At 37.5% G+C, this 72089-nt stretch overlaps 1 protein-coding gene across 1 annotated transcript; it reads right to left on the reverse strand.

Moving 5' to 3' along the window:
* Window positions 1–6300: 6300 nt before the first annotated feature.
* Window positions 6301–51546, reverse strand: LURAP1L (leucine rich adaptor protein 1 like). The gene is made up of 2 exons (XM_006208291.4): window positions 49897–51546; window positions 6301–7818 (listed from the first exon to the last, which is right to left on the reverse strand). Exons 1-2 carry the CDS (start codon window positions 50206–50208, stop codon window positions 7444–7446), a joined length of 687 nt encoding a protein of 228 aa, XP_006208353.1. The 5' UTR covers window positions 50209–51546; the 3' UTR covers window positions 6301–7443.
* Between the last annotated feature and the right edge of the window lie 20543 nt (window positions 51547–72089).

Raw genomic sequence — 72089 nt, forward strand, 5'->3', positions numbered from 1 at the left:
CTCTATCTTGCTGTGCAAGGTATTAAAACCTGTGCAAATTCAGTTCTGTCTAATTCCTTCTCTCTCTTTTCATCATACCACTATCATGTTTCCATCCTTGCTGTGAGAATTCCTTCTTGTGCTTTGCAAAACTGGATTTAAGTCTTCTGGACTTAAATAGATAGCATGATGCTGGACCATGGCAAAAGCATGTTAGCTATAAATATAACCATATTCAGACAAATCTTATTTTGGTACATTTCAGGCTGAGAAAAGACACTTTGAGTTAAACATAATTTTGTGCTATAATCTGCATGCTGTAAGAAGTTTTAAAGTCTGTAGTACTTAACTTAGAATCTTAGATCTAACAATTAGTATTTGAATGAACTTAAGTAAATGGTTCCGAGGTTTACCTGGGATGGACATAGCATGGGTTTGTTACTGTACCCAAGGTCATTAAACAACTCACAGCAGAAGAATAATCTCAATTCCATGAGATGCAGTTTCTTTTATTCAATATCTGGTAGTCATCATGGAAATAAATATTTTCATTCCCTTTTGTTTTTATTCTGCTTCTGTTCAATAAATCCATCTCCTTGGAATAGTTAACAAATAAGTGCTGTGTTAGCAAGAAATCTGTTGACAAACTCTAAACCACTAATTTATTAGCATTATCATAAATAGTTCTCTTGGAAAATGACCCAGGATTAAACACAATTTAATGGTGGAAAGATTTATACAGAGATAATTTAATTATACAATGTCTCTCTTACTAATAAAATAATGAAGACAGTAAATCTCCTTTGGATATACTTTTGCTATTTCCCAAGGATATATTTTGCAGATTTTGCATTAGTTCAACAATACCACTTTCCACATTAGACCCTGTTTCTTACTCGGCAACTGTCATACTGTATTGTAATTGTCTGCATTCCTATTTAGATTATAAGCTCTTACATAAGCAAGACAAGTAACTAAAAATTCTTTAGAAACCTTTTTTTATTTTTTTGGCTGTGGTTCAGGTGATATTTAAAATATGGAGAAATGGAGTCAGTGTTATTGGCTACAAATGCATTTACTGAAACTAGTAAGCATTATTAAAATACCCATTTTGACAATACAGAAGATGTGTTTGAAGCTCAATAGCTCCTCAAACAAATGGCCATCAAACAATAAACACTTCAAGGTGAAGAATAACTGTGTATGAGTCATACAAATCATTGAGGAAATAAGCGCATAACAATTATCCTGTTGAAATTAAAAACCCAATTTTAAAAGATGTCTTATCTACTTAACCAGTATACTTAGCGGGGAGATTACAGAGCGCACAGCTGATTGGTTCACGTAATACGGTTCAGGTAAGGCTCCTAAGGGTTCTACATGCTTCTTAGGAAGACCTGGCTTTCAGGGCTTCTCCCCAGAGTGGATGGAATAACCTGAGCTGTTAGGAACCCAGGTAAAGTCGTGGCATTCATCATGTTTATTCACGAAGTCAGAAGGAATTGGAGTTTGGTCTTTAAGACAATTCCCGTGAATTGTCTTAAAACATGATTTGTGAAAATTGTGAGCAGTTTGCCAAATCCTGTTGTATCCTCTCTTATAATTTAGCCCAGAACTGTTTCTTGTTGAGGTATCTACTTTCTTCTTTGGTAATTAAAAAAAGAAAAAACCCACAAAACTAGAGCAGATAAAGATTTAGGTAGAGGTACTGTATTAGTAAGATAACATTAAGTAACATATTCATAAGTTTTGGAGATTAGGAGGTAGACATCTTTGGGGTGTCATTAGACTATAACTAAGTTTGCTCTCTGGCCTCCCCCCCAAAATGTATGTCCGTCTCATATGTGCATTACATTCAGTCCATCTCAGCATTCCCAAATGTCTCAACATAGCATCTCATCACCTCAAAAGTCTCACATTTCTTCAATTACATCATCTAAATCAGGTATGGGTGTGGCTCTGGATATAATCTATTCCAAGGCACGGTTCCTCTCCTTGTGCAAACCTGTGAAACTCAAGAAACAAATTATCTGCTACCAAAATATAATGGTGGGACAGGTATAAGATAACAGTTACAGACATTACAATTCAAAAAGGGAGAAAAGGAAAACAAAGGGGAAAAAAAAGAGGGGAGTCACCAGTCTCAAGCAATCTGAAAATGCAGCGGAGACACCAGCATTAGGTTTCAAGGCCTGAGAATAATCCTCTGTGGTCTTCAGCTCTGTCCCCTGGGCTTATGACTCCTCCCTGTGAAGCCAAGGTTCCACCCTTGGAGCCGTCCTCCCTCCCACTCTCATCAAGGGTAGCATGTATTACAGCTGGGCAGTTTTATCACCAGTCTCCTCCCTGTGGAATGTTGTGGTTCCTACAGTTCTCTTTCATTTTGACCTCTCTGTCCTTTCAGTCCAAGCTGGCAATGATTTTGCTGGTATGAAACTATCAAGAACCTTATGAGTCTCCTGTGTATGTCACAGGAATTTCCTCCATTAGATAAGAAGCCCCTCCACAGGCCTTTCTCGGAGAATTCCATCTCTGTTTTTGGCTTCTGCTGACATGGTTGAAGGGATTCATGAGTCACATGCCTAATCTCTTTGGAGGGGCCTCTCTGTGACTCAGTTCTCTGATCTTTTGATCCTTCTGCAGTATTAGAAAAAGGTTGTCCAGACACAATGTTGTCTCTCCTTCCAGAACACTCTCTCTCAACAGTGCATCTCCTAATTGTAGTGTCTTTTGCAATCTAGATCGCTAAGAATTTCCTATTTCATCAAATCCTGGTTCCTTTTTGATTAAATTCTTCCCTCTTGCTTCCCTCTTTTCACTTGCATTTTGCTGTAGGGAGCAAGAAGAAACCAAGTCACATCTTCAGTGTCTTCAACACTTTTCTTGGGACTCTCTTCCCTGAAAAATATCCAAGTTCATCACTTTCAAGCTCTACTTCACATTTAACTGTAGGATACACTTCTGTTAATCTTCCTGCCACTATGTAATGTGAGTTTTCTTTCTGCCAATTTCTAGCAAGATTTCTCATTTCCTTCTGAGCCCTTACCAGCAATGCTTTTACTGTCCTTTCTACCAAGAGTCAGTTTATGGCGATTTAAGTTTTCTCCAAGACAATACAGGTCTCTACTGTTCTTCCCCTTCCTTCTGAGTCTTTACAAGCAGAGTCATTAAAATCTACATTTCTACTAACAGTCTATTCAGAACAATCTGGGCTTTCTCTCTCATACTCAGAATTCATCTGGTATCTGTCCTTTATTCAATTCCAAAGCTACTAGCACATTTTTAGGTATTTTGTTACAGCAGCATCCTACTGTCAGGTACCACAGTTTGTATTAGTTTCCTGTTGCTGCTTTAACAAATTACTGTGAACTTAGTGGCTTAAAATAATTTATTGTCTTACAATTCTGGAGGTCAGAAGTCCAAAATTGGTCTTACTTGGCTAAATCCAAGGTGTTAAGAAGGTTCTAGGAAATATGTATTCCTTTGCCTTTTTCAGCCTCTGGAAGCCTCTTACATTTCTTTTCTCATTGCTCTCTCTCCTCTTTCACAGCCGGCAGTATAACGTATCACACCTCTCTCTGACAGTACTGCCTCTCCCTTATAAGGACTCTTATAAAGCCACTGGGCCCACCTGGATAATACGGGGACATCTTCCCATCTCAACATCCCTACCTTCGTCACATCAGCAAAGTCACTTTTGCCATGTAAGGTGTTCGCAGGCTCCAGGGATTAGGGTATGATTTCTTTGGGGAGGGGAGAGAGAAGACGGATGAGGGCATTATTTTTCCTACCAGAAAAACGTACTACACAAATAAGTTTCTTGAGAAGAGAGTTTGTACCTTCCTCCCTTTTTTTTTTTTTTTTTTTTTTTTAGTTTTAATCACCAGATCCCAGCACAGTCATTGCCTGCTACCTAGAAGGAACGCAGCAAACTAATAATTTGCTTTAGTCCAAAAAAAATGTATCTGGTAGCTACTATAAGACAGACACTCTTCTAGGTGTCAGGAAATAATGGTGGTGAAGAAAACACGGTCCTTGTTCTCATAGACCTTATATTCCAGTGTGGGGAAGCAGAGAGTACATGCAAAAAATATGTATCAGGTGATGAGATGAGGAAAAATAAACCAGGGTAAAGACAGAACATTCTAGGTGTGCTGTGTAAGGAGTCCTCTTGCCATTTGGCTGGAGACCAGAAATAACTGGGAGATCAAGACTTAGGAATATTTGGGAGATGAATAATTCATAAAAAGGAAATGATGAGTGCCAAGATTATGAGGTGGGAACATGCATAGATTTTGAGGCTTTTTAAGAGAATAGTAAGGATGCCAATGAGGCTCACAATGAGAGAGAGGGGAGAATGGTGTTAGATGAGGTCAGACAGGTAGAAGGTAAGACTACATATAATTTTGTAGTCTAGGGTAAAGAATTGGATTATACCCGGAGATGGAAGTGCATTACAGGGTTAACAGAGGCTGGCAAAAATCTGACTTGTATTTTAAGATTATCCTGGTTGTTATTTTGAATATTCACTGTGGGATGGTAAGGGCAGAGCAAAGAGACAAGACAGGGCTTTTGCAATAGTCCCAGGGAGATGTAACACTGATTTGGATTAGTGTGGTAGAAATGGTAGTGTGAAAACTTGTAGCTCATTCTGGATCTGTTTCTAAGGTGGAGCTCATATGATCTGCATGATGGATTGAATGTGGTATGAGAGAGCTATTAAGACTTACTTTAAGGACTTGGGCTGAACAGTTGATAATTGGAGGCATCATTTACTGAGCTGGGGAGAATTATAGAACAAGAGCAAAATTTCAATTTTGGTTGTGTTTAGATTGAGGTGCTTATCAGACATCAAGTAGAAATGTAGGGTCAGATAGGAGAGGATTTCAGGGCAGAGACCAGGGCTAGAGATACACTTGGAGGAATCTCAGCATGTAGATGACATGTGAAGCCATGAAACTAGGTGAAATCCCCAGGGGAACCATTCTGGAAAAGAAGTGGTGTCAGAATTGAACCAAGAAACACTCCTGTGTGTAGAGGTCAGGGTATGAAGAGGAACCAGCACAGAGTATGGCTAACAAGCAGGCAGTGGGGAAGGAGGGGGTCCAAGGGTAAGTGATGTTTTAGAAGCCAGAGGAAGACAGTCTTTCAAGAAAAGAGTGCTCAAATATGTTACCTGCTGCTGAGACATCAGTAAGATGAGGACCTCAGAAGAACCATTTATTTTGTCATCATGAAGGTGATTGTGTTTTGATGGAGTTGGGGATAAAAATGCCTGATTGACGTTATTCTTGGAGCTCCAAGTACCTTTATAATTCATGATAGAGCAAAGAATCATTATTGCATTTCTGAAGGTTGACAAATACCTTGAACTTGATGCTATGCAGTTTTGGACTGACAGAGTATAAATACTGGAGTTTCTTTGAAGTTGAGACTTCTAAGTTGATTATCTAGAGTCCTTTTACTTGTAAACCGCCAAAAACATGCTAGGTTTAAATTGTTTAAATTCCTCACCTCCAATTATCTTGTTATTTTCTTCCCAGTATAAGACAGACAAGTTCCTAAAGTGGAAAGGCTACAGCAACTGAGGAAAATTCCATTTCCCTGGGAAGACACAGCTTAATGCAAGTGGAGTAGTCTAAGGCAGTTTAACTTTTTACCCCGTTTCCTCCTGGTGCTGACAGAGGTCAAATGTCAGATGCTCCAGGTCATAGACTGGTTATAGGAATTCTTTAGTTGAAAATGCATTCATTCTCTTGAGACCAATGAATATGTCAGAATTAGTGTTGTTTAACTGCATATTTCCCTCCTCTTGGTAAAATCAATTATCCGAACATTGTTGGCTTATAAATATGACTTCATATATCTAAATCATAGACTTTACATTTGGTATCTTTTCCAGGGAAAAAAAAGGAATAACCATAAAATATTGAAACTCATAGAGTCAAATTCTCTTCCAGTGTCCTGCCAATGTTCATTATCAGTCCGTTTAAATAACATGAATAAATGAAAATTATTCTACGCACTTCACTCACATTATACGCATGCTTTTTCATTTCCTTTCTATAGAGGGGAATTTTATAGCAAGCATGGGATGGACAGATAGCAAGGGAAGCTGACTGGGAAAAAGTACTGTGTGAAAAACCACCCACAGCATGAGATTGTTGTTGATGAGGACTATAGCAGCAATTTATGAAAAAGGACTCATGTCAAATAAAGATCCTGTACATTTTAATTGGAAATTGTATAATATATGTCCTGGAAACAGTACATTTGAAAAGTGTGTAATAAGTATAATGACGAAGGAAATTTGGGGGAAAAGTATTGCTTGAGTGTGGACATTTTTCAGTAATAAATACACTTTTTGATTCATATTGTCAAGTGTTTAGTGCAGAAACATATATCATTACAAAGATCTAAATCTCAATTAGATCTACTTACTAGGAATCACCAAGGTAAAAGAAATGTAGAGGATTAATAATATCACATCAAAAATAAATAAGTACATTTATGAGTGCTATCTTCAGATGTCATTTTAGAAAACTAAGAGATTATTTATCCAGAATTACTTATCCCAGGATGAAAGGATCTATTACACTTCATAAGTTAATAGTGATTTTGCTTCTCTCTCTCTGTATTCATCTATCCAACCATCATATGCATTTATGTTTTTATATATCCTATCAGAATTGCAAAATGCATACAAGTAAACATTAACAGAATCTCAGAATACAATTACATGTAGGACACTTTAACCTTTAATCCCCTTCATACTTAATCTCAACTGTTCTTTGAAATTTGGAAGAATCATATATATATATATAATTACACAACTAAGTCTGCAGTTGGAAGTCAGAATCATGGATGACAAAATGCTGATCCACAGAATGAACATAAAGTTGAACTAAACAGATTGCATAGATTTGGGGCTTTCAAATGATTGTCATGAGAAGTTACTGATTTTACAGTAGGAAGTTGTGGCCTAGAAATAAGGCCTTTGTCCCAGGCATTTTGTTCAGCGCAACATGCAAATGGTAACAAACCTCAGTAGCTTCTGGAGAGTGAATTTTGAATCATTTAAGAATACAAGCAACAAAATTAACTATTATCAGACTTTGGTTTATTGTAAAATTTAGCAAAGTTTTTCTCATAATCCCTGAACCCCTGCTCTGAAAACAAAAGGAAATACACAATTATTGCTTATTCTTTCCCCCCTGCTTTATGTGTGCCATTCTGAAAGGAGGGAGAAAAATCACTGTAATAAATAAAAACAGAGGTGGAAGAGGCAAAGATAAATCAGTCGAGAGGAGAAATATCAGGAGCAACAGAAATATCATCAAGCAGTTCAAAATAAGCTTTTTTTTTTAAAAGGTTGTCATAAAAAAAATCACACCAAAAATATAGCAGCGGAAGAGGATAAATACAAGCTGATTGCACACCAACCCCATGCAAAGCACCGGGTCATTAGCCAAAGCAGTAGTACTCAGCATCCAATTTGGGACGCTTGTGCCGTGCCTGTGAGTCCTCGATGGCTGAGTTGTCACTGAACTGGTCCAAGTCCGATGGGGTCTGGTGGCCTGGGACATCGTCTGCCAGGGTGTCCAGGTAGCTGCCCACGGAGATGCCGTCCAGCCCATCACTGCCGTCGTGCAGGCTGTTGCAGCTGCCGCGTAAGGAGGCGCTCTGGCTCTCCAGCAGACTGCACAGGCTGCCGCTGAGGCTGCTGCCTCGGCTGGTGATGGTGGCTTTCTCCTCGATCATCCACTTGATGGACTCAATGTTCTCATTGATGAGGAGAAGCTGGCGCATGAGCCTGACGTCTGTGGCTCTGAGGTTAACCTGTGCGGGGGTGGGGGGGGGGGGTGGGGGAGGAGCAAAGACGTTCCCGTTATTGTCCGTTCTTGAAAAAGCCCAGTTTTACCTGAGTTCTGCCTTCTGCAGTCCTTACCTTTAAATTCACAGAATAAAATACAAATTCACTGGAGCTCAGCATCTTTTGGAAAACTGCTACTGACAAATGGTAGGAGTCGTAATCAAAAAACTCACTTCCTGCCAGACCCAGCAGGCTCCAAAAGGGGCAGGGAGATGCCAACTACATCCCTGACCCTAACCAGGCAGCCTGAAAATTGCCTATTGAATGTCAGACCCTGTCAAAGAACTTAGTCTCTCTCTGGCCAGATCAATAGTTTATCGATGCTAACTGGGAATATGTATGTAGACACTGAGAGGTGGGGGAAGAGGATGGTGTAGAAATTAAGGAACCATCATAATCGTCATTGTGGCAGCTCCTATTTTTTGAGTGATGATGTGCCCGGCACTATTTTAAAAGCTCAAATAGTCATTGTAATAAATAGTAACCCTGTACCATGGGTATGATTGTTTTTATCCCCATTTTACAGATGAAGAAACTAAAATCTACAAAAAAAGTGTTAAGAGTACAGAAAAGATCTGCACTTTTTAATGACAATAGATAGTGCTGGGTGATGGTTTTATTTTTAAGAAGAACCGGACTGTTTCCCTGAATCCATAAAGGTACTGATACCAGGCTGATCGACGTTACACAGCAAAGTGTACAGATATTTGCTGAAGGTCTGATTATTTGCTTCATATGTGTCAAGAGCAACGCCAATTGAAATCTGGATATGAGACTCTGAGAAGGTTCTAGAACTCCCCTAAGTGCCTACTAGGTTTGTGTCTTTCTGATCGTTTTAAGTTACTTCAGAGGAATCTGTTTTCACAGCCACAAAGCAGAATTTCTTTGTAGGCCCTATAGTTGGAATGGGAACGTTTGCTAACATCAAGGGTGTGATGATTCTGGGGAAGGTGGGGATGGGGTGGCTGTGAGAACTCTCACGATAGCCCTTGTTCTTGTTGGAACTGAAGGAACATGGCTCCTGTCAAGATTCCAGTGCTTGGACTGGGAGGCAGGGATAGATTTGGCCACCAGAGGTCCTAGTCACACTCATTACAATTTAAAAGGGGTTCCGGTTTTTTCAGTTGAAGGCTTTAACCCAAGAGGCTGGGCCTTGCTAATTCTGTCTTTAAGACTCAGGACTGATTCAGCTTTGTGAGTTTCTAGAATGATCAAAGACACTCAGTCATGAGTGACTCAAGCCATAAGGGAGAAAAAAGCCTACTGTCTTCAAATGTATGCATTCATATTGTAAAGATATTTCCTAGGTAGCAGTTAATCCGTAATTGAAGGTGAACTTTGGAGTGAGTGAATATGATGAGTAAATATTACGAGAGCTGGAATTTCTTCAATGACTTCAAAGATGTAAGATTACAGGTTAAAAAGTGTGTGTGTGTGATTACATGCACACATATGTATGTATAAATATAAAAAGCATGACGTACAGTTTAAAAACCCTTAATTTTGCTAGGACATTAAATAAAGTGACTTGGGTAACTACCGTTATCTTCTCTGAGAAATGCACCGAAAATTCATAGAGGGGTAAACAATGAAAAAAACCACTTCTCTCTGAGGTGTTTGTTCATGAGCGGAACTTAGTAAGAACTTGAGATGTTTTTCTATTTGTGGTCTCATCTCAATGACCTTGCAATGACGTTGTGTGGGGAAGGAGGGATTTTGGCAGTCTTTATGTTCACACTTACCCACATACCCCATGAGCCATTAAGATACTAAGTTACAAGTAATACAACAAATATTTACAAATCACCAGTAATTTGCTTACGTCCACTGAGGAGCCTAGAAAATCAATAGGGACCAAAGTCTTACGAAATTCTTCAGTTTGGCATCTGTAGCTGATGAAACTTGTGGTGCCCATTGTAGGCATGGTGCGTACCAGTGTGACCGTTTCCTGACAGCTTCCCAAATGAACCACAGCTGCATTTGTCCACATCCCCACCTGGTCCCTGAAAACGTTCCTGCTCATGCCCAGCTCTGGATGTGTTCCTCCTCTCACTTGAAATGCTTGACTCTTTTCCTCTGCAAACCCTCCCCATTCTTGAAGTCCTGCTTCTATCAAGTACGGCTTGCTGGCTCTAGCCTCTTCTGCTGGCCCCCTTAACTTCTTAGATTGCTACCTATTATTGTGTAGTGTCACTTAGCTGGTTCTTCAACTAAACTTTAAATTCCTTAAAGAAAGAAGCCACATCTTAGATTTTTCCCAGTTCTTAAGGTCTTGTCTTAAGCATTGACTGTTTTTTTTTTTAACAAATAGTCAAAATTTTAGCATCTGTGAAAATTCAGCTCTTAAAACAATAATCGTACCGATTCCCAGCACCTGTGTCACATGGGGTTAAAACATACTTTTTATTTTTTCCAGCATTTTTTTTTTTGTCTCAGCTGCCCAGTGGCTGCATCACATAAAAATTGTTGGGTTTTATTGAGCAATATGAATGAGAGGGAAGTAGATCCTGAAGTAACAAAAGCTTCCTTTGAGCATGAAATGATTTATTTAAATAAAAAAATTCTTTTCTTCTGAAAGCAAACACTCGCAGGCCATTGAACCACTGTTGGGGGAAAAAATGACGAAAGCTAGTCAGTTAGAATGTGTTGATCTGGCCGATAATGATTACAGACTTAGCTGTGTCTAACCCTGCGTCCTCCGTGTGGGAGAGTCAACAGCTTCCCACGGTGGGAGCCTGGGGCCGTGCGGTTCACACTGCTGCCTGCCCATCACCTGAGCTCCAGGCCGCTCACGCTGCTTCCTCCTGGAACTAAGGTGTGGTTGTGCTACTGCTGATGAACCTCCCAAGGGTGAACAGTCCACCATGGGACTTAACCACAGGGTTGCTTCTGTCTCCAGGAGCTACCCTGCCTCTCCTCAATGCCACTCCTGTCGGTCCTTATGAAGTCTGGCCATCCACTGAGAAGAGAGTAGACCTGCCCCTCGGGCAAGAAACCGTGTGGTTTTCTCACTTGGGATCTTAAAAGGTCCCATGACTGTTCTCTGAGGGTACTGGGATTTGGGAGGCTCACCTTACGGTCTGAGTTTAAGTGCCCCCTCTGTGGAGAGCCCTTTCCTGATCAATCATAGTATCCAATCCCCATGCATAGTTTTACACGGTATTTCCATGTTTTTATATCCACTTCACAATCTGTGTGACTAGTGGAAGTCATCCTGCTTGTTATTTGTTTCCTTTTCATTTTCTGTCTTCCCCATGAGCTTGTAAGCATCACAGAGTGCAGGGGACTTGGTTTGTGCTGTTCACCACTCTGTGCCCAAGCCCCATGAGAGTGCTTGACATATAGTAAGTATACAGTGAATATTTGTCCAAAGGCTGAACGACTGCTTCATGTTGAACCATCTGTCAGGGAACACCCCTCCCTTGGGTTTTGCTTTGGGGCAGTGATGTGTGACTTGAGAGGAAAGAACAAGGTAGCTTCAGGAAAGAGCATTTCAGTATTGAAGCATTCGCAGCATGAAATCCCATGCGCACTCATTCAGAGAATTCCAGCACTCAGTAACTGGGGCAGGGTTACTCCTGGCTTCAGTGTACCGGTTACAAGAGAGTATCTCTGAAAGGAAGTGGACTTCCAGGGGTGAATCACACTCCAAACATGATTCTGTTTGTTCTGAGGTGACAACTGGTATTAGCACGGCACCGTTGTTCTGTAAACACTTGGTGAAACGAGTTTAACAGAGGGAACAAGTAGGACATTACAAAAAAGAAAAAACTTTTTTTAAGGTTTGCATTGATTGATCCAAAGAGTTGTGATTGCCCATGCCTCTTTTCCTCTTTACTCTCCCCTACTCTGGCCCTTATAGTTACTGCAACTCTTCTTCATATGGAATAAGTCTCTCATGCTTCAGGATGGTAGGGTCCCAGGTTTCTCAACCCTAGACTGAATGAAGACTGACATTTCATGTCATTTTTAAACAGACCATAAACTGGGTCTCTGGCAGACCTTGAAATGGAGGGGTCTTGAAAGAGCAAACATTTTTAATAATAAACTTTTCCAAATATATGTTTTTACCCAGACAGTGATTTTAACACTGCAAGAGTACAGAGGTTATGAATTGGCTCAGTGGAATCCAAGGAAGAGAGGATGTGGTTACATTTTTCAATTAATTAGGGAGTTGTCAAACAGGTTGACATCCTTGGTAGTGGTGTGAAAAACACAGTACAGGGTTCTGACCTGCCACTGCCGCCATCTATGTGACCTTTGGGCAAGGTAGCTTGGCATACACAACTTCTGTTACATGAAGACAAATCATGGCATTTTATCTGATCTCCTGTCAACCACAGGACCCAGTGGAGGTAGTAAAGCAGTCTGTGAACAAAGACTAATTTCTGCCCAATAATGAAGATTTCATTTGAATTAAATAAAAGGAACCCACCTATCACTTCTTTCTGCTTTTTGTATTGAGGTTTCATTTAAAATGTTATTTGGGAAGAAGATTCTGTGTATCAGATCATCTCAGGATTTCCCTTCCTTTTAATATAGTCCTCGATTGTTTGCCATTTCTGTGGCCATTTAATTACTAAATTGTTTCCATTATGAGAATTCTGAGAGCTGCAGAGAACAATCAATTTGCTGCTCTACTGCTGGCAAATTATTTAGCTCATAAAAACTCATGGCTAAAGCCAGAAGTTTGAGCTCTATGTGAATTTTAATCACCTTGTCAGAAATTGTGCAGTGATAGTAATTTTCACTCTTGCCATTTGGGTTTAAATAAAAAGTATGTGTTGTGCTGCAGGATAAACACACACATCATCTTTAGTATGTCTGTATATTAACTGAAATAGGCACATGACCTGTGGATGTATCTGCCCAATAGGGATGTTGCTCTCTGTCTGGTCATACTGCAGGCCTGGGGAGCATCACGTGCTCATCTAGCTCACAAAGCTCTCCTGCACTACTTTTATCCTTTTTTCTATGAGAATTGACTAATTAGATGAAAACAAACCCTCTCCTCATTATGCATTCCTACTGTAAAAGTCCACAGTCTCTGACTCAAATCCCAAATGTCCAGCAAGCCATTAAGTGAATTAGAAGAAAGAAAGACTACTTTACAAGCAAATTTGTAATCATGTTCATGAAGACGGGAAAATAGATGAGATTTGCCTTTTAATGTGAAGTCTCAAAGTGTAAGACACCAATCAGCACCTTTTTTAGATTGCTAATTGGTGGAAGCCCTCTTTTCTAGCCATATTTATTTCTTAATATGCAAAAAATGTCAAAAACATATCCATGTACTAAATTAAAGAGCTGCATACAACTTAACAACAACAAAAAAACCCCCAAACAACTGAATCTAAAAATGGGCAGAAGACCTAAATAAGCAATTCTCCAATGAAGACATACAAATGACCAATAGGCACATGAAAAAATGCTCAACAAAATTGCTAATTATCGGAGAAATGCAGATCAAAACTATAATAAGATATCACCTCACACGAGTCAGAATGGCCATCATTAAAAAGTCCACAAATGATAAATGCTCAGAGAGGGTGTGGAAAAAAGGGAACCCTCCTACGCTGCTGGTGGGAATGTAATGTAGTTTGGTGCAGCCATTATGGAAACCAGTATGGAGATTCCTTAAAAAACTAAGAATAGACTTAACGTATGATTTAGCAATCCTACTCCTGGGTATATATCCAGAGGGAACCCTAATTTAAAAAGATACATGCACCCCCAATGTTCATAGCAGCACTAATTACAATAGCCAAGACATGGAAGCAACCTAAATGTCCATTGACGGATGACTGGATCAAGCAGTTATGGTATATTTATATAATGGAATACTACTCAGCCATAAAAAATAATAAAATGACATTTGCAGCAACAAGGACCTGCAGATCATCATTTTAAGTGAAGTAAGCCAGAAAGAGAAAGCAAAATATATGAAATCACTCATATGTAGAATCTAAAAAAAGACACAAATGAACTTATTTACAAAACAGAAACAGACTGACAGACATAGAAAACAAATTTATGGTTGCTAGGGGAAAAGGGGGTGGGAATGGATAAATTGGGACTTTGAGATTTGCAGATACTGACTACTGTATATAAAACAGATAAACAGTAAGTTTCTACTGTACAGCACAGAGAACTATATTCAATATCTTGTAACCTATAATGAAAAAGAATTTGAAAAGGAACATATGTATACATATATGTATGACTTAAACATTATGCTATACATGAGAAATAGATGCAACATTGTAAACTGACGATGCTTCAATTAAAACATTAATTAATTAAAGAGCTGTTGTAAGTGTGCTTAGAATATTGTTGTTCAAGTAGATGCTCCCAGTGCATCTGTGTGTTCCCTTTGCATAACCTTCTTGGTTCCAAATTTGCACCCTCTTCAAATCTACCACATCCTCAGTTTGATGAATACAGATTTTCTGCCCACATGTCCTTAACATTTCCAATTGTTACTAGTAGGTGTATTTGTAAAGCACTCCCCTAACTATTTCGTCAGAGGATCCATAAAGATATCATTGTCTCTTTGCAGTCTTAGAGGACATTGTACAATATTTTCACCTACTACTTTTGGTTTAGATTGCTTTGGGAGGAAAGCCTGGAGCATTGACAAGTCAGTACTATTCTGCCAAAGCTTTCCTGTGCTTTCTTAGCCAGTTCAAAATTTACAACAGAATTTGTTTCAAATTGAGCAACAGAGGATTCCATTTTTATATCAGTCCGCTTTGTTTTCCTCCATTTGAGTTGTTTTTATGTGGAACTGAACAATAACTAAAACAGTTCACTCTTTCCCCCAAAACCTCACAGAAGAGTAATTTCCCCAAAGACTAAATTAGATACATAAAAACACAATCAACAGCACAGCTGACTGACTGATGTTGTTTTGATAAATTAGAAAGCTGCATCTGGCTCATTAGAAAGGGGCACATGTGACTCCCCTGAATCTTGAACATAAACTCCTACCACCAGGCCTGCTCATGAGATCTGTATAGTGTCTGCTGGTGAGTCCTCTGACTTCCAAAGTGAGACAGAGAGCTTTTCAGCTTTATTCCATCAGGTTTGGGGTCCAGTTGATAACTAGATGCTCATGGTGCCAATTCCTTTTCTGTATCCTAATACAGTGAAAAATGCTTTTCCTGAGAGCTTTCAGCATGTATATGCAACGTGTAATTTTGGCTAATGATAGAGACTGTAAATCACCTGAGCTGAATGAAAATCATTTGCAATGATGTAACAAAAACGTGTACTCCCCACGTTTGTAGCAGAAAAGCTCATGCACACAGATCACAGACTAGGCAAGATGTGTTTCCACTAATTTATAATAAATTTTCTTCCGGCATGTGCATTTTTCTGATTTAGAACTTAAGATAGTATTTTTCCATGGAACACGTGGTGTTATGGTGATGTGCTCCTCTGTGATATGTAGTGGCCGTGCTTCCACTGGGAGGGAAGGAGGAGGCAGGATGGTGAGCTGGTGAGCAGTGGGAGAACTACGCACACACGTACACATATACATCCACGTGATAGAAACTGTGCTGATAGAAAAGATGTGCAGCACACACTTCACAAATAACACTAAGATGTACAGTACCTTTAATTGTACATTCCGTATACTGTAACTGATTCTCAGAGACTGTGTTCCTTTTTGCTGAATTCTTGCATGTGCTGCAGCTTGTGGTTTCAGCTCAACCATAATTGAACAAATAGAACTGATCCCAATCCACTAACTCTTTTCTAAATAATTTTTCGTCCTTAAATCTGACATGGGATCTATTGTTAAACTATTTTTCATCATAGTACAAATTATGTTCATTAAACTGAGGCCTGTTTCCGCTTTGGCACGAGATGAAAATGTCTAGCTTTCCTGGTCTGTCAGTGATGGGAGCAGTTTTGCTGAATTGGGTAAGAGTTTCTGACTGCGTGAAGAGTATTTCCCAATTTTTTTTTTTTTTTTTTTTGCTATTGATAAGGTAGTAGCTAAGGACATGAAATTTTTAGATTAATCTGTAATACTAACATTTTACCCATCACTGTCTTAAGACAACAAAATAAAGTCAAGCTCTGATTTACAGCATTTACCAACTTCTGTGCTGTAAATACTCCGACCAATTTCAATGGCCAATTTCAAACTCCCAACATGATGTCACTAAACGTAGGGTTTGTAAGAGATGCTCTTTAGCCCAGGTTTGTACGGTGTGAAAACTATAGATACAAAAAATGCTTTCAATAACCTCAAGAAAATAATAAAATGTAGTAAAATAACTACAAAGTGGTGATTTTTGAGTATATATTCCCTTTGTTTTTTCATATAAATTATTAAATTGTAGGTTTATATACATGCTTTAAGTTTTAATAGTGACTGTGATTAAAAACTAATACATAACACTCCTGAGAATTTAACAAACAGCCCACACACCCCAGTAGGAGTTGGTGCCAGTATACCACTGAAGGCATAGAATGAAGGCTTTAACTAATCTACTGCATTTGTGATAAGAAGATTACAGACTTTGATTTTTTTCCCCTTAGGGTATTTTTTAATAGAGGATTAAAAGCTCAATGTAATTTTATCTTTTCCCCTCAGTAGAATTTGAGGGAGATACAAAATATTTATGACCAAATTAATTAGTGTTTTTTTATGAAACGATTTCAAATACTACATAGATTATTCTTTAAGCACCACTGAAATATAAAATGTATTTGGAAAGGGAGTAATCAAGATATCTAAAACTCACCTAAGTATTTCCATTTATTTCCATATTATGTTTTCTATATTACAATTTTTGATGGATATAATATGCTGTGCACTTCTCTGCTTGGTAAACAGAGCCAAGCAGAACCAAGTAGTAAGAGGCCACCACTATAAACAGAACATTTCTAATGTAAAATTGTTCAGCTTTGTGCTTTCGGATTGTTGAGGAAATAGGACTTCAGTCCTTTATTCGCCTGTTTCCAGACATCCCTCCTTATACAAATGCTTCATCTTCTCTTTCAGTAATTTCTTGATGTTGGTATTAGATCTGTTTGCCACAGTCCTTGTGTCCTGTTTTTCTTCCTCAGCCCCTCAGCTCCTTATAATCTGCTACCAGTAGCCCAATAGTGTTTCAGTAATGCAAATTTTTTTTTTTTCTGTTTGTTGAGTAGGGGAGAACAGAGTTGCAAGGTAAACTAATCTTTGCAATTCTTAGAAAGTAACATTAACTCATGAGTAAAATTAAATGAGGAAGCAGCCTTTGTAAAAGAATAACGTGCATGGGCCTTGCTCCCTAGAGCAGTGCTTCTGGACATATAGATCACCTTGGAATCTTGTTAAAATTCAGATTCTATTCACTAGTTCTGTCATCCCACATTTCTAACTAGTTCCTGGCATGCCAGTATAGGTAGACAGCCTCTAAGATATCTCCCCCAAAACCCTGTCTCTCCTGGTATCTACATCCTCCTGTAGTTCCCTGCCCTTGAGTGTGGACTGGATCTATTGACTAGATTCTAAGGAATAGAATATGGCGAAAATGATGGGGTGTTACTGCCAAGAAAAGGTTACAGAAAAACCGTGCCTTCTGTCTTGAGTACACTCCCTGACTTGCTCTTAGGAGAGCCATCTGACAGGCTGTGAACTGTCCTATTATGAGATCTACATGATAAGGAACTGATACTTCTCCACAACAGCTAGCAAGGAGCTAGGCCTGCCAACTGTGCTGTCTATGTGAGTGAGGATGGTAGCAGATCCTCCCTGAACAGAGCCTTGAAGTGACTGTAGCCCCAACAGACAAGCTGACTGCAGACTTGGAAGAGACCTAAAGCCAGAGGCACTCAGTTAATCTGTGCCCAGACTTCTGACTCAGAAGCTGTGAGATAACACGTTTGTTGTTTACCTTGCTAAGTTTTAGAGTATTTGTTACACAGCGTGGATAACTAATACACCAATGCCACTGTTATGCAGACCACAGTTTGGGTAGCAAGGACCTAGAGATCTTTCTACTTGTGGGTATGAAGGAGAAATGACAAAAGATGTCAGTGGTATTTCATGACACAGATGATGCTTTCAATAGAGGTCCCTTATAAATAATATTCCCTATAATCTGAGGGTCAGAGAAAGTAGGGTATACAAAGATAAGGTAAACTTAGAAAATAACATTCAGAGGAAGTTTAAGAATTTAGAATACACTAAGATTAACTACACGGATATCTTTGTGTTTTCAGTACTGACACATTTCGTAGATCATAGCCTTGCTTTTCAGAATTCTTCATTTAATTTGAAAAGTTTAATTTGGCCTCACTAGGGGAAAGGAAGGAGGAGATTGGGATAGGAATAAAAGTTGCATTTACTGAGTGCCTCTTATGAGCCAGATTTTGTATTTCATATATTAACCCATTTTCATTCGAAAGGGCCTTCTGTAAGGTGGTCCTTTTGCATAGGAAATGTAACTGAAGCATAGGCATTTTGTTGCAGTCATTCATTTTTTTTTAACCTAATGTTGATTGATACTGTTTGAAATATTTATGTCACTTTTTGATGCTGAAGGTCATTTTCATTTTATTTTTCATGAAATGACTAAACACTGATGATTTTCATTTGGGAAAATTTGGGCTCTCCAGATGACACTACTTGGAGCAGTGTTCTCACACCCTGAAGAGAGGCCAATGAGAAACACCTGCTATATTTCAACACTCACTGGTAATACACTGACTTTCTTATCTAGTGATTTTGTCTTATTTAAAAATAAAAAAGCTTTAGGAATATTAGTAAATGTGTCTGCCATTTATTGAATGCTTCATACATGCTGTGCCTTAACTTGAATTTGTCATATGAATTAATATTTATCACAACACATCTGTGAAGCTGGTTATTCTCATTGTAGTTCCAGTCTGATATAAAACAGCTTGGAGTTTACCAGTCCTATCTTTCCAAAAAAACAAAAAAACTTAAACTGAAAATCAACAACACTTTTTAGATCCACAGAGACTTGAGGTTACAGGGTAAACTGTTGTCCACAGGAGGCAGAGAGGTGGCTACAGAGAATCACAGCTTACCAAATGCAGATGCCCAGGCATGGAAGGCCCCAGATGGTGCCAGTGTCAGTAGGAAGACATCAAACTGTAATTGATGAATTTCTGGAGATTCAGTTAGCTTGAGAGTTAAAAACTCCAAGTTCAAAACTTCAGAGGGATACCCACACTTTCATGAGTTTTATTTCCAGCAGCCCCACCAGATTCTTACTGTTCCCTGTGTTTCGGGCAGAGGGAGGGAGAAAGTGACCATTTTGAAATATGCCTAGAGCTGTCTGTTCTCCTTAACAGGGCCTACTGTCAAGGGAAACTGTTTTACCAGAACCTACTGACTGGGGTTTTACCAAAGACTAACCAATCTGGGGGAAGGGAAATGCCCAACTCAAGTCTCACTGATTGACTGAGACCTAATAATGGAGTATGGACTGCCTCTCCTTCCTTACAGCTTACACCACATCAACAGGGCTTCTGTATAGTAACGGGGGATTATAGCGCAAAGTACTACAGGGCTCAGACTCTTTCCGGAGTCCCTAGGAAAACCTGAAGACAACAGAATAGACATACACACAAAAAAAGATACTGGAGGAAATACTAGTCTCTGTCACCTACAGCTACAGGAAACAGTAAACATTCTCCAACTTCAGTCAGATACATAAAAAATCTCACACCAAAGGCCTTTCTATCCCAGTTCCTTTTACATCATATACAGCTTTCAACAAAGAATTACAAGGCATGCTAAAAAGCAAAGATGTCTGAAGAGACAGAGCAAGCATTACAACCAGACTCTCAGATATGGCACAGATTTTGGAATTATTAGACTGGGAATTTAAAATAACTGTGATTAACAGGGTAAGGGGTCTAATGAAGAAAGTAGACAAAATGCATGAACAGATAGGTAATGTAGGCAGAGAGGTGAAAATCTGAAGAAAGAATCAAAAGGAAATGCTAGACATCAAAAACATTTTAATATAAGCAAAGAATGCTTTTGATGGACACAGCCAACGAAAGAATCAGGGAGCTTGAAGATAAGTAAATAGTTTAAATGTCTCTTTAATGATAGCCTAAAAGGTCCACCAAAGTATTACTGCATTATCTATGGAGAGATGCCTTTGTGTGACCCGCAGTTTACTACTTATTTGGCCCAGACTTACGAAGTTACAAGTTGACTTGTAGATTTGTGCTTGGAAGACATGAAAATGATTTGGTCCAGTTTAAAAAAAATCTCAAGGGTTATAGTTTTATTGTCCTTCTCAACATTAAACAGGTGTGTCTCTAATTTAAAATTATTTTATACATCTTTCCTGAGAAAATATATAAACTATTCTCCTCTAATTCTCTTTTTGACCAACTATACCATCTTGGTCCTCTCATTAAATCAACTAAATAAATCTTCGTCATAGACTCCATCTACGTTTGTATGAGTCAGGTTTTCAACTTCTTAAAAAGTATACTGTTGGAGCATGGAGTTGGCGGTTGCCCAAGAAGTTGCTTCTGAAGTGAATCACAAATAGCAATAGCACTTTGCCTCTTTTGACTCTGTTTTCTTCTGATTTGGTACTTTTTATTTGCTTTGATGTTATTTTGAATTGTTGGCTAATAGTTACATGTTTTGTGTACTTCATTGTTCGAGTAATCTCCATTGCTGTAACAGGGTACTGAACCCTCATCTACGTAAAAAAAAAAAAAAAAAAGAGCATGAAATGGGCAATTCCAGAGACTCATATACTAAACCTCTAGGCCAGTCAAGGTCACATAATCTATAAATGATTCCCCATTTGGGGTAGCAATAATTGGCAATCTGGTTTCATGATGTGATCACTTGGTGATCTCTATTTGGATGACGGGAATCTGTTTCTGTCAGGTGAGAGGTGACACAGAATATGGTTAGTGGATCTATATTGTTTGTCTATTGGTGTTCTTAAAGTCATGTAGAAAATGGTATTTTTACTAATTAGCAGAATAATTCTTTGAGAATGTATTCTGGATTTTCTAGGCCCTGTGTCTGAGCTGGTAGACCCCTAGTTTCAACTGTTGGTAGCTGTGTATTAAATTGAGAAAAACCTTTTACTGCTCATTGATAAGAAAATAAAATATTTCCCTACTTCTAGCGTATATTTGTAAATTAAATTATAAAGTCTCTTAGGAAAAAGGAGACTTTTCTAATTAGAGTCGCTAATAAATACTTGGAAAAAGCTTAAAATTCCCAGAATTTCAAGAAAATAAAGAAACTGAGCTCTATATACTGAAGGTACTGACGTTTTTAAGGAAAAAAATATTCCTCAGTGTTAACTCTGAAGCATCAAAGGGAATCCTTAGACATGAATTGGTTTGGTAATTTTAGGTTATAAATAGCTAAACATCTTTTTCTTGCTTTTTTCAGTATGAAGAATAAACAATTTATTTTTATTTTTTAAGATTTGGATTTATTTTCTGATGAAGAGACTAGTTAATATTAACTTCCTAAATTTCTTACACCGATTTACTATTGAGAAAAACTAATGTTTCTTCCATATATTGAGATTAAGAAAGTATACAATTATGTATTCAGCTATATTGAGTAATAATTTTTGATCTTTTTGATTCATGTGTAATTATGTTCTGTACTATGTCAGCTTAAACATAATTTGCAAGATATTAATTTTAGAACTTTTGTATAAATCAAGTTAATAAATAAAAATCTGTGGATAGCTATATAATTTCTAAGGAAGATAGAATACTTTAACATGAGTCCCCAATTGTCATGTCAGTCTTTGCTTTTTATTTTAATAGTAATAAAGTGTCTATATTTTTGGGTCATTTTAATGAACATATTAAGTCTTCCATTTACAGAAGTGTGAATGGTATGTTTTTGGCTTAGAGATTTTTTAATGCAGTTGTGTAAGTTTCGCTGGCCTCCTAAAATACTTACTTATGACAGTGATTACTCTCTTTCCAGGTTTTTCTGAAAGATTCCTAAGTTTGGTTAAAAATTATGGCTTATACAGATTGTTGAGACTGCACTAGAAATAATCATGGCAAAGAACTACAACTAAAATACGATTTTGTTTATCACGGGGAGAGTATTTTTGTTCTCAGTTAAAATGGTTTGTTCCAGAATGTGAAAGAAGATGGTAAAGGGTGGAATATGAGTTGATATAGGAAAATGAGTAAATTAAGAAAAAAAAAATCCTTGTTTGCCTTGAATTATCACATCTACAAAGAATGTTTCTGGGGAAAAAAAGCAATAAATGTGTAAAAATGTTGATAAAATTTGCTCAGTTTTGATGGATTTGTTAGGAAATACATTTTATATATATTTTTTATTGAAGTATAGTCAGTTTACAATGTTGTGTCACTTTCTAGTGTACAGCACAATACTTCAGTCATACATGAACATACATATATTCATTTTCATATTCCTTTTCACCATTAGTTACTACAAGATAGTGAATATGGTTCCCTGTGCTAACAGTGTATATTTGTTGTTTATCTATTTTATATGTATTAGTTAGAGTCTGCAAATCTTGAACTCCCAATTTATCCCTTCCCAGTCCCTTCCCCTCCTGGTAACCATAAATTTGTTTTCTGTGTCTGTGAGTCTGTTTCTGTTTTGTAAATAAGTCCATTTGTCTATTTTCTTTTTTTTTTTTTAGATCCCATGTATGAGTGATATATGGTATTTTTCTTTCTCTTTCTGGCTTACTTCACTTAGAATGACATTCTCCAGGTTCATGTTGCTGAACACGTTTTTAAAGGAGCTTGTGAATAAATTACCACTATTATTAATGCAAAGCTAGAACTTTTTTTTTCCTTCTGTTGGAATGAAAAAATTGGTTAAGAATTTAGTTTGCTGTTAACAAGAGACAGTAAAAGGTTATTCTTCTGTGTAATCTGCCCAGATAGCAGAGATTCCTTATCTCACTGGAATATTTTCCATTCTTTGTGCTGACTTTGGCATGTCTCCGATTTAAAAAAAAAAAAAAGAAAGTTGCTTAAAATTCTATTGTATTCTTCTTCCAAACTGTAACCACCCATTATTTCCAGGCACATCTGATAGAGTTTTAATCAAACAACTAGCCCTACTCTAATTACACTTCAACACTTTTAATTTTGTCTTCCTAAGATATGACCCTAAATTCAGGGGGGAAATTTTAAGATGTCTTTTACACCCACACTATTCTTTGGCATCTCTGCAAAGGCCCCCATTTGCTAGACAGCAGACACAGCAAATAGCTGGACATGCCTGTGTTCCAATAAAAGTGTTTACAAAAACAGGTGAGCTGAATTTAGGCAGTGGGTTGTCAGGGTCTTAGTCTTACAGGTATTAACAGAAACAAATAAACAAACAAAAGCAAAAACAAAACAAGGCACTTCGAGATGAATTTAACTCAGTATATCTTTCCTAATGGACTGCTTGATCTCTGCTCCTCTATTCCTTTATCCACCTTTTCCCTCTTGGTGGTTCATCTCATTAAAGGGTTAAATACATCTTTGGCATATGCTAGCTGTATATTTGTATGAGTCATATTTTTGCCTTTTTTTCAAAATGGGCTTTGATAGAATCAAATTCACTAAACCACAGGCAGAAATCCAGTTAGAACTGGCACAGAGGTAGATGGGCCCAGAACCGTACAGATAATGAAGATGATGCAAAGGAATGTCAAAAGGTGACTCAGCTGTGACAGAAGTTTCTGTTAAATATCTGTCCCTAGGTCTTTAACTCCTTTTATCTTTATTTAATCACTCTTTATCTCCTTTTTATTGGCTAAAATGTTACCCTTAATGTATAAAGGAAAATTCATACCCTGAATTTAATACTTCAAGGAAGACTAGATAAGCTTTGTCTTTTCAGTGTGAACCAAGGTGAATTCTAGGAGGAAGGAATGGATTTGCTCTTTATGTCTGTGATTATCTGTGATTCAGCACATACCTAGTATTGTGATGATCCTGTGCTCATAATCTTACTGAGCCCTTTACATTTTCCACAAATAGCTCAATGATATCTCTGGCCCCACAGATTAGCAATGACTCAATTTGTATGCTGCTTTCTATATTTAGTCTTTCAGAAATTAAAATGTTCAAACTGCCTCTTTGCATGATACCATTTTGAAAAATTATCATTTGATTTATTTTAAATTAAATTAGGTACAACCCTTGAAATAACATTGCCTAAGACACTGTATTCATTTTCCCAATGTAATATTCTCCTAGACTTTTACTCTAGTTATGGTTTCGCCTGGATATGTGAGAGTTTGCTCATTGAATGTGGTGTCCTTTGTCATGTTTATATCTATCCTGATCCATTTCTGGAAGAAATAACATACAAAGATGTTAAAACAAAGGTGATGGCTGATTTGTTATTTATACCAGTGATGTTCTGTGACTCAATTACCCGTTGATGGTATAGTTTAGTGAGAATGGCAAGGAAACTTAAAACTTTGATTGTAGTCTTGGTTCCACGAGTAACAACCCACTAACTTGTAACCAGTCACTTAAGCTTCCCAGGCCTCCATTTTCCTGTCTGTTAGCTAAAAGTATTGGACATCATCTTTAAAATTCCTTCCAGCCCTCAAATGTCTTGATTCTCCAGTATAGCACATTAACAGTATATGATCAATATACAGTGTGCAAAAAGAAGTGAAAATTCTCCCCTGAGTCCAACAGAAGACTGTTGGGATGATCTCAAGAGTCTGATTCTGGGAGACACCTGCATTGGTAGAAAGAGTTCACACGTGAACAAGGGGATGTTCCAAGATAATATTTTTAAGATAGCGGAGAAACAGATATATTGGTGACAATTGAATACAAAGACAAATGACAAAGAAGTAGTAAGCACCGACTTCTCCAGTGCAGTAGGTCTGTCTTTCCCATTAATCCTGGTTTCTGACTGGATTTATTAGTACATGACAAATCAACAAATGTATGTTGAGTGAAGAGATGGATGAGAGAGGAAAAAAGGTCCATATATGTGGTGATGTGGCAGTGAATAAGTACGGGTTAATTTCCTCTAAGAAAAGAAGACTTATGTCAGTTGAATAATGATGAACAAGATGGATTTGGATAGAGAGAGAGTATGGGTGGCCTCAATCAGAGACATTATAATTGGAGCCTGGAATGAGGAAAACAGGCAAAGGCGTAGCGATGTTAAGTCTGTTTCCTGCTCAGGAAGTGGCATCCACCCAGAGGGGCTGAGGATAAGGACTGGTGGGAGGTGAAGGTGGGGAGGTAATTTGGAGGCATATCATGGAGAGTCTGGAATGCTGAGCAAGGGTTACTCTGAGAAAGCTGTGACAGTCCGTTCCCTAGATAAGCTCACCCCGTTGCCTTAAACAGACGCTCTTGCTCAGAGTGTTACCGCACTGCTGGTGTGCCCTGGGCTCCTGACTCTAAGCAGCTCTTATAGAGCCTCAAGGGGTTCATTAGCATCTCCAGCCAAAACAGTAGTAATTGCAACAACAAAGGGTATTAAAGAAAACATAATCTGGCTGTGTAGGGATGTCAGCCGAAGACTACAGTTTAGACTGACACCAGGCCAACTTTATCACGTGCATCTTTTCCTGGAATGGATGCTAACACTTCTAGGGCTAATTTTGCCAAACTGTAAGTAATTTTGCCAAACTACTACCGCATGCTCCTGAATCTAAAGTGATAGATTCACTCTTAGGAGGAATCAGACTGAGAATTCAAAAAAAAAAAATAGTCTATTTGTACGTGTGAAGCAAGGCTGTTTTCAGTTTTTCAATCAGAAGCAAAGATGAGGGTGAAGTGCTTTTCAAGTATGTGACATAGAAAGGCCCGGAGGTCTTGACTCCAAATTCTTACTCTGATCTCCTGTTTCCTCCTCATAACCCAGTCTTACTATTCTTAAAATTCTCATGACAAATATGTTCTTCCTCTTGAGTTTTGACTAGTTCTCCCTATTTTGGAACATTCTTGGATTTCTCTGAAGTCTATGTTTATACTGTCTTTTTTTTTTTTTTAATGGACACAAAGGAAGTTTGTTACATGCCTTTCAAAAGCAGTAATATTAATTGTTCATAACTTAATTGCTAAACACACTCTTTTAAATGGGTGCATTTAAAAATGTCCTTAAAGAATTCCTTTTAAAATTATATCCTTATGGCAGTTTAAAGTTAATATACTAAAAAATTCTTAAAATGAACAATGATTTGAGAATCTCATGTTTTCCTTTAGGAAATAAAATGGCTGGGTGGTCTGTTCTTTGGAACAAGGATACAGATTCCTAAAATATAGTGACTCCTGATTCACTTCACTGTGAGCATGTTTATTGATAGCTTTAGCCATCTTTAATAGACTTAACCACTTTCCAAATAATATTCTGATGCTACTTCAGTGAGAGGCAGCTAAACTCAATTTGGTATAGCTTGTGGAGTTGTTAGATGTTCTCCGATGAAAGGTGCTATGTACAATTGCAATATATTACCATAATTAGGAGATCACATTCTTGGCTTAGGAAACTTACTAGGAAAATTTTTTTTTGTACCAAGGGTACAAAATTGATCCTTGTCATTATGTAAGAGCCCTAAATATTTTCCATTGCTTTTACACCTTAACTTTATACCTAAGCAAAATCAAGAGGCATCAGTTTCTGTCTAAGCTTGTCAAGAGAGACCACTATCCAGATGCTATTTCTGAAAATTGTGAAAATTACAAAGATAAGATCAAGTGATCTTAACAGATTCTTGCTTATATATTGGTTATATCACTTTACAGAAAGAATTTACCTGTTTTTTCTCTAAACTAAGGAACAATAGTTTTTTTGTTTGTTTGTTTCTGGGTTTTTTGTTTTGTTTGTTTGCTTGTTTGTTTTTGCTTTTTCCTTTTTGTCTCAGTATGTTTGAACATGTCTTTGCTATATCCTTAGGAAGTTCCAGACTCAAACAGTATAGGAAAATGGTATCTTAGGCAAACTGATACCCTAAAAAGAACTTGGGTTTGGATCTTGAAAGGTCAAAGATAAAATGCAATTCTTCCACTAATTACCTATTGGATTTCGGTCAGTGAGACATGTTAACTTAATATTTTCTCTACACCAGTGCTTTAATCTGTAAGATGGTACATATTACTCAGTAGATTACTATATTAGTATGGTTGGAGGAAATGCATGAAATAATGGATATACATAGCATAGAGCCTGGCCCAAAAGGTGCTCAATACAACTTAGTTAACTCCTGAAGTTTCTAGTAGTAAATACCTATATTAGAAAAGAAAAAAAAATCAAATCAGCAACCTAATTTTACACCTCAAGGAACTATAAAAAGAATAAACTGAACTCAAAATTAGCAGAAAGAAGGAAATTTTTAAAAATTAAAACAGAAAGAAACAGATGGATAATAGAAAAATGATTTTTAAAAAGTCAAGGAAACTAAGAACTGTTTTTTTCCCCAAGATTAACAAAACTGACAAACTCTTAGCTAGACTAACTAAGGAAAACAGAGAGACTTAAATAACAAAAATCAGAAGTAAAAGAAGAGACATTAAAACTGATGCCACAGAAATAAAAAGGATTATAAGAAACTACCATGAACAATCATATGCCAACAACTTGGATAACCTCGTTGAAATGGATACATTTCTAGAAACAGAAACCCTACCAACACTGAATCATAAAGAAATTAAAAAATCTAAACAGACTTATGGGATTCAGGACAGGCTACTTCCAAAAGAGGCATCTTGAATATTCTTAGCTTAAGGAGTTTGAGAAAACGGCTGGCAGAGGCTGGAAGGTCATTCTGACCACTTTCCCTCTGCTCTGCTCCTCTGAAACTGTCATGTGACAGGTACCTTTTCTATCTTCAGAGGGAAGAAGCACCCTTATCTTCAAAGACAAGGGTATGCTGAAAAGAATCTGAACGAACAGGCCCTGCTAAGATTCCTCCAGTTTATTATGCTGAGCACATACTCTTTGACCTATGATATTTCTTCATGACTGTCCACCCTTCATCAAACCTAATATGAAAATACTCAGTTTTAACCATTTTTTCAGGCCTTCATGTCTTTATGCAGGCTCTGTGTCACATAAACTTTATATTAAATAAATCTGTATGCTTTTCTCTTCATAATATGTCTTTATCAGTTGAATTTTCAGACCCAGCTGAGGCTTGTAAGTGCGTCGAGGAAACTTTTTTCCTCCCCTATACCTATAATTAGTAGGAAGATTGGATCATCAGTCAACAACCTCCCTACAAAGACCAGGACCAGTCAGCGTCACTGGAGCACTCTACCAAACATTTGCAGAAATATTAACAGTAGTCCTTCTCAAACTCTTCCAAAAAATTGAAGAGAGAGTACTTCCTAAGTCATTTTCTGAGTCAGCATTACCCTGATATGAAAATCAAATATAACATACGATAAGAAAATTTTAGATCAATAGCCCTGATTAACACTGGTGTAAAAATCCTCAACGAAATACTACCAGATATAATTAACAAATACTTAAAAGGATTATATACTATGACCAACTAGAAGTTATTCCTGGAATGCAAAGATGATTCAACATAGGAAGATGAAAAATTTCTAGAGATCTGTTGCACCACAAGTTACAGTCAGTTAACAGCACTGTACTTTATACTTAAAAATGGTTAAGATGGCAAATTTTAGGTTCTGTATTTTTTAGCACAATTAAAAAAATTCACTCATCTCCTTTACTTTTAGAATGACCCAAATTAACAACGACAAAAAAAGTCTACCGTATTTGAGGATTCTGAAACTCAATTAAATGGAGCAGGTCAAAGAAACAGACTTTGAATTTGTTTCCAATAAAAATCTCATTCCCTTGCTCAAAGAGATTATTTATAAGTTGGCTTTCAGGATAGAAAATCTGGACAATACACATTCGATAAGGCATTTTTTAAAGTCAGTGCTATTTCTGTCTATCTAATATCATTGATATTATATCTATTGCACTTCAGAATTACATGTATACATTGAAAAATTAGGTTGATGAATGCATACATGATTGATTTCATGCAGCCAAAAAATACACACCTTAAAGACAGACATAAGAATCTCAGATTGCTAGTGCTAAAAGAAACCATAGTTCATCGTCAAGTCAGGCTACTGTATTTTGTGAGACTTGTACTCGGACTCAAGATTGATGACTTGCCCCAAGTTGTGTTACCACTTAGTGCAAGAAGGAGAACTGAGACCTCTGTCTTCTGATTCCAATTCATTGATATTTCCACAGTACTAAAGAAGTGAGAAACATTACACTATAGTCTGATCAGTGTAGTATTAGCCTTTAACAGTCCACCAGTTCTTTCTGAAGACAGTTTAGGATTGGATAAAAATAAATCATCTTTTTTAAAGCAAAAACAATTCTACAGCTTGGATTAAACAGCCACTGACCTAAATAAGCAGTCATGAACAAGTCGACCCTATTACATTTGATGTCATACTTACTTTGATGTAAATTCAACAAATATTTTATAATCGGGAATCACTTCTTATATTTTGCTGTTGAAGAAGTGGAGCTGTGGAGGTATTACAATTACCTAACAGTTACACACCTATTCAGAAAGGTAGCTGAGAATAAAAATACATGGCAGATTTCTATTCTTATCCTCTTGTATTCCCTTACGTCTGAAAATCACTGCTGCCATTTTAAATGGTTTGCAAATAGCTGTTCTCTTGCAGTAAAAATTAGCATAAATTCAGTGTGAATTCATCACTTCTAGCTTTGAAGGACCACAAATGAGGGTGATAAAAGCAGATGCCTGGCATATGGCAACAGATGGGTCACCACATTTTAAAAGAGCTACTGGGAACAGGATGGTTCACTTCTCTTAATTCTTATGAAATAAGGTGAAAAGGATGGAAAAGAAAACAATCACGGCACTGCAGTCGTAATTGGGTCCTAACTTTCCGGTAGTTTTAAAACGTCCTGTTAAAATATAGAACTTGTAGTTTGCTGATAGGTTTTGTGTCATAGTGTTGTCCATACCATGGAGAAAAAGTCCATAATGGAGTCAAGAATATATAGGTGTGAACCTACAATACGTACTGGCGGAAGGTGGCTGCTGGTGGCAGGAATTATTGGAGCAGATGGCACACGATGAATTCATTAGGACGTGTCCAGACACCCAGCTTCATTATAATACCGAGTCTGACTGTTTTTGCTCAGATGATACCTTAGGCTAACATTACACTGAAATTTTCATCTATGAAGCATTTACAGTTTTACAATTATAGGTGCCTTTTTTAATTTAAATTTGAAACAAGAATGATGCTTGTAATTTAAATTTGAAACAAGAATGGTGCTTGTGATAAAACTTTGACTTAATATCCACTAGAAACACTAGAGATACCCTAAGATGGAATGCTGGCCCAATAAACTAGCATCTAAATTACTGTTCATATTTAAGAAACAGTCCATTACCTATTTGGAGTTGGTTCCATAAATACCATTCATAAACTCAGATGATTAAAAACAGAAAGTGCTTATATTCAAACATGTTATAGAAAATAATATCTGGATTTTATACAGCTGTTTGCCATAAAATTAGCAAAGATTATGCCAAATCATATATTTTCCCTTGGATGTGAATTTTCTAAATAAGACTCTATTTGGCTTGATTTGATATCTCTATTATAGAAAATATATAATTCCAACTAAAATAAAATCATTGAAAACTTTTCTGATGTAAAAACAAAACTGAAAAGCTTATCCTGATAATATAGGGGGAGAAAAAGCTAAAACTCCTGCAATAACAGCTCAAACTTTGAAACTATCACTAGGATTTGAGACTGCTAATTAAAATCCTGGTGGATGCAGATTAAAGCATAATTGCTGTTGTACCTAATTTCCTCTAAAAGTAGGGGGGAAAAGCCTATTTTCCTTTCCCACTGTCTATCTCCTGATTCTTGCAATCAACTGAAACTTGACTTTGGTCCCTCCTAAAACTCTGTATGTACTGCATTTATAAACTAATTAGGGTGTGATTCTCATTGCCACTCTTCAGTCATAGGCTGGTTTTGCAGTGATCAGGATTCACTGCTCAGGAAGTAGGGTGAAGAGCAGCTGGAGGTTGTGTATTAGATTCTGGGAAATAAGTGTAGCACCCATAAGTAAAGCCCTGTGGTTGAAGTCAGAAATAGGATGAATCTTGGTAGCAATGCATTTTAGAGACAGTGGAGGTTTTGGTTTGATAATGTACTTGCTGTTTTGATTTTTGTCCTACTGTTTTTGTAATCCCACACAGAAAATTTTAATTAACCCTAGTTAACTTCCATAGTGACAACAGAGAATTCCAACAATAATAATAATAGCATATAAAATGATGCCTAGTCTGTAATAAAGCACTTGTTCCAAGCACTATGACAAATACTGTATGTGTGTGTGTGTGTGTGTATCCTAATCTTCACAAAAACTTTAAATGATGGATATTATTATTTCAAGTTGCAACTCAAAGAGGATCAGTAACTTGCCAGCTTCACACAATTAGAAAGTGATGAAGCTGGGATTCAGACTGAGGTCTGTCAGGGTCTGATTCCTCATGCTTACCTGTTTCCTTTCCCCTATGCAAGAGCTCAGAAAACAGCATTCATGCACCCTTTGCAAAAAACAAACTACTCGAATATTCAGTCTGACAAAAAAATTAAAAAATCGAGTTGGAAAATCATGTTGCAAAAGGAATGACATTTTTTCCCCTTGCCTAAGAATTATTAAGGAAATTATCTGAAATGTTACATCATCACAGAAAGTGTAAGAAACAAGTTAACTGTCCAATACTATGGAAATGTACATAAAATTGAATGTTTTGCAGGCAATACGAATTAAGTTTAGGAAAACCACATAGGACAAGGTTTATCATACAATGTCGAGCAAAAAAATAGGCTCTACAACAGTAAGATATAAGATACATTTGTAACTTCAAAAATGAAAGGAAAATTACAGGAGAATAATACTTCAATGAAATAAGACAGAAATCTCACAACAATGGCCTCAAGGTAATGTAATCATGATTTTTTGGTCCCTCCTTGCTTTGCTTAAATTTTATGTACTTTCTAAAATAGCTGTAAGGGGTGTGTATTACATTTTATTCAGGAAAACTATTAAATTCAAAATAAATCAAACAGTCACAAACATAGAGAATTATATAAATAGCTGTTCATGGATATATGTCATTTGGACAATTAAAACATACTTAAAATTTTTGTTTAGAAAACGTCAACATACTAATAAAGGCGACTTAAATTTATTGAGGTTGTATATTATAGAAAAATCTGTGTAATTATGACATTTTAACTAATAGGAAGTATTTATATCTACTGCAAGTACAATATTTTCTGTTTCCTTGTTCCAAAAATATTTTTGTCATTTGTTATTTTGTTGCATACTTTCATTTTTCAGAAATGAACAGTGTGCCTTCTCGTTTGTGAGTATTTCAACAGTACAACATACTTTAAGGATCCCATAATATAAAACACATGGAAACCATTTGATTTTCAATAAAATTGTAAGAAGAAAAGAGAGTATTAAAAAAATATAACACAGCTTTCGTTACATAACTTCTTTAAAATAACAGCTACTATTTGTCCTCATTGACTATCAAATCATACTCAAACTTTTTAGATTGGTATTCTCTACTCATTAGGGTTATTTTACCGTTTCCGATCTTACTTTCATTAACTCCAACATAACCTTCCCATCTATATCCCTCATTCTCATTATAGTTTCCTAGGCAATCAATGCTTATGCTGCCTCCAAATTTGCTCAAGTTGTTACTTCTACCTGTTGTTGCCCTCCTCTCTAATCACATTCTACATAGCTTTATTCACTTATTCCTCCAATGCTGAGCTCTTACACTCTGCTAAATTCTAGAAATGAAATAATGACATGGTTCCAGCTATGAGAAAACTTATAGTCTCATGAGGGATGTAAAAAAATTACAGTATTATCACAGAGAAAGGAATGTGACAATGAATATGCATATGTTCATGTATAATTGAAAAATTGTGCTCTACACTGGAATTTGACACAACATTGTAAAATGATTATAAATCAATAAAAAATGTTTAAAAAATTACAATATTATCAATGGTATGACTTGAAGGATGAAAAAGTCAGAGTTAATTGGATGAGGTGTGAGGGATAGGGTGGGAGAGGAAGAAAGATCCAGGCAAAAGGAACAGCAGGTACAAATGTCTATAAAGACAAGAGTATACACATAGCACGTTTGAGGAACTGAGGTGGGATTATATATTTAGATGTAAAGGACCAACTCCTAGGCCCAGTCATGGTATAATTTGTTTCTTATAAAATTGCATTTTATTACAGATCGTGACCAGATTAAATCAGGATTTGGGATTAGGCCAGAATTTTAATAACATGGAGATTAAATATTGCTCTTGTTTTAGTGGTGACCCCATGCCTTACTTGACAGATTGATTTGCAGGTAACCTTAAATCGATGTCTTCAACTTCATTTGTATTTCTGGGGCTTATTTAGGAGTGAGATATAGTTGATGCTTAAAAATACGTGTTATATTTACTTGATTCCTATTATAGAAATATTTCTAGAAGCAGAGATGTGGAACAATGACCAAGATGGAGATTTACATGATTAATGGTGTGCATCTGAGAGTTTCCATCTGTCTTCAAGGCCCAACAAGGAGTAGGAATTTGGAAATATGTATATTTACTATAGATAGGCATCATCAGTGTTTAACTGGAACAACTGAAATATTTGGCTAGGGCAAAATTAATTTCATGTGTAAGGTCAAGAGATGGAAAATAGATTCTTCTTAGACTCATTTCCAAGTGTGTGAATCAATTTGACATTCTTAGTATATACTTCATTTATTTTATTTGTTCCCAGAAGAGTTAGTGCCCTGGAGTAGTACCAAATTCTGCTTACAAAAAGGCATTGGGTTTCATGTGATAAAATTTTCAAGTTATTTGATTCTATTGACACAAAATCAACTGAATGATGTTAAAAAAAAAAAAAAGAAAAAAGAAAAGTTCACTTCTCCTTAAATAATTTTGGGTGAAATCCAAATAGAATCAACTTGTCTTAAGACTGAAAGCAAACAAAAATAACATAGCACTTAATGTTAGGAAATTACTGAGCATTCCCAGTAATGATGTCTGGACTTTTGGAATTAATGTGTAAATGGAAATGAATTCTATTTATATTGGCTGTTCCATGGCACCCTGAACAACCAGTTTGGAGAGTGGGAAATCTGGCGTTGTCTTAATCTATTGTCAATCACTGTCTCCATATCTCCATTTCCAACTCAGCAATGTGAGCATTTGATAGTGCTCCTAGGAGACTTACATTAATGGTTAGTGGTTTTAAATAAAACAGTGTTACAGACTTTAACAATCATCATTTTAACCCACTAGCTTATTAATTTCAGTAAGGTAAGATGGTTATGCTGTGATTATCTAAAAATCTCCAACACAGAAAGTAGCATCTATGTGTGAGTTTAGCCTTGTTATTTATTTATGGACTGCTAATGCTCATATTCTCAACTAATTTCATTTATTAATTAAATCAAAATGTTTGGGCAATTCCATTTTGTGTTGGCACCACCCTTAAAATCATGTTCACTTTTCCATGTCTGATGCCAAGTAAAGTTATGGTTCACTAAAAAGATTGCTTTGTACGGTGACTGGAAGGACTACTGTTTGAAGAAATTTTTTTTTACTGTGTCTTCTTAACTTCCCTTTAAAGTTGTAGTATACATTAATATAATACATGGCAACCATTAAGATCTCAAAATTCCTGATCTTACCTTGCATGAATCTGTATAAGATTTCAACTTCAGTAGTGTGGAAATAGTCTTTTGCTCCACTGAATAAGTTTCCCATCTTCCATAAAATTGGTCTCTTTAAATCCCACTTATAAATGTAAATTGTAACATGGTTGGAAAGGGGGACAATTAAAAATTACTGCCAGTGAGTCACTGAACAGGTCCCAAAAATGCTGAGGAGGACATACAAGATGTCCTTCAGTCTAACTCTGCTCCAAAGTACAGATCAAGGTTGTGGACCACAAATATATATGCTGATAAAAATCAACTCAAAGAAATCCTGCTAATATGGACATCTAAGAAAATAGTTTCATTTTACATTAAACATACTGATACGGAGAATCCAGATTTTATTTCACAATGGTATAATTATATTGAAGCAGGGTGCTTGTTACTTAGTAGACATGGCAGTGATTTCTTAGGCTACCAAAGGATGGTGGTTGGAGGGAGGGGAACTGGACTGAGTGGGGGAAATTTCAAGATCCATTTCCAAATCCTTATGTAAGATTGGTGCCCATTAAAACCTGTGGGTTCATCATTTCATCATGAATCTGATGTCTATCAAAATAATCCTTCTCATAGTCTGATTCATTTTCCCCAGTGACAAAAACACAGAGAGGGAGAGAGAGAGAGAGAGAGACTATAAATCTCTTTGCTATCCTGACTACCTTCTCACATATTGAATCTGGTGTTTCCAAGCTAACTTTTAAAAACTTCCAAATAAGGAATAATTTGGAATAGGTGTTACATTATAAAGCCAACACACAGTTTTTAAAATTGAAGTAATAAACGCCAACTTAAGAAGCAGACTATAAAAGTTAAAATTCTATGTCAGTTTTATCGATTTCATTATGGTGGTCAGGGCTATAGTTGCTGGCAGACTCTGAACATAACCAGGTTAAAGGAAAAACAGGTAGATATTTTTCAAGAGTGAATTCAACGTTTGGAGTTTACTATTAAGTATAATCCCCAAAAGGAGTTTGTCTGAATTTTAAAAACTAAATTTAATATAGCACATGGGGATAGTCATAGCATAGCTTGATTAATTACTTCCTTGGCCAAGCAAGTGCATCAGGCAGAAGGCTATTATTAATGGTCACATTTACTGGGCAAATACTATATCCTAGCAAATATATGCTTTAAACATTGTATAATAGCACATGCTGCAAAAGGTATATTCATTGCCTAATAGTTGTAACCCGATAACCCCAAGACTGAGGACAGAAATAGTATATGTGAGAATGCTTTGTAAACTATGGTATACAGTGCACAATAATTGCTCATAGAAAAAAATCTTTTCCTAGACAAAGAAGCTAAAAGATTATTTCCTTTTCCTGTGTCCTTTTCTCTCTTCTTCCTCACTTAACAAAACTGGCTCTCAGCATCCTTGCCCCTATACAACTTAAATAGTAGAAGACAGTAGTGTTGTTAGTGTATCTAACATTCAAAATGTATTTACTAAATATACCACCTAGGGTCCAAAATCTTCCAGTTGTTCTTTCATTTTTCGTTTTTTAATACAGATCACAATCTCTGGCTGAAAAGATGACTTTGTGAGTGCAGGATTTCTGGGAGTCAATAGGAAAGTGGGAAATTGAGGGCACGTTCTTCGAATTGCCCCCGCTAGGCTTCCGGTAGACCTACTCGTATTATTTAACTGAATGCTGGCCTGACATAGACTTCTGATTGATGTAGGGTGTCCACCTGTGCTGCTCAGTTGATATTCTTAGAACAGGTCTAAACTCAGCAGGAAGATGTGATGTAAGTCATTGATGATGACTGCATATACAGAGGAGGGAGGAAGGACAACATGTATGTCCCATGACTGTTCTTGTTGTTGAGAAATGCTCACTGAAGTGTCTAGAGGTAAAGTAATCTCATGTATGCAACTTTCAAGTTGAAGAATGTTTAAGGAGAAGTGTGTGTATGTGTTCAGGGGGAAGGGAAAGAGAGAAGGAGAGAGAGGGGAGAGCATGATAAGGTAAAGATGAAATGTTACCATGTGGGAGAATTCGGGTGGGGGTTATGTAGTGATTTTAGGTACTCTTTTTGTAGCTTTTATGTAAAGTCTAACATTATTTTACAATAAAAGTGTTTTTTTTTAAACCTCCACTTGGAAGTTTTTCTGTGGATGATATAAATAAGAAATCTGAAAATTAAAAGCAGCAAAAGTCTATGTACTATAGCCTCTTGGAAGATGGTAAAACCAATGCCTTTGGGAAAATGAGTACTGTTTAAAAGTTCAGGGGGTGGGGGGTTTAGCTCAGTGGTAGAGCACATGTTTGGCATGCATGAGGTCCTAGGTTCAATCCTCAGTGCCTCTGTTAAGTGGGACTTTTTTTTTTTAAAGATTCATTAAACAAGCTTTAAAAAGAAAATAAAAGTTTATATAGGGATAAAAAAAAATTCAGAAGGAAACCCATAGAGTTGCTGGTTTGGTAGTAATACTAGAATATTTGATGGCCATTTTTTGAACTTTCAAAGATGAACCATCTTTCAACCCTAGTTACAAATTAAAAACAGAAAACTGGGTTGATTCCTAGAAACCCCTTCCAGCTATAGAATCTTAAAACAAATACTCAGGAAACCTAGCTTTTCTCGTTATATCTGTCTAACATACCCTGAGGACATGGCTCATGATGTTCACTGCAAGTTTGCTCACTGCCCCAGACACCTTGGATACGAGTGCCTGAGTCACACTGTACTCCTAGGTTCCCAAGTCTATACTATACGCCAGGAGTAGTCAGAGAAGTAACGCCCTGACAAGCAGTGCTACCCAGGTGCTATGGTAGGCTGCCCAAAGAAGTTACTATTCATTTTCATCCAAAACCACAGAGACTGTATCATCTATCCATATATATACTATATATTATAAGTGGTGTCTTTTTTTCTTGTAAGTTCTTTCTTTTCCCTCTGGAACTTCAAAACCTTATTCCAGGGTAGGAAAAGAGGATGGCAGAAACTAAAATGTGCACTTTCTTTGCACATCTGTCAGAGAAGAAAATAACACTTTCATTTCTGTGTTGCCAGTACCCCTTAGAGCGCTGGCTCCTGATACTGACAGTATCTAAGGATAGAGTAGGTCCTGCGACCGAGAGGAAACTGTGCTGCATCACTTCCCAGCGGAAAGAAAAGTCCGTCCTTCCTTCCTTCCTCTCCCTCTTCCTCCCTCCCTCCCTTCCTTCCTGTGAAGTGTTGCAGTAACACATTGTAAAGATACTTGACTCTTTCCTTAACCAAGGACCTAAGATCCAGGGGACTGGGCGTGGCTGGTGCGAGTCAGAGGAGAGACTGAGGGTCTGTATTGCAGTCCAAAAAGGCAGTGTTGCCGATGCATTCCAAACACAGCAATTAGAAACAGGACTAAGGTATATTTTAATTTACACATTAAACAAATGTTGAGTCCCCAGGTAATTCCCTGGGCATTAGCAAAACACAAGTATCGATTAGTCATAGCCTCTGTCCTCCAGGTGATTACAAGGAGGGACAAAAAGACAGTTGAAATACAGTCTTCAACATGACACAGTAGTAAAGTGACCAGTGAAGTCATGTACATAGAATTTTGTCAGACTTTCACCTTATGGAAATCTTGAGCTCCAGATACTTAGAAATATGTTTTAAAATATCATGTGCTTTTCCTGCAGAAAGACTTTTGCCAGTAAACAATATTTAGAATACCATTAAATCATTAAGTTTTACAGCATGAGTATAAAATCACTGATCGAAGTGATTAAATTGATGGCTCTTTTGAGTTTTATTTTTTACAATACAATTTTATCATCACTGTGTAAATTGGTAGAATGCTACAGTATGGTTTCAGATTCTTACCCATGAAATACTGAAAAGGGCTTTGTCGTTAACCAGTTATTTCTTAGCATTTTCTGCATTCTGAGCAGTGACTAATTTGCTCTCTAAAAACCCATGTGAACGTCTATTAGAAACATAATATTTCCTGGAAGGAAGCATAAGGCAGGAAGGATAAGGCTCACATGAAGAGGATGTGGAATGTTTTGTAAATATTTCTGAGAGTAGTCTTCTACTCCTTTACCCTCTTGTGGTGGTTTTGTCCGTGATTAGCATCTGTGACTAAAATCCTGAAGGGTCAGATGGTTTTTAATTCACCTTACTCTGCAGATAGGACTTTCCAGAGTTGACGTGACCAGTTCTTATTGGCACTAATCATTCCCGGTGTTGCTCCCTTGCAGGGATGCTTAATGCCAAATGGAGGAATTCAAGTGCAGGTTGCACAGGACAGGAAGTTACTTTACATGTAGCCCTGCCCCCCACCTCTTCTAGGAAGAGGAATAAAAGAATGGAAGAGAAAGATGAGTAATATGAAAACTTCTAGTCTCATCTTTTCCTATAAGTGTGAAAGAGTGAGTTATTCCATTAATCAAACAAGAAGGACAATAAAACCCAAAACAACAACAAAAAAACTAATGCTTAATGAGTGCTTAACTATTTAGTAGGCAGAATCCCAGGTACTTCGCATATGTTAAACTCGTTGTGTGCTTGAAGACACACTGATGGTAAAAGGCAGAGATGTGATTCCCTGAATTCAGCTTTACATATGCTAAAGACAATCCTCATTGCTTTTTAAAAAAATTCTATTTATCTGTCTTTTTCTTATCAAAATACAGTGTATACTTCGTGCAGAGAAAGTGGCTAAAACAAAAAAACTCAACAGGAAAATTTTAAAATGTCACCCATAACACCACCATCTAGTGAAATCACTGTTAATATTATGGGATATTTGATTCCAGCCTTTTGTTCTAAGCATGTATATATCCATGATCATTTTCTTATATAATTTAATAACATAATTTTAACATCTACACTGATTTCTATGCAGTTAGATAACCCACTTACCCTTATTGGTCATTTAGATTATCCCCATTTTTTTCAGTCATACATAATACCAAGGATACACACAAACTATATTTTTGTACATACTCATTTCTATTTCTTTAGGATAAATTTCTATATTTATCTTAAGTACTACTGGTACCAGAATTGTTACGTCGAGTATTTTCTTCTATCCCTTTTTTTTATTACAGCGTCAGGTTTACCTCTAAAAAGGAGCTTTGCACATACTCTTCCAGCAGCAGTGCAGGAGAGTGCCCGTTTCTCTCCATCCTTGCCAGTACATGGCATTGCCATTCTGTTTTTCATTTTGCAAGAAAGTCTTTTATTTTAGTTATTTACATATAACCTAGGAGAAATTCATCAAGCTTTCATTGTATTTTATACCTGGCAGAGCTTCCATCTTAAGCTATAAACCCATAGCTTGTAGGTACACAAGCTGGAGTTGCTTTTTTTTTGTTTTTTAACCCCTTAATGACTGATTATAGAGTTTGTCTTTTGGTGAACAACTGGAATTGCCAATTAACAAGTATAATGAATTGAGGTGTCTGAAAATGGAATGATCTGCCTTGGGAGCCAGTGAAGTCCCCATCACTGAAGTTCATCCAAGGATGGATGATCAATGGGTTAGGGTGCCAGTGGTCTAGATAAATTATAAAGTTTCTTCCTACCCTAGGGTTCTACAATGTTCTTTTCTATTTCTAGATTATTTGACTCTGTCTTTTTTGCCTCATCAACTGCAGTATTTTTTATACAAATAGAGTGACTCTAACTGCTGTCCTTTGCCAGTAATCCGTCCAATGTAGGAGAATTATAAGTTGTATTTTGAAACTATGTATATATATATTTTTTCAATACTAGAATATTTGCTGAATCTAGAAAACTAGCTGCCACATGAGCTCCTAAGAGTCTCAATTTTAAAATAACACACATATACATCCACAAATATATGTCTATAATTATAGCTAAATATATGTAAGGAAATATAGGTATGCTTGTGTATGTTCAGAAAATTTCTAGGAATATCCAAAAATTATAATTCATAGTAGTTGTCTTCAGTGATTGGAAATTAGGAAAAGGAATATGGGGAGTTTTGTTTTCCACTTTAGATTCTTTTGTACTATTGGCATGTTTTAATAATAGCGTGTGTATCAATTTAAACATTTTATGAAATTAAGGGAAAACCTGGGAACAAAATTAACTCTACATCAATAAGGAGCCAGCAGTAGCTCTTTGTGATTAAATTCTCAGCAGAGGAACTATACAGGTAGTTCTATGAATTGAGCAGCCTTGAAAGTTGGACTTTATCACTACGAGGAAGGTCTTTCCTTCTCAATTTTGGGTTCAAGCTTTGTTGGGTTAGCACCAAAACAACAAATCAGTGTAGACAAATGTAGTTAAATGTCTTTTGCAAAAAAGAAAAAAAGTCACAGAGACTGTTAGAAGAATAGCCTGGGCTAGCAATTTTTGAGTTGCACTAGATATATCTCACTGTTTGGGCTGTGGATGTTAAATCCTTTTAATGAGTTTACTGAGGTGGTACTAATATAACAACAGTTTCGTTTTGGTCGCCATGTATATGGAAAGTCAAAGACTTAAATTTGGCTCACTTCAGGTGTCCTAATTTAAAATACAGAGAAAAAAGGAATATTCCATACTTTTAATTCCAAGTGGATAATCCTGGTCATTTTTTTTTACATAAAAATAAGCCATATTATCCAGAATGTTTTTTAAAAATTAAAAACTATTCTGTAAAAGCAATGGAATGCTGATAGTAGAGGGGATGTAACCGTGAATGTGACATGCTCCCTACAACTTAGACTTGAAGGCAGTGATTATCCTCTGAAAAGTCTGAAGTCAATCATAAGACATCAGACATCAAGATTGAAAACTTACCCAAGAGACAATCTAGTATGACCAGCTCCTGGTTGATGAGATTAACATTTTGAAGGATAAGATGTGTCAGTTACAGCCTATGCTGAGCAGCAGTGGACATGGTGGCAGGCCAACCAGGACAGTTAAGGGAAGTGGCTGTCCTGATGCTGCCAAATGAAGTGCTGGATCCAGCAGTGCCAGGACACGATCAAATTCTTATCTCACTCTTGCCCTGATGCCTCGCTTGACCAGTCAGCTAACTTTCCATGACATGGGCCTCCAGGGAGAGGGCAAATGCGTCAGTAATACATTATAATTCTAATTTTATATATCACTTTCTTGTAAGAGTCAATTTGAAGGATATTAATTATTTCTCCAACTGACAAATCCAGTATTCTGCTTATATCTGATCTCTAGGAATAGAATCTCTCTTGTCATCATGAGCCTTCCGAAGTCTGAACAAATCCAAGATGGTTTGGAACCACGAGGACTGAAGGCACTTTAATTTCTTGGGTGGCCATCCTGCTTTCTCCATGTGGCATGGGTCAGCTTATGCCATGTTAGCCTTTTGGTCCAAGTTTTAGCAATTTTATTGATACTGTCATTACCAGGAAAAAAACCTCATTAAGGTTATATTGAAACGGTATGTGGTTGGGGAGAAATACATCCCAATTTGAAGACTTAACAACTTCTTCAACTGAACAGTATGTCTGATTAAGTCAGACGTCTGTGAATGGAATTTACCTTTCTAAAAGAACTACTGAATATTTGGATAATCATTTAGTATAAAAAGCAAAGTAGAGTCTTCTCATTTTCATTAGCAACTAGTAGAGGTTCATATAAGAGAATTGACAGAATAAGATAAAAATTGACTAGACAAATGTGTTTTAAACTCTTATCAGGAATCTGTTCCTGTTACCTAACACCCCATGGTGTCTACCTCATTAAGTGGGTAAGGAGTGAGAATGAAATGGTATAATACACGAAAACTGTTTACACCACCAACCAGCATATTGTATTATCCAATAAGTGTCAGGTGACATAATAAAATATTATTATGTAAACTTTAAAAAATGAAGTCCAAACACATTAAAATTATGTAAGTGTATATGTGTGTGTGTGTGTGTGTACAGGCAAAGACAGAAAAAGACCCGAGAGGATTAATGCACACTGTCAGCAGTGGTTTCCTTTGAGGTAAAGAGTAATACAGGGGAGGTGTATTGGGAGTAGGTGAAAGGGACTTTTGCTTTTCTTTTTATAATATGTATATATTTATGAAAGTTTTATAATAAGAGAACATACATTTAATTTTTAAAAAGAAAATAATACTATTTTTAATGGAATTCTGAAAGACCCACTGGTAGTTGCAGGGTGAAATTACTGTAAAATATGCATTAACAATAAATGGCCATAATTTCTAGTGCTTAGAGACAGTACAGTTTGGGAGCAGTTTGGATCCAATATACAGCCAGTGGTTCTTGTTTGAATGAACCACTTATAGTCACCCACTCAAATTACTTAACCCCTGTAAGTCACATAATTTCCTTGTCTGTGAAATGAACATATAATAGCTATATATAAACATCTAGCCCAATAGTTAGCCCTTTCTTAAAAAAGGATGAATTATTCAGGTTTGATTTTAAAGTCTAAGACAGACTTTTGAAATATATGTTTGAAAATACATTTTTTTCTTTATGAAGACTATAAACAGCTTACATTAAACACAATTTGGATCACTATGTTCCAAGCACACATCTGGGAAGTCACGGCAGGTGTCAAGATTCCCAGTTTGTATTTCTCCCTAGTGAGTTATCTAAGATCCAAGCTTTATCTTGAAGAGAGCATCTCAGGAAACTAAAATGCTACTAGTGGTAAGCTTTTAAAACTCTGAAGTCGTGAACACAATTGAGCTCCACTACTGAGCTCTGAGTCCTGAATTGGTTGGGGCAGGGAATTCCTCACTAGCCGCTCTTACTGGGTGGGATGGAGATTTTATGGAGATCTTGGTGATAATGGCAAAAAGAAAGGGTGTAATTGCAGGAAACCAGGTGGGTTTTGCATATGTTTATCCAAATCTTCAGTGTTCCTGAGACAGGTGTCTTTAGTTTTTGGAGGGCTTATGATAACTACTCATGCAGTTTAACATGTTCAATGGTTTTAAATTCTGGAAGAAGATCACATATGTACATTGAATCCTGGGTGTCTGCATGAGCTTTAGGGTACTCTAAAGGATGAACTGTAACAGCACAGTCATTTCTGAAGGCTCAGATTCTGACCTCAACCTAGCTCACCCCCTTACTATCTCAGTAGTCGTAAGCATTAATAGTAAACCTCAAAGCTTTATAAAATAGTTGTGAAAACAACTATTTAAGGTTAGTATGAGATTCCAATGGGATCACATATAAATGTTAAACTAACACAGTGCCTTGCACATAGAAAAGCCTCACTGATAAGTAACCAAGTATCAGTCTCAATTCCTCAGACTTCTTAAGCTACCAGAAATGATGTTCCACAATTCTTTAATCTATGCTAGTATGCTCTGCTTACACTGAAGCTGGGCAAAGGCTGTACATGTTTCTTTTTGGATTTTGTGTGGAGACGTGGCCTCTGTGGAAAACCTGACCACATGGGAGGTGCTATGATAGTCAGTCTGGTAGAGGAGGTGCCCGTACTTCCATCAGTCCATCTAGGACCACTTGTGTGAGACCCTCAGAACAGCCACGTAACCCACATAACACTCATTACCGCTGTCATCACCCTTACTGCTTTTCAATGCATGTGTAAGGACCAGTGGATTTTCTTAGATTATTTTGTAGAATGCTTACAATGCCCTAATAGAGATGCTTTTATCACTATTAACAGAAAGCCGAGTCCTAGAATGGTTGTATAACTTGGTCCCTGCCACACACCAGTGAGTGAAAGAACCAAGACCAGAATGAGGGCCACTGAGAGTCGGACAGGCCCTCCTGCCGGGGAGGATGGGCTAAAAGTCTCTTCAAGGACAGGGTTCGAGGCCTTGGCAGCCTGGTGGGCCCTGTTGGTTTGTTTGTACCCTGACTTGCTCTGGGCTTGACTGGTATCCCAGCTTGTCTGATTCCAAAGCCTGTGAAGGTTCTGCCAAACCAGAGGTCCACCACTGAGTAGTGAATAAACACCCTTTAAAGTAAAACAAAACGGAACGTTCTTCATAGAAAAAACAGACATAAATAACAAATTCTCAGGGACCCCAGAGACTCCAGCCATGAATCCTAATTTCAGAAGTACTTTCTTAAAAATACTGAAGTTTTAATATGTGGAAAAAGTCTTTTCATTGTGGCTCATTCCTATAAAATAGAAAGTAATATATATGTTTTTAATGCTACCAAGGAAGTAAACATGATCTTTTATGAGAAGTTAAAAAATTCTCATAAAATTTGTGGCCTCACCAGATCAGAGCAGTAGGTTGGGCAACTTGAGGGGAATGGAAGGTAATTGTTTTCATTCAGCATACATTCCTAGGGGCAGGGCAGGGCTCCTCAGTTTCTGAATATGTCTGTTTTCAAGTTATGTATAAATACTCTCAATTCTGTGTGTTTCTAGCAAAGTAACGTTACTACCTTTGTCTGCACTGCTGTCAATTTCGAGCCACAGTGGAAGGGAACATGTAGCAACAAGATTTTTTGGGTTGAGTAAGTCTAATAATAACATTCCATGTACAAAATGACAGAAGAAGCCACTGTTTAGGAATCAGATTTCCTCATCTCCTTGACGTCTTTATCCCTAATATTAAGCCCTTAATTTGCATAGTTATCAGCACTTTTAATTCCTTGTACAAGGCACATTTGCCCTGAGAAATCTGCTCAGCTTTATCTTGCAATCTCAACACTTAGATCTGATTTCCACTACAGCATCATGCACCTGCTGACCTGTTGATTTGTAATCTTTTCTCTGGCAGAATTATATTCCCATTTGATCTTTTCAGCTATCCTGTGAACCCATCAAGGAAGAAGCCTTCCACTTTACAGCTTCTCAGTATATCCCTAAGGGTTTTCCTTTCATTTTTGTCCAATTAAAAAAAAAAACCCTAAATGATAAAATAGTAAAAATAGTCTTGAAATTCTTATAGAGCAAATGACAGAAATCGCCTAGCCTTTGACATGTGCAAAGCAATTGTGAAGTTAAGTTAATGAAATTATGATCTCTATTTGAGGAAATATAACATAGCTTTTCTTTTTATTACAAAATAGGCAAGCCATTTAATACAAGGGGAAATGTGGAAAAGATCAATAAAAACCAAGTAGAAATCTTTCCTTCTCAAAAATTTTGACATCTTAGTTTATGTTCTTCTAGTATCATTTATGTGCCTTGTATCTATGGGTGTTTGTGTCCAGCCCTGGGTTTTGCCTAGAAAACTATTAAAGCAAGAGGTGAAAAATTGGGTGAGGTATTTGAATGCTTTCATAGTAAGACAAGATCAGTAACTAGTTTGAGACTGTTTCTCTCTCCCTATTACACAGCTGCTGTGCAAATATATTGTTGCTAAAATATGGAAATCAGGAAACAGTATCTTCAAATTAGTTATTCATAATGGCACTGCTTTGACCATTCCAACATAATACAGAATGGACTAAAATCTAGAATGGGGCATTAATAGGTAGGATACACCTCATTCTAAACTCTACTTTGATGTTCTGAATTATCAGGAAAGGCGAACTTGGGAGGTTGCATTAGATTGTTTCTAACGCCAGGCTCTGATTCTTCAGTGATTGCCTTTATAGTCTTCTGCATTTCAAATTCCGTCCAGAGTAAACTGAGGAGAGTAATTTTCACTCTCAAACTGGAAGTATGATATGATATGGACCTACTGAGATAGCACAAAAATCCTTTGACCATCTTGTGAAAGGAAAGTGCAATATGAAATTTATTAATAAGTGGTAAACATAGACTTTGACAGAGACTGTTTACACTTACTAGAAAAATATTTTGGATATTATGAGACCTTCTAAAGCTTAGAGTAGTATTTGATAAGTAATGCTTAAAGTCTCATTCTTAAGAAAATTTTGTTAAAGAAGTCTGTATAGACAGTGGGATACAACATTCAAACGCAGGACAGGACCTCCCAAGACTGACTTTTTAAAAGTAGGCATTTTGTACTATATTCTCAAGGTCTCAAAGCAGGCCTGGTACACTGTAGGCACTCAGTAAGTATCTGCTGATTTTGGAATAAACCCATATCTGAGACAGCCCTTGACATGCATCCTGATAGCTGCTTTTTCTTGGTTCCTCAGTACTCTAGGGACTGCTGGCTTATCACAGATTTGTAAGAACTATATTGCATTTTGAAGAGAAATGATTGGGATGCAGACTGTAATGGGGGAAAACACAGGACGTGGAGTCAGATATGAGTTTAAATGGAGATTCTGTTCACTCATTAGCTCTGTGACCTTGGCCTGTTTTCTCAACCATCACTAAGACATAGTCATCTCGTTCACAATATGTGGATGAAAATACTTCTTTCCCAGGATGACTTCAGGCTCCAACAACATGACAGATATCAAAGCACTCAGTGAACTAAAAAGTAGCGAACAAATACGACTGGGCAGACTTTGTACAAGAGGTCTGACATCCTTTTTCCAATTTTGTTGTAAATTTCCTGTGTGGATCCCTGCATTTGCTTATTGTATGGTCAAATTTCCTTATGTCTAAAGTCAAAATAAAAATACTTTACACATTGGGATGATTTGCTCCCTGTCTAAAACATTCCATTGTTTACCTTGAATAGGCCTCTTGTATCAAATATATGCCTGCAAATTTTCTTCTCCAGTATTTTTCCTTCCCACACCCTTTGTTAAGTGTATGTTATTAATAAGAGTTTCAACGTTAAGAATGGCCACAGAAACAGTTTTTCTCCCCACTTCAATCTCAACTTGCTTCCTCTACACCTGCACCTCACAGACCTCAGAGAGCACTGGTTGTAATATTTATAGATAGGAGTTAAGGAAATGATTCATAAAACCGTAAAAGGATATGAGAGAGACAATGGTAAAATCACGTGTATGTAAAGAACTAGAAAGGTAGAGATTACATCCGTGCAAGTCTGTACTGTAGTGACAATGGTATACACATATCTTCTGATAGATAAAGAAGGGAGGCTTCATTCCTGGAAGTCTCTAGAAAGTCTTGTACATGACTAAGGTGTTTCTTTGGAAGGAGTTCTGAGGGCAGGACCAAAGCCTGATAATTCCAGACCATCCAGAAGAAAACTCTGTGAACAACTCAAAGTAATGAGCAAGAAATGTGAGGTCATGCATATTACAAGGGGGCTGACTCATTGCACAGGGCAGAGGGCAGAAAAGCGTCAAACTCACGGGGCATTGCCTGGCTTCACTCCATGGGGATGCTAGGAGGAGACAGAACAGCAGAACTGCATCTGTTCCATGTTTATAACAAAACTGCCAAGTCTACATAAAAACAAATCTGTTGCTTTGCAATTATGCTGAAGCTGGGCTTTTTAGCACTTGCAAGAGTTATATCAAATGGGGGAAAACTGTCTCATTGGCAGGGGAATATACATTTTCTACCCCTTCCCTCTAAACTCATAGCCAGTGTTATCATTTGCTCGGTAGAGACCTTTATTAGAGTACAGAGTTGAACACAAAACATCTGTTGTGGCAGAAATTCTCCTAGGTCCATATATAACTGAAGCTTCACATAGGAAAAATAATAAATAGTCAACTTAGTACTCTGCTACTGCCGTTGTTACCGCTTCTGTTTGCTTTTTTGAAGTATATTTTTCAATATACCATTATCATTATACATGGTAAGATCTAGTTTGGGGAAACAGATTTTTATTAACTGTGACGTTTTCATTAAGAAAAATAGACAAGGCTAGAAAGTAGTTTTAGTTGAAAGTAACCAGATTTTTTTTTTACTCTACAAAATTCTTCAACACACTTGGCTTGATATACTTCAAATAATAATTGCAAATGAGTGCAAGGGAGTTGAAAGCCCTAAATAGGCTCTTTGACCTTTTCATTTTATATTTTGAGCCCTCAGTTAATGACCAGGTATAGTAAATGCTTACTAAATACTTGCTGAATAATACATGTATATGCAGCTAACCATGTATACCATAATAAAATCATTTGCATTACAGATGTTGTATCAACACACACATAAACATATATACGTATAGGTCTCCATATATATTCACTTTCAACATCTGATACATTCTAATTAGGAAGAAAATGGATACTTAAGACATTAAAAACTTAAGTTCTTAAGTAGACCAGCTTAAAAGATCTTGAGAGACGTTTTTGGAGCCTTTGTATAGCTAGTGTGGTAAAAATTCTGAACATAGGACATGATCTCTGAAGAATGGCTTTTTGCACCAATATATTTGCCAAGATTACTTTATGCTGTGGAATTTATTCCCTCCCAGTGTTCCAACTGCAGAAAGAGAGAAGCTAGGGAAACACCTCTGGTTACTTCTTTTTCAGGCAAAGCCCCAGTCGGTAAGGTCATTTGTGTAGAAAATCCTTTGCACCATCCTCTGGGTGACTGAGGCACCCACTGCAATTCTCCTCTTTTCCAACCTGGTGGAAAATGCTGTTGTTTTGTGGTCATTTTCTTAAAAGGATTCAGGAAGGAATCATTTCCTCCAACCAGTTCATTGAATAAACTGAGGTCCACAGAGGTTAAGTGACTTGCCCAGGAGTTCATGGTAAGTAAATAAGTGTCTCTGTCTAAGTACATCCGGAATAACAAGTCTTCTCAGACCCTTACTAGTGCCATTTGTCCTATTCTTAGGCTAACGTTTGCAAACAGCACAGAAAACAATTGCAGACTGAGAACTTAGGGGGAAGGGTAGGAAGTGGTCATTAGCAAATCCCTGGGCCTGGGGATCACCTGTTCTTCTGGATCAAAGCAGTGAAACAAGCTATTCATAAGGACATTAAGGACGAGTGGGCCATTGTTTCCTGAACCAGCTGTGGAGACTCAGCTCAGCAGTGGCCTAGGAATGGCTGGGCTGCGGCACCAAGGGGCGGGGGCAGCAGTGGTGAGCAAGGGAGAAGGGCTGCTGGGACCCTGCCGCGCCACCTCTCGGCAAACCAGGAAGTATTTTTGCAGTAAGTGCAATGGACCGAACCACCTTTTTGAACCGAAAGTGTGAATGGCGTACAGCAGGCCCCAGATGGGTTCAGTAACAGCAAACCCTCGGCGGGCTGGTGCCAGGGAGGCCGTGGACTTGCAGCTAAATGGTCAGAGTCCTGAGCAGCGGGTGGGCGTCAGAAAGTACACAGAGCCGGGCAGGCTCCGCTGTTACCTTAGCAAACCGAGACCAAGCGAAGTCCCGGGTAAACAAGTCTCCCTGCGGCTGCCTCCAGACGCGCACCCGGGCGCGCTCCTGTCCCCGGTGTTTCCCACGCGCCCAGCGCTCAGCTCGGTCGCCCCAGCCGCCCTGTCTCTGCGACCCCACCTTCGGGTCGCCACGTCTTTCGGCCCGGGCCCCCGCTCCCACAGCTGGCGCATCACACTCACCATCTCTTGCCTGAGGAGGTGAAGCTTGGCTTCCAGCCTCTCCAGGGTGCTGGAGTGGCTACCTCGTGGGGAGCCAGAGGTTGGGGAGGACGAAGAGGAGGATGACAAGGATTGAGGGAAACTGCAGCTGCTGCTGCTGCTGCTGCTGCAGCCTCCGCCACCGCCCCCGCCACCGCTCCCCCCGCAGGGGTCTCTGTCTCTTTCCTGGGGAACCGGCTCCTCCCCACGGAGCGAGCGCACTAGGCTCTCGGGTACTTTGCGCCCCAGCTTCAGCTCGATGTCTCTGAGGTCGGGCAGTGGGCCGTCTTCCATGACTTTTCAAGAATGATGAAAATGGTAATAAAATGCTGTGGATGAGAGGCGGCGTGGCCTCCAAGGCTGCTTCGAGATCAGCGCAACCCTCCCCGAGACGAGGTCTCTATCCTCGGCAGGTCCAGGGCACCGTCCGCTCCATAACCACCTGGCCTGCTCGGTCGGTATCAAGCCTGAAATCCGCACAGGACGCGGCGGGTCGCAGCCGCAGTTCCCGGGGCGCTGCGACTCCCCCGACACTTAACTAAGATTATAGGGCCCTCTTCATCCTCTTCCTTTTTGGCCACCCCACTGCAAAGTTTAGTTAATGGATACTGCAGAGAGGGTGATATTGCAAGTACTATAGACCGAAAGAGAGGGAAATGAAATATGTTTTAGCTTTATGGGGGGAAAAATTCACATTATAAAACTGTCCATTCACATCCCAGCTCCGTTCACCAAGTGCCCATCTGGTACCATGCGACACAAAATAATGATGTGGCCACACTCCAGGGTCGTTTCATTTTCCAGCCATATGTCTCCAAGCTTTCGGAGTATCCTGGATTGTCAGAAGTAATTTCTGGTCAGGCATAGAGGAAGGAGGTCGGTCGTGTGTATGGAGGCATAAAAAAGAATTCTTTTAGCAGGAGTTTAACGGCTTCCTCGATGCGGCAGAAATACCCTTCTTCCCATTTAGGCTGTTTGATCCAAGTCATTGTGTTTCTCCAAGCCTCGGAAACTTTAAACTCCGCTGGCAGGTGGACCAAACCCGGGCCAACCCCTGTACCGTATAACACAGGCAAGAAGAGCACCAGAAAATTTCCTACCCCTGCTGTTAGCAGTAGTTTCATCGTCCTGTTTTAGTTGGGAGTACCTAATACAGGGATTAGATTTTCAGGTTTCCAGGCAAAATTGCCTGGTAGCTGCGACTTTTACAACGGGTAACAAGTATTAGAGGCAGAAGGATGATTTTAAATGTAATATCACTCCCCATCTCCCATCTTCCTACATGACAAAAATTTACCTTTAGAAGCCTAATGATTTTGTACTACTAAAAAGTGTCATCATTTTACCAAAAGTTCAGTGAGAATGTATAACCAAAGTTAATTGTCTTACCAAATGTTACAGTATGTCACCAGAAGCAGATGTGAAGAATTAAATAGCCGGAATAATTTATATGACTGCTAAGGATAGTGGTGGATTTTAAAAGGAGGAAGTTGCAGAGATGATTTCACCTTAATTATGGTGGGAAAATATTGACCATAACTAGTGAAAAACTTGTCTTTGATAATCTGTCTATGTTTTTTGACTATTTAAAAGAAACCCAAAGCATGCCATCTTTGTTCATCTGAGTTCATATTTCTACTGAGTAAGTTATAATGAGCTATATAGATTATAGGTTTGAGTCAACATTGAATTTGTGTTAATAAACTTCAAGAAGAGGATATTATTTTCAATCTAGTAAACTCTAGTTTTGGGGGTTCCATTGGAGTATTTCAGAATACAGGCTCTTCTTTCTGGGACAAGTAATTATTTGTGTTCTTGGTCCCTCCCAGAGACATTACTCAGGTTTTACAGTTAGAAGCACATAGGCAGATACATCTCAGAGTTTGTTTTTAGCAGAGCCTCATCCAGGAAGCCTAATGATAGGAACAGGCCTTCTGGATGCAATATTTCGTGTCAGGGAGAAAGGTGCTGAAGTTCTCTCATCAACATGTCAGACATTGTATGTTATTTCTACTCTTAAACAATATTTCGTGTCAGGGAGAAAGGTGCTGAAGTTCTCTCATCAACATGTCAGACATTGTATGTTATTTCTACTCTTAAAAAGAAATGAAGAAAATAGTTGTAAATTAAGTGACCCATTTCAGAGTTGGAACAACCATTTATGGAATCAAAGGAGAACAAGACTAAATCTTAACTCACTGATAGAAACGACATACTTGGCCCTAAATTTGGAAAACCACAGACTCATTGGATAAGAATTGTACTGTGACATGTAATTATGGAAGGCTTGTATTTCAGTAAGGAACAGTTTTGTTTTTGCCCTAAAGCCTTCACAGAGTTCAGCATAGGGCTGGCTAAGAAGAGTAGCTTCCAAATGCAGTATCTAGCTTGAACTTGAGAGTTTGTTGTCAAATTATCAATGTAATTGTACAAAAAAGGAACACCTCCTTTGCTGTGAGTCACAGACAGATACTTTGTATTTGATATGGAAGGTAACTCAAAAATAGAAAGCTTTCTTTTTTTCATTTTAAATTTCTGCAGAGGAAACTCCTCTGAGAGTAAAAATACGACCTTTATGTAAATTAATACTTTGTGTCAGTGCAATATAAAATAAACTTTTTAAAAAAGCTTAGTTATGTTAAGTCTTTTAAAATTTCTTAGTGCTTTATGGTATTTTAGTTTAGAGACATTTTGAATGCAAAAATGACACATTAGAATCACAGAACTCTTACTAGGCCTCTAATAGATGGTGTTAACCCTGTTGTTACTGCTTTAGATGGTGTGATCTGAGGACATTTCTTACCCAAAATGTTTAAAAATAAGGGTCATTTTTTACTTTTGGGTTTTGAGAATATTTTTTGTTTGTTTTGAAATTCTTCTATCATTAAAAAAAGATGGTGAGAAGTTTACCTAATGACTAACTGTTGGCCTTGTACATCTTGATTTGGGAAATTAGTTGATAAGAACTACAGTAATGGGTCCAGGTTGGGGGCTTGGGGTGAGACTGAGGTCATCAACAAGAAGAAGAGGGCACACAGGGAGAAGAGAGAAAGAAATAGGAGGGAAAAACTATTCTGAGTAATTTTATATATATATATATATTTTTTTTTTTTTTGGCTGAGCCCTCCTTCTGTGAAGTACTCCCTTCCTGCTCCTATTTTTCTTGTCCATCTTCAACCTCGTCTTGTTTTCTTAATAGTATTTGTTTAGCATTTTCCAGCAACAACCTAAACTCAGGGTATTTCCCCAAGTCTAATATATTGAAAGGTAAAATCATAAAAGTGGTTTTTATTTGTTTGTGGTATAATTTTTTAGACCCAGATTACTTTATTATCTGCGTCCTTTTCTGACTACATTATGTATGAGCAGGATCTGCCTTTTTTCCATTTGGAATGCCTAAGGAATCTAAGAATGGGTCTTCAACTTTAAGAGACAGTTTTTTCCCCAGTTGGATTGTGTTCACAGAGAAGGAAAGAGAGCCTCTTGTTTATCATTAAAAAAAAAAAAAGTAACAGCTAATTAAATAGAAACATTGTTGAACTCAGATGACAGGTTTTAAAAGAATGCCTCAGTCGCAAAAACAGAGTGATGTGGTACATGCTTCACACGTTCACCCTTAGAACACTTCCTGGTATGAGACAGTGTTTAGAGCAAAAGTAGACTCAGCAAGACTTTGTGTGGCGTGAGTAATGCCACTCCTTAATCTGCTGCTGGCATTGTGCTTAAAAGAAAAAAAACAAAGGCCTTCTACCTTCTCTCTGGCACTGATTGAAAGTTTACAGTAGTCCCAACTTTTGCTGGTGCAGAGTTCAAGGACTAGGGCAGAGTCTCTAACCCGAGACTCCACTCCCCACCACTCAGAATAGTATCAGGCAGTTAACAGCCTCAAATTACCCTGAAGAATTTTAGGAAGTAACTACTTAATGGGCATTAGGTTCTTTAAATCTTGATTTTAACTGTGTAGAGGTGCTGTTCCTAGAAATATTTTTGTTCAGCTGATGACATGCTTAACCAGGAAGGTGTCATAGAAAACTACGAATTGTTGATCTATCCTATCCATGCATAGTGGAGTTATATGAATGATACATCTGCTAAAGCTACAAAGATCTTACCCTACCTTTTTGTAGGGTCATTTAATTTACTTACAGTTTTGTAGCTGGGTTGGGTCTGTTTCACTAAGAAAAATGATCTGGTTTATTACCAATCTGAGCACCTTACACATGTGTATGTCATGTATATCCCTCTATCCGTCTCTCTCTCTCTCTGTCTCTCTCTCTCTCTCTCTCTCTCTGCCTGCCTGCCTGCCTGCCTATCCTGTCTGTCTGTCTGTCTGTCTTTCTGTCTGTCTATCTATCAGAAATCTCTCTCTCTAAGAAGGACAGAGCCTTTAAATAGTACTCTGATTGGAGCCTAATTAATATTTATAATCAGAGCTAAACACTTTACAGAGATTTACTAGACAATACTAAAATTAGGTCACCAGGATCTAAGTCTGCCTTATCCCCTCTTCATAATCCCTGTCAAATCTCTCTGCCTCCATTGTTTGTAATAGAGTCCTTTATTTCCTTTTGCTTGCTCTCCTGAGCTCTGAATTTCTACTGAAAGGTGCATAGCAGGGCCCAGGAAAGAGATATCTTTAATAAAGCTAACCTTGGTCTGTTGCTCTGTAGCCTTCCCAGTCTGGCTTATTTTATAAAATAGACTTAGAGGTTATTTCTATGGAGTGCTGGTAAATTTCTACAATTAGCTCTTTGAAAATATAAAAATAACTGACTTGTAGTTTTTGATAGTTTTTGTGGTGTAAATATTCCCACAATGACTGACTTAAAGCTGCCAACGTGAGTTGGGGGAAAAATGGGCAGAGGCAGATCTTTTTTCCCCAATTATTTCCACCAAACAGATAAATTTGACATAAATAGCCTCAAAATCATAGCTTGTAGTAAAATGTCAGCAAATAATTAGGAAGTGATGAGTTTTGATATTCATTATCTTTGTTTTAGTATAAACTTACATAATTTAAAGCCTATACAATGTAATTTTTAAAATCACGGCTGTGTTTGGCAATTGCTTTTCAAAATTCCTAAAAATTTAACACACAGCTGCTGCAAACTGGTATGGACAGGCTCCAGTGTACTTCTGTGTTATAAAATTCTGGGGGAAGACCTTAATTATTAAGAAAGGGAATAAAAACTCAAAGCCAGAGAAATCAGGGCAGTTTTAAGCCTAAGCATTGGGTAAAGTGGTAACTGGGGAAATGGGTCTCAAAGTGAGAGCAGAAAGATTAAGGTTCATGAAACTGTGTGTTACTTTCCTGGGGGGTGCCATAACAAAGTACTGCAAATGGGGTGGCTTAAAGTCAAAGAAATTTATTTCCAGTTTTGGAGATGAGTCCAAAATCAAGATGCTGACCAGGGTCATGCTCCCTCTGGAGACTTCTAGGGAATGCTCCTTCTTTGCCCCTTCCAGCTTCCGGTAGCCCCAGGGATTCCTTGGCATAACGTGGCATAACTCTAATCTTTGCTTCCATCAGCACCATGGCTGTTTTCCCTCTTGTCTGTGTCCAGACTTCTCTCCTCTTATAAAGATGCCAGTCATTTGGGGCTAAGGACCCACCCTAGTACAGTATATCTTAACTTAGCAAATTAAAACTGTGATGACCACATCCCCAAATAAAGCCACATTCTTAAGTACAGTAGGGTTAGGATTCCAGCATATCTTGGGGTTAGGGGAGCCCAGTTCAGCCCATAAGACTGTGGAATGGTGTCCAGTCTTGCGGATGCACTTTAGACGTGAGGCTGTGAATAATATGAAAGAACTAGAATCTTCTTTTTATTTGGTACCTTTTTATATTTGGCAGTGATGTATGGCAGTTGCCTTGTAGGCTTCAGGCCAGAAGAGAAAGAGTTAACAGACTCATTCCTAATCAAGAAAAATGTATTTAAAATGACAGGATAGCTTACCCCTTTATTAGGAATCACCTACAAGTTAGTTAATCACAGTTGTTAGCTTTATTTTTAAGAATGCTTTTATAGACGAGAGAGCTTTGATTACAGAAACAGCCCTATTCTAAAATCCGGTAGTGTAGCCTTGGACGTAATTCATATAATCCACTTTTGATATCTTTCACTAAGTACCTTGACAATGTCTCAAATTGGATTTGAAGTGGACTCTAACAGTGTAAAATATAAACATTAAAATAAACGTAAAAGTCAAAGAAATATCCTATTTCTATGTCCTAGCTTAGAAGCAAACTAAAGAATTTGGTTTGAAAAGGACTTGATAGATTTTACTACAAGTATTGATTTTTATGAAACACAAAAGCTAAGTGTATTGAAATAGAACCCTAATGAGGGTAGAAAAATGCAATGGTGAATTCTCACAGAGAGGCCAGAGTCCAAGAAATGTGGAAGGAACTGTGATTTTCCATAAGTATTTTGACCTGTGGATGGGATACAGACCATAGAATTCCCGCCGGAATGTCATGGCCTCATGTCAATACCCATTTCTGCCAATGTCTTATGACCATCTCAGGCCCTGTCTGTATTTTTCGACTTTTGATGTTTCCTTATTCTCAGTGTTACAGGTGTAGAAGGAAAGGCTGAAGTGCCTTTCAGAACTCGGGAGGAAGGCAATGAGGAATAAAAGTTTTATGCATTTTTCAAATTGAAAAAAGATTGTAAAAATTCTATGCAAAGACATACATAAATTAGTATTATTTGGAAGTGAAAACTCGAGAACTCCACGTGGTTGAATTGCATATCTTAGTCTCACTACGTAAGAGCATTACTCGACAGTTGAAAGTTAGCCTTCTTAAGCTAAGCTATTCACTAGCCTTGTTGCATGGAGAGACACAGAGAGAGAGAGAGAGAGAGAGAGGGCGTGAGAGAGAGTGTGACTTTATTTCAGAAGTAGGCATGATTCAATGAGAATACTTTTGTGATCATGAGACATACTGAGTATATGCACCTTATATAAAAGACAAACACTGTAATTACATCCCCAAAGTATAAAGGCAGATAGTTACTGGTTATTATATCCATTTGATGAATAAGCAAGAACCTTTTTTTGAAGTAGAAAAGCAATTTTAAATCAGAGCAGCACAAATCACAGTGATAAAGTGGGGGAAACACGGGAAAAGCACTGGCTAAAGGGGTAGCTGTCAAATATAAAATGTTATTTTATGACAGACTCTTTATATATTTTGTATCATTTTATTGGCATAACCACCCAGAGAATCAGTTGTTACTAACCTTGCTCTCATAAGATTAATTTGAAGCTCCAAGAGGTGAAACCACTCACCTAATGTCCCAGTAGCATCGAGCGAGAAAACTGGGATTTGCTCTAAGTCACAGTTTACTCCCATTTCCTTCAGATGACTCTTTCAGAACTATTAAAGGGTCCACTGTAAACATATTTTTAAGAAACCAACATGGAGTTACTGCTTCTGATAGGTTGAGGGAAATTAATATTCCAAATGAGGTAGAGCTCAAAAATAAAATAGATTAAAAAAAAAGCGAGTGTACTTATGGGAGATTCATTTACAGTGAATCATTAAGGGACATTAGGATGTTCTAGAAGGCTGTTCCCATTCTCCACCTTTGATTTCATATGAATTATCATGCCTTCCTCCAGCATAGGGGCTAGTGTTTGAGAATGAATCTGGCCCTGTTGGAGCCCAGATCTGAATACTTGCAGGAATTAATTCCTTGGTTCACACAATGATGGCCCTACAAGAAATGATGCACGCGGGGGAGCAAAGCAATCATGAAAGGGTGCCATGTGAAAGCTTGAGCAATAGTCAGCGCTGGGCAGAGGGTGGGTGACCTTTTGACCAGGGAGACCGCTCTCTCCCAGTCTGATGCGGCAGACGCCAAGGGCATGGCACATTCACTGGGGAAGAAAAAGCCCGAGGCACCCTTTCATTCCAGAAGATAAAAGGCAGCTGAGGCTGCCATTGCTCAATCTCTGCTCGCTTTCTGCCGTCTCTCTGTACCCAGCCCACGTGTCGTAGCTGGTTTCGCAGCAGCTGACCCTCCATTCCATAACCTTTGGCAGATTACCTTAGGCTATACTTTGGAAGTTCGAACACTTCAGGGTTTGGTTTAAGAACATTGCTCAATTCCATTTAAATTTCGGTATGCTGTACTGGGAACACTTCATATTTGGATTGAATTTGAGTCAGTGCCGGTCCTTAGGGGGTCAGTGAAAAGATGTAATCAGAAATATCTGAGGTGCCAGAGGACAAGGTATGGTTTCGAAAAGAAAGGGAGGGAGGGAGAGAAGAAGAGGGGAAAAAAGCAGGAGTTGGGGGAGAGCTAGAGCAAACCAGAGAGCACTTCTGACAGGTGAATACCTCTGACAGTTTCATGCAGAAAGCTACTGTCACTCTGTGTCACTGGGCTACAATAGCTTCCAGTCGCATTGGACAGCTGTGTAGACCCTGGGAGCAGAAACACCTCTGAATCTTATTCTCTGTCTCAGTTTTGGTTTTGTGCTAGAGATGATTTAGGGGAATAATGGCATTTTGAAAAAGACAAATGGTCATTACTCATAAGCAGGTTGTTACCCTCCTTTGCAAGAAAAACAGGAGGCGAAGCATTTATTTGCTTTCTTGTTTACTTACCTCACATTTCAAAACACCTGAGTTGTGACTGTATCTGCAATGAATTACACATGCTGTTGCCGTACATGTCAATCGGTAATGTTTTTAGGGGGCCAGTGATCAAGTTTTCAAATCAGGCAAACCATTAGACTCAGCAATTCATTTTCTAGGAATTTATTTCTAAAATGGTCATCAGCAATATGCGGAGAGATTTATTTATAAATTTGTTCAATACAAAATCCCAAAGAGAAACAACTGAGCAAGCAAAAGCTGCTAAATAAAAGTCTAGCTTAAAAGAATTAGTTGTGTAAATTATGTATAGTCGGAGCTTAGACAACTCTGTAACCAAAGGAAGGTAATAGAAGACTACTTAATGACTTTGAGAGAGATTGCCAATATGTTGTTAACTGAAAAAAAAAAAAAGGAGAAGCGAAAAAAATGCAGGTATCAGCCACCTGTTCACATAAATAAATTTATACATGCACATGTATATCTATCTACACATACATACATTCACATATTAGATGTGCATAATGGTTATAGAATGTCATTTAAAATGATGCATATTTATCAGATAATGGTGAGACTATGGGAGTTTTAATTTAAGCCCTGAGCTTTTCTATTTTTATTAACTTTAAGTGTAATAAAGAACTCAGAACATTGTTTTTAAAATTTTTTAGTGCTTTCCATTTTATTCTTAAATTGTTATGCATGTCTTTTATAGCAAGTGGGTTTTTTTTTTTTACCCTAAAAAAAGAAGTCAGTTGGAATATTTTTGAAGGAGAATCCTGGGGAATTTTCCAAATAGCCTCTGTTAATACTAAGCAGTAAACCCTAACTCTATACAGTGCCAGTAATATTGTCCCTCTCTGACTGTCTCATGACCAACTTGTGTTACCCTTCTCCCCAGTGAAGTAGGCTGCCTACTCTGACACAGTGTGTGATTTTGGAATGCCATCTTTAAGGAGGGGGCAAAGAAGAACTCTAGAAATTCAGTAGGATTATTGCCTGAGACAGCATGGAATATCATAGTCAAAAGAAGACTGCATGTGACTTAAAATAATGGGTGCTCTCTACTTTTAATAAGTGGTCTAGCAAGATTATCTTCCCACAACAGTACCCCTGAACTTTTAAAAAAAAAATTACCATTCCAATATGTTAACTAGAAAGGAATTCAGTCTGTGAATGTTGAGGAACTGTTTAGCCTGGTTTGTGTATGGCATTTTGAGTAGCAGATAACCAGAAAGAGGAGATTGAGAGGTGAGATAACATGATGGGAAGGGGCCAAAGCCAAAACTGGAGTGTAGGGTCTTGGATGGGAGCCCTGTGTCCGGGGAGACAGATGAGTCTCTGAGTGTGTGTACCTGGGTGCATGGGAGGGAGTGGGGGTTGAGAGGTGGTGGGTCACCATATGTAAGTGTAGGTGCTACATAATTTTCCCTGTGGCCACCCATGAATGTACATGCCTTACACATTCAAAGTCTCTGGGTCACTACATCTGCAAATCTCAGTCTGTATGAAGGATTTCTCAACTCACAAGAAAATTGCATAGAGCCCGAACTCTGAACTCGCATCACTAGTTAATATTCATGTCCTAAGCATAACGTGAGCATCGTAAATTGAATTATTTTTGGTTCTCATGTGAGAACTGGAGTCATCAATGATAAATAGTCATACCACAGAGTTTATTCACTTCTTTACTGTGCCATCAACTTCAGACAGATTCCTCAGGCATTTGGGTCAGAGATTCATTAAAAGAATGGTTTAGTTGATATATAACCTGGCATTACATCATTCTGAATTGTGTATGAATAGGGATTATTTAAAAAAAAAAAAGATTTGCTAGTTTGCCAGAACGTAGTCTCTGTTTTATAGAATGTTAAGTTTCCTGGTGTAATACAATATCTTTGCTTTGTATTATGGTACCTTTCCAAATTATGTAAGTGTACTTTGTTTAAAACAAAGTGCATAAAGGCCAAATCATATTTGACTAAGAAGGCTTGCAATGCACAGTGTTTAGACAGGCATTTTTAGGTAGCTATACAAATATGAAGAGAGAACAGAAAATAATTAGATGAAACTATGTTTCACTCTGTCTTTTAATCAGTTCCCACATGTACACCACCACCAAGTTTCTTTCCTCATTCTGGTTTCCAACTAAGCTTTCCTGTGAGTCTTCTGTTAACTTATTTTTCCAGCTTCATTTGAAGTTACAGTTTATTTTACTTCCATTTTCAATGACATAGGAACAATATGTGGAAATTTCCAACTGTAAGCATTAACTGCAAGAGTCCTTTCTGTTTCCTTTGACCATTGCTCTTTCCCCCTTCTGCTGGTCACTTCTCTCTTGCTTTCTCTCACTTTGCTCCCATTTCTCTGTTCCCTATCCTGCCTGCTGTTTCCCCTCTCTCTCCTGCTCTCCTTTTTTTCTTCCATTTTCTCTCTTTTTTTTGTCCCGCTATTTAGAGACTAGAAGTAAGTAGTGGAATCCTCATGCTGATTAGAATCAATCTAACACTGTGTCCTTTTACTAATGCTAGTTACTGTTTACTGAGTGCTGGCTTGTGTTTCATCAGATGGTCACAACTCAGGAGGCAGGTGCTCACACGTGCCCAGGAGACAATGTGTGGCTTAGCTAACTGCAGCCCTTTCCCTGTGGCCACACCTCCAGGAGCTGTGTTTTATCTCAAGATAAACACTCTTCTGTCTGATTCCAGAGTCCAGGCACTCAGCTTAATCATTACTGAATGCTTCCTCCCCCTTTAAGTCAAAAATCTCCTGTGATTGGGTCCCTTCCTCCTGCTTGGTTGTAGCTCTCTGTAGGTCTGCTGTGACTCAGAGAACTGTGCATCCTTGTCCTGAGCACCACTTTCTCCCTCTTTTGCCCATCCAGCGACCCTGTGCTTGTGTCTGCTGAAGCTTGTCCAAGAAACCAGTTACATGGGTTGAGGATGTCTTGTTCTTTTATAGTTAGGCAAATTCAGGTACTTGGTTGATGGAAGAAAGCTCAGCCAATCTTAGGATTTTTTGTTTTTTAATGAAAATAAGTCCTGTGTTCTGTGCAGGTTTGTTATCTTCCATCCCTTGACCATGGATACGAGAGAGTAACACTCCTCTATAAGATCCTAGAAAGAGCAGATAAACCACTTCTGTATAGACCAGGCAAAAAGGTATACCTCTTCCTTGGATCTCTGATTTATAATTTATATAAGATCTGATAATAACCAAGAAATCTAACAATCACTGTCTTATTTTATCCTTGCAATGTGGTAATTATAGCAGGAATTTTTGTGCCTTTTTAATATTTTAGGAAACAGATACCCAGAAATGTTAAGTGACTTAATGCAAATAATAATTCAACATTGTAAGTACCTTCTCCATGCTCTGCACAGAGCCAGAGGCTTTGCTTATTTTGTCTCCAGTGTGATGCCCTTTCTACTACCTCATGCTGCATAAAATCATCATGTCTAAAGTTAAATTTGTCCTTTCCCCCAAACCAGCTATTTCTGTCCATCTTGATTTTAATCTATGGCCCCACAGTTGGTGAGCTCAACCTCTCTCATCATTTAGAAGTTTGGGAATATTTACTACATCTTTAATCTCTTTTACATTCAGTTAATCATCAAACCCTCCTGATATTTTTCAATAAAAATATGTCCCATTTTGGTGACTCGGCCATACTCCACATTCATCACTCCATAATTACATGATCACAATTGGACCTAAATGGATTTTTCCCTCTTTAATGTTTCCTCTCTTGTTTACTTTGCATGCTGCTGTTTCCAAGTAATTTTCCTAAAAATACTTTTCATCATCTTAAGAACCCCTAATGACTCCATTGCCTCTGGTCCTGGATCTAAATTATTCATGCTAACTTTCACAGCGTGACCTCCACAGCGTGGAAAAATCTTACCTATTCAACACAACGTCCCCTGCCACCATTAAGAAAATTTCTTGTTCCAGCTGGAATAGCCTCCATGTGGTTTCACACACACGTACACACTCACTGCTGACTTCAGCCACTCTGCCGTTGTTGATAACGTCCATCTTGTCCAGAACATCCTACTTTTTTTCCTACTTGAATTCATCCTTCAATACGCAGACTCATTCCTCCCTTCTTTCAGTTCTTCCTCACTTGCTACTTTCCTTCCTCCATCAAACCTAGCCATTGCTGCTGTGCATTGGGTATCATGCTAAGGCAAAAGTAAATGTGAAAAAGACTTGATCCCTGTGCTTAAGGAACTCAAGGTGATGTGAACCCAGTGTGTGTGCAGCATAACCTCACTCATACAAGTGTTGTTCCTGTGGTGGCTCCATTCCGTGAATTTATACCTCACTGACAATTGTCATCATTTTTATGATAATCAGGGGGAACAAAATCAGCAGTACATCCTTTGGGCAAAACAAAGCACCTGAATTTGAAGATACCATAAAGAATCATATATGGTTTTTGATCAAGAGACTTAAAATCTAGTGGAGAAAGTAGGTTACATATTAACAAATTTTAAATTTTAAAATATGTATGATAGTTGACTATAGATTAAAATGTGGCTCAAATAAAAAATGATCAAGAGAGGAAGTATGAGCTAGAAAATTTAGGGAAGACATCAAAGAGTAAATTGAGGCTTTAGTTGGTTTGGGGGAAAAATGTGACTAACGGTAGTTGTTAGGTGGGGCCGCATGTTTCATACCATTTGATTCTATGTTGACTTCTAGTACATTCTGATTCTTTTATGTCTGAATTCTGTCTCAGCAGCTTTCTGGTAAGCTTTTCTAGGAGAACACATGATTTCATATGTTTGTTTTTATCTCCTAGAGCACCTAGACTAGGCCAGGGCAATGAAGGATTGTCAGTTGATGGTATACAAGCATTAAACCATACAGGCAATAATACTGTGAATTTAAGTTTATCACTGTTGAGTTACTCATGCTTTTTACAACCCACCCAAGTTGTACACTTGCAAATTTATAGTTGTTAAAACCAATACATAAAGGGATTAAATAACCTATTATGTATCTTTCAGTAATGTTAGGAAAATCCTCAGAGTGACCTGAGATTAAAACACACACATCTTCCCAGTTTCCATTAAGATTCTTTGGAGGCGTCTGTGAGAGAAGATTATTATTTGCTTTTTAAATGCATCTATCAGCTTTGTAGAGTATTCACGGAGTTTTTGTTTTCGTTTTTTTTTAACTTTCTCATGTATACACACAGACCTAGTAGAGGCTGACAACAATAGCGCTATTCTTAGTTGTACTGTTTGTCCTCATTAAATATTTCTTACACAAAGATGTTTCCAAACATTATTTTCTGAACCATGCTCATGAGGACAGTAAAAGACATCAAGGTCCCAATTGGGAAGAATCGAATAGGATTTCAGAGAAACTGCTTTAACCTAGGACTTCCTGTTTTCAAACTGTGGGTTTGGTACAAATTGCTTTACCTCTTTGAATTCAATTTTTATCACTTATAAAGTAAAGCTGATAGTACTTACAAACAGGATTATTTCGAGGGTTAATTTAATTTTACCTAACAATCTTGTTTAAACAAGATGACTTCTTTTTTCGTAGCAGAATTTTTTCCCAGTGGAACAAAATATAACACATAAAACTCACACTATCCCCCTCTGAAATGAGGAATTCTGTGGTAATTTTTACAAGATTGACCAGCAAGCTCATGGCTGCAATTTTCCTAAAGCCATGGACAGTGAGAAGACTTCTCAGTGTTTTTTCAGCAAGAATTATGAAGTGGCTCGGCCTTGAGCATGACTCATTGGTTGGGGCCGTATTTCTGTGCTTAGGAACACACAGAATGAGTGAAACTTTTAAAAATGGCCAAGGCACACATTTGGAGGCCCACAGAGCTGCTAACGTGATAAAGTTACCAGAGCAAATACTTAAAATTAAAAACAGCTGTCAGACGTTCCCAGAAACCATGGCATGTACTCTGTTGTCATAGTAATCCAGCCATTGTTTGTATTTTGTTTAATTTTCATCACATAAAACACTACTGTGCTATGGGTTTCTATCTCTGTGTGTGTGTAAGACAGAGAGAGGTGACAAGGCATTAAGTATTGTATTTCTGCCAGTGTGACATTGCATCAGAGAGACTTTTGTCCCATTTCACTGCCACAAGACAGGGAAGTTGAACAAAGGAAGATTAAAACAAAGGTTTTCTAGTCTTATGTTTTATTCGCACCTTGTTTTGTTTCAGGTCATGCATAGAGTATTTGCGAGGTTAAGTAGAAGATAGGAAAAGAAAAAAAGAATAAGTTGTATTTAGGAAAATGGGTATATAGGTGTGATTTTATTTTTCTTTCCATGTCAGTCATTGCTATAAATCTTTGCTATTCATAATTTCATCTAATACTTTTTTTTTTTGCTAAAAAAGATACCGAAAAGGTAGACAAATACGAAAAGGTAGAAAATTGGTGTTCAAGAATCTTTGAAAGGAAAATATTGTTAATTCCTGAAGAAATAACAAGATCTGGAGATGTATGTGAAACTAGTGTCCTATTTGCCCCTCCTCAGAAAAGAGGACTGGTGCAGAGAGGTTATTTGCTCTCAGAATTTGGGTCAAAGAGTATCATTCTTTCTATGTAGGGCTGGAAAAGAGTGTCCCAATACATGCCTATTGAATTTTAATGTGGCATAACAGCTGAACTAGCTTACAAAAGGTGTTGGTGACATCAAACATGCTCTTAGCTTTGATTTCTGCACACGTGGGCACACGTGTAATTTTTAAAGACTTAGATTTTAATGACATTTCTGCCATGAGGTTCTTCCTTACATGATTACTATTGCCTTTTGATTACTTAGTAGGTGCCAAGCATTTATATACCTTATCTCAATTAGTCTTCAAATAACTATGATAATGTCACTTAACAAATGAGGACAGCACATCCCACAGAGATAAATAACTGACTCAAGGTCACCTAGAATCCACCCAGTTCCCTTTGACTCCAAAACCGTCTCACATATGACACCAACATTGCCCCCAAATTCCTGTTTTACGGGTAGGTCATTACAGGTTGGGATAAGGCTGATTATGTATTTGCTTACCTACTTCTGTGCATGTGGTGCCTTGAGAGCGTGGACCACAATTTACTTTACTTTTTATTACGTCATGGAAACAAAACAAAACAAAAACATGAAAAATTGTGTATGTATGTGTTTGTATGGTGGGTAGTGAACAGAGTCAGAGACAGAAATTATCCCCCAAAGTATCCTTGCTAATCCTTGTGATTGAAATGCAGAAAACGTAAAGAAGTTAAAAAAGAAGTGGTGTTTCTAACCAAAGAAGTTTGGGGTCAGCGCAGAGTTTAATGCCTAATTCAGTGGAAGGTAGTGGGATTTATAACACTATTGAATCTATCGTGCACTCCTCACAGGAACAGGAAAAATAATTCAAAGTCTTTCAATGCCTTTTTCAATAAGGATCAAAAATTTTATGTAATTTATGATAGAACTTATATGCTACAGTGGTATACATGAATTTGAATTTGGGAATTTGTAAAAGCTACACAGTTTATCTCTCCCAAATGGGAAGAATCTACCAGAATGTTTCCGAAAATACGCTATGCAGTGTACTGGCTCACAGTGTTAATGGGTGTCATGTGAAAGGAAGTGGTAAGTAGTCTAATCAATTTGGGAAAATTTTTGCCCCAAAAAGTTAAGTTTCTTTACTGCAGAGACACTTAGAATCATCTTTTATATGGTCAAATACATTTTAAATCTCCAAGAGGGAATATAGTTTATAGCTACATGAGTTCTCTTCTTCTTAGAATCATTTGTTCAACTGTCGGTCTACATAAAATACTTTGTGAAATACTTTTCTACAGTTCAAGTGAAAATACATGATAGTCAGCTATAATAGCTATTTATGGGTGAAACGTATCTTTTTTTTCTGTGCTTGTGAGCCTTTTAATACGACTGAAGAATAGAAAGTATTTTACTAATCATTGCAGATCATTTTGTATTATCATCATGCACAGCTTGTGAAGAGTTTTTATGCATTCAGTTTGAGTAGGTGAATCAGACACACATTTTTAGGGAAGATAATAAATTTCTGTCACTCATTTCTCCATCTGATTTTATAAGTATGTTGACATCTAGAGTATTGTGGACAACAAGTTGTACAAATTAGCTTTCTCCTACACTCATACAGACACCTCCCTCTCCAATCAAATGAAAGAAAGTACTTTTCTGATTTTCAATCCTTCATATTAGGAGAAGGGTTTTTAGAAAATTAGGGGTGCCTCTGTCTCATACTAACTCTCTTTTCAAGTGTCAGCATGCTAGAAAATCCAAAATTAAGATAAAAGATTAATCTGTCTTGACAAACTTATTTAAAATGCAAATGCTCCCTGAAGGAGTGTGACTTTAGCAGTTCAGTATGATTTCATTTATCCTAATAATTTCCCCTCTTATACAAGAGAGCAGTCAAGCCTGGAATTCTGGCCCATTAAATACTTTGAGCTAAGTGCTGAGAGGACAAAAAAGGACCTGCAAGCAGAGGCAGAGTGCAGCAGGTGACTCAAAACACATCTCCCACTGAAACACTTTGGTTTAGGACCAGTTCTGGCATTCAGATGGTGGGTTCTCCGGTCAGAGTGTGCACAAAGAACAGCACCGTTCACTGCTTATGAGGAGGTGAGAGGCCATCCAACTGAATGTTGTGCTTTTTTTTTTCTCATGAATTTGATTTGAAAAGTAAGATTAAGGTATAGTCAGGGAATAGCCACTACTGCCAAAAGATAGGTAATAGATTGATGATAGTCACTGGGCCAGGAGAGAGTGTGTTCTGGTGGACATTTCCATGGAGAGATAAAAAAGGAAGCTGACTAAGGAAACATTGGAGAAATCCCTCAGAGGTATTGAGGGTGGAATTGAGTGGAAGACCCTGAAACCCAGATACCAGTTAGTCAGAAATATGGACAAAAGTGAGGTCCTGCTTTGGAAAGAGAAGACTGGAAACAGGTGAAGTTCTAGAACTACAGAATCAGAGATTTTTCAGGGCTTCCAGAAGGGAAAACAAAAGCTTAGAAAATTGACTTGTCAAAAGCCACCTGGACAGCTAGGGCCAGGAAAATAAAGTCTCTTTGTGCCCCTGTTTTCATTCTATACTACCTCTGATAGAAGTTTCTCACTACGTTTTAGATCACTGCTGACACAAAGTTGATGATTCTAAGGGAGAGAGAGAAAAGAAGGAAGGAAGGGAGAGAGGGAAGAAGGAAGGAAGGAAAGAAAAAAGGGAAGAAGGAAAGAGGTATATGTAAGCATTTATACAGAATTCAGCCTAGAATTTCAACAGAGTCATAACCTCTGGACCTATCAGTGACTCTCCTAGTGTTTCAAAGCACCCAGCCCCAGAAGCCAGCTCAGTCATGGGAAGTGTGCACTAGTGCAGGGAAACTCAAGCCTTGACTCTTTAGCCTGAAGATCAGAAAGGAAGGCCTCTGACAGCTGGAGAGTGTTGGAGAGAGTGAACAGAGGAGGTGGCCTGAGAAAATGATTCTGTAAAATGTATATGAATTCTTGGGCTCGTCCCTAAGCCTGGTGTAGATCTGATGCTAAGCAGCATGTTAAATACTTTGAGAACTGAACTATGGGGGTGAACTGCAGCCTAGGTCCCAGATTGACCACTGTGTGTGGGACACACAGGAAAGATGTCAACGGTGTGGCAGAGGCTTTGGAGAGTGAACTCGTATTGGAACCACAGTCCACAGAATGTGAGTCAGAATATGTGGAAAACATAGCCGGCCTACTGAAACAACAATAGCAAAAACAGCTATAGCAAATCAACGTTCTCCACTGATTTAAGCTATACAGGTTTAAAGTAAAAGGATGAAGAAAGGTGTAATTCAAACACCAATCAAAAGATAGCTGGAGGGCATATATTTATATCAGACAAAATAGGCTTCAGAGCAAGGGAAATTGCCAAGAATAAAAAAGGATATTACATAATGATTAACCTAATGATTCTAAATGTTTATGGTCTTAACAAAACTTCAAATACATGAAGTGAGAATGGATAGATCTGAAAGAAGAATAGACAAATTCACAATTGTGTCTGTGAAGACTTCAATAATTCTCTCTTAGTATTTGATGAAACAAGTTAACAGTAAATCAGCAAATATAAAGAACCAAACATCACCATCAGCCCGTTGAGGCTACCTGCTAATCATGAGACATTCCACCCAACAACAGTAGAGTCTACATTCTTTTTGAGTACCCATGAAACATACATCAGTATAGACCGAATCTCACATCACAAAACAAGTGTAAAAGAAGTGAATTCATACAAAGTATATTCTCTGAAAACAATGTAGGTAACCTAGAAATCAATAACAGAAAGATATCTGAAATAAAAACATTCTTGTATGTAATCCATGAAGTCAAAGGTGGAGCCTTAGGGAAAGTTAGAAAATACTATTTTGATCTGAACTGAAATATATAAATACAATATATAAAAATTGTATGGAATGAAGCTTTAACCATGCTCTGAATAAAATTTACAGAATTAAATGCTTATATTGGAAAAGAAGAAAAGCCTCAAAACAGGAATTCAAGTTTCTACCTTAAGAAACTAGAAAAGGAAGAGCAGTGTTAATCCAAAGAAGTCAGAAAGAATTAAATAAAGGTAAGGTCAGAGATAAATAGAAAACAGAGCAAAATAGAGAAAAAAATTCAATGAAATCAAAAGCTGTTTCTTAGAAAAAAATCAGTAAAGTTGATAAATCTCTAGCTGGAATTACCAAGTAAAGAAAGGCAACATTATCATTATTAGCAATGAAAGAGAATACATCATTACAGACATTAAAATACTAATAAGGAGATGCAAGATTAGTTCTATGCACATACATTTAACAATGTAGATGAAGTGGGTCAATTCCTTGAAAGCCACAAAAATACTAAAACTTACTCAAGAAGTAGACAACATGAATAGAGCTGTGTCTATTAGAGAAATTGAATTTGTAGTTAAAAATTTTCCCAAAAGAGATCTTCACTCCCAGATAATTTCAATTGTGAATTCTGCCAAACATTTGAAGAATGAATAGCACCAGTTGTATGTAGTATCTTCCAAGAAATTAAAGAGGAGCGAATACTTCCAAACTCATTTTCTGAGGACAGAATTTCCTTGATGCCAAAAAACAGTACATGAAATTGGCCTCTCGTTTTTGGCCCAAAAACGAGAGGCCAATTTCCCTCATGAACACAGCCACAAAAATCCTCAACAAAATATTAGCAACTCAAATCTAGTCCCATATAAAAAGAATGATATATAACAACCAAGTGAGATTTATCTTGGGATGCGAGGCTAGTTCAACATTTGAAAGACAGTTTGTGTAACTGACCATATTAATAGACTAAAAAGGTAAATCATATCTTTATAGTTATTCATACAGAAACATTAAGCAAAATTGAACATGTATTCATGAAAAAGAATCTCTGAAGAAACTAGCACAAGAAGGAAAACTTTCTTAAGCTGATAAAGGGTATCTATAAAAAATCCTTTAGCTAACATTATGCTTAATGATGAAAGGCCAACTTACTTATCCCTAAGATTTCTAGTAAGGCAGAATGTCCACTCTCCACATGCCTATTTTGCAAGGTACCAGAAGTCTTAGCTGGTACATTAGGGCAAGAAAAAAATTAAAAACTCACATGCACATAGGAAAGAAAAATTGAAATTGTCTCTATTTTCAGATAACATGATTGTCTACCTAAGAAGTTCCCCCAAAGGATACATAATAAAGCTCCTGGAACTAATAAGTGAGTTTAACAAGTTCTCTTTATACCACCGTCACTATAGAAAACTCAATATTTCTTTATACCATCAATGAATAATTAACAATTGCAATAAAAAATATCTTTTATCTTTTATGTCACTCCAAATGATGTAAATACTGAAGTATAAATCCAGCAAAATGTACAGGATCTTTATGGCAAAAATTACAAAATGCAGACTTAAGAAAAAGATGAGGGAAAAAAATAAATACCTAAGTAAATGAAGAGACATACAGGGCTCATGGATTGGAATACTCAACAAAGTTAAGTGCCACTTGTTCCCAGACAGATTTGTAGGTTTAATGCTATACAAACAATGCTATACAACATGATTTTTTTCCTATTTAGGTAGTTGAATCTGTAATTTATATGGAAAGGCAGAAAGAACTAGGACCACTGAAACAGTCTGGTAAAAGAACAAAGTGAAAGTAGTCAAACTATCATTATAAAGCATAAAGCTATCAAGACAATGTAATATTAATCACACTAACCAAGATAGTGTGGTATTAGGAAAGGAATAATAAGCACATAGATTAATGAAATAGAAAAGAGTTCAAAAAGGTACTCAATGTGGTTGATTTATTTTTGACAGAGGCAGACAGGCAATTCAAGGAAAGGGGGTGGTCCTTTCAGTAAATGGTATTGGAACAACTGGGCATCCATCTGCAGCAAATAAGAACCGGGACCTATGCTTCACCCTGTACACAGTGAAACCAAGATAGTTTATAGATTTGACTTTAAAATGTAGAACTTCAGAAGTTTTAGAAGAGAATGAAGGAGAAAGTCTTTGTGACTTGGACTTAAGCAAAATTTTCTTAGATCTGACACCAAAAGCATTATTCATAAAGAAAAAAATCTTGGTAAATTGGGCTTCATTAATCTTAAAAAAAACTTTGTTTTACAAAAGTCCTATAAAAAGAATAAAAAGTTATAGACTTGAAAAATAATTATAAAACACATATTTGACAAAACAACTTCCATTTAGGATATGCATTTAAAAATCTCTCAAAACATAGCAAGAAAACAAACAACCCAGTTTAAAAATGGGTCAGCAATCTGAACAGACACTTCACTAAAGAACATGTGTGGATATCAAATAAACACATGAAAAGAAGTTCAACCTCATTAGCCATTAGGGAAATGCAAAATAAATAAACCACCACATACCTCTTATAAGGTTTTTCCCTTTAGCAAAACCCTAGTTCTTCAGCCAACTTATTTTAGTAAAGATAAGAAAACTGCAGGCCTTAGTGATTTGCTTGACTAATGAAATACACTGAAAGTGATATTATGAATCTCTGGGGCTATATCAGACGAAGACTTGCATCCTCTTTCTATGCCTCTTGGAACACTTATTCTTGTAATGTCTGTTCTGGGAGATTCCAGTGGCTATGTAATTTATAAGGGTACCTTGAGTCCACCATGTGTGGCCAGACAGAGATGTTGACCAGCCTGTCTAGAAGATATACCTATCCTGGCCCAGGCATTGGACATGTGAACATGAAGAGTCATCTTGCATATTTCAGCCCAACAGACTCCACGTGTACAAGAATCAAGACCCTAGGCATGTGTCCACAACTGAAGCATCCTAGTCATCTCTAGCTGTTCTCACCAGCCAGCTAAAACTCCAGATATCATAAAACTCTATTAGTCTGTATTTACTTGACAGTAGAGAAACTGAAGTTGTTGCTTTTTAATTTTTTTTTAATAGAAATTACTGAGTAACAGTTGCATTCCAGGTATTATGCTAAATGTTTTTTTATCTTTATCTCCATTAATCCAT

Source organism: Vicugna pacos, chromosome 4 (assembly GCF_048564905.1).
Source record: "Vicugna pacos chromosome 4, VicPac4, whole genome shotgun sequence".
NCBI classification, from domain to species: domain Eukaryota; kingdom Metazoa; phylum Chordata; class Mammalia; order Artiodactyla; family Camelidae; genus Vicugna; species Vicugna pacos.

Bases quoted from the DNA above. Each gene is read 5' to 3' on its own strand.
- LURAP1L (XM_006208291.4), bottom strand. From the start codon at position 50,208: ATGGAAGACGGCCCACTGCCCGACCTCAGAGACATCGAGCTGAAGCTG. The intron at 7,819-49,896 runs GTGAGTGTGATG...ACCCCCGCACAG, and splicing joins ACCTCCTCAGGCAAGAGATG to GTTAACCTCAGAGCCACAGA.